General features: G+C 43.2%; 2 pseudogenes across 2 annotated transcripts; one reads left to right on the top strand and one right to left on the bottom strand.

Annotated features, from left to right (window-relative positions):
• Positions 1-41,514: 41,514 nt before the first annotated feature.
• Positions 41,515-42,261, bottom strand: LOC308420115 (non-selective voltage-gated ion channel VDAC2-like; annotated as a pseudogene). The gene has a single exon. The product of its transcript is annotated as a non-selective voltage-gated ion channel VDAC2-like (transcript).
• Positions 42,262-43,743: 1,482 nt separating this feature from the next.
• On the top strand, positions 43,744-69,934 carry LOC308420114 (large ribosomal subunit protein uL6-like; annotated as a pseudogene). The gene is made up of 3 exons: positions 43,744-43,870; positions 67,640-68,201; positions 69,858-69,934. The product of its transcript is annotated as a large ribosomal subunit protein uL6-like (transcript).
• Positions 69,935-72,089: the final 2,155 nt, after the last annotated feature.

The raw sequence follows: 72,089 nt of genomic DNA, 5'->3' as shown, positions 1-72,089 counted from the left end.
TCCTCTCCAGTCCAGAGTGAATTACATGTTTATATGTGCCAAGGTTCCAAGATGCAACTGCGTTTAAACAGCTCCCTCATTTTACAAAATGTAGTGCTGTTCTTTGGTTAGGATGTGTTTGCCCTGAAGACTCACGTGTTGAACTTTTACTCTCCAGCTAGTGGCTCTGTTGAGAGGTGAGAGGCTCCTGAAGTCTCTGATCCAATCAACAAATTAAACTCTTGGTGGATTCATCACCTAGTATTATCATGAGGTGAGATTTATTTGGAGAAATATGGGCCATCAAGGACATACTCAGGAAAGATGTACCATATTTCTGACCCTTCCCTTTGTTCCTGCCTCCTGTGTACCATGAGGTGAGCTCCACTACCCTAACATACACCTGGCACCTCTTGAAGTCCAGTATTGCCTTGGGCCAATAGCAATAGAACCAGTGGTCTCAGGTATAATGTCTGAGACGAGGGAACGAAATAAATATTTCCTCACATACGTTGTTTTTTTCTTCGGTATCTGTCACTGCAATGGAAATCTAATGTATAGAGCAAACTTATGAGGTCCGAAATAATCCTTGAAATTTCTGTACTGCTTCGATAAACAAAGTTATTTCCTATAGGAGCCTGTGTAAGAAAGCTGTGAGTTTACTTTGAACTATAGTTAGGGCAGAGTGCAGAATGTTCTTCCCACAAGGGGCCTTCTAGAATAAATTGTATGCACTATAGAAGGGAATGCACTGGAAAGCAAGGGCATGAAGGAAAAGCCAGGAGTGTCCACGTTATCTCTACAGGAAAGGCATCGACCTGGGATGGATATTCTTAACTCTCTTCATATGACCAAACATGGTAAGATGTAACACTAGGTATATTATCTCTCTACACTTGTATTTGCTTAATGCTAACCATGAACATCACTTCATGTTTTGTTTGCTTTACTAATAGAGTGAGAAGTGTTTTGTTTGCACTATTCTTGAACTCAGATTCCTGGACTTCCCTGGTACCCTACACAGGTCTCTGGAATATGCTTTTGATTCGCTAAAATTTAGCCTCATTGACCACAGGTAGGTTGACATTTCCTATATACCTTTTCTCTTGCAGACTGGTATTTCCTTTTATTCAACTTTGAGAAACACCGGGACGGGTGTAGTTTTCCCTGCCAACAGTGATATCTCTCTTTTCTGATGCCTCTAGATACACCTTCTTTGTAGGGAGTGAAGGAAGTCCCGAGTGAAGGAAGTCTTGAGTGCATGTGTAATGTTGACACAGACACAGCCGTGACAAGAATGAAACCTCAGAGCCATTGAAAACTGGTGAAACCTTTCCCCATATGAGTCAGACTCAGAACTGGCAAAGCCTTCTTCTGGTCCAAGGAGGAGATGACCTATCTGTACAAAAACTAGCAACTGCAACTTCCCCCTTCTCGGTGTTTGCAGTGTGAGTCTTCTTGCTTACAGAGACTAGCCAGTCCCTGACCCCACCCTTGTGCTGCACATAATAAACACGCTGAGGTTCTGAAGATGGTAAAGGGTGTTCCTCCATCACAGCACGCCCCGCTTGACCCCAGCTTTTCTGTACCAGTGTCAGTCCTTTTTTCATCCCTGCCACCAGTCAGAATTCCAGGACCCCCAGTGCACTTCCTGAGATGTACTGAATCCAAAGGAAGCCCTTCTATACAACCATCTCCATGTCTGGCTGCTAATGGCATATGGGCCACACCACAAAGGGGATTTTGTTTTCAACCATTCAACCTCTGTAGTCTTACTTTATTAACCATTCTGCTTCTGTCCTGGGCAACGTTAGCTGCATCTCTGGGGTCTTCAGACGTCCTCAGAGCAAAGCAAAGTCTCAGAGATGTCCGGGAACCAGCAACTCCTCAGAGTGGCCTATTGTGGAAGCCTGCTTGAACTCCATCTTGCTGATACTGCTTTCTGCATTATCTGAATAAGCGAAGTCTAACAGGAAGGAGTCAGACATATTCTGAGGCTATCAATTAGGAACGAAGAGGCTCAAGTGTGCATGTTCGAATAGCGCTTTCCTTATCTCTGCCCAATATGCAAATATCTAGTGCCCCAAACGAAGCTTTCTCTGTAATTGGCACCTAGCACATATTTGCTGAATAGGTGAGTTAGTGCTGTCTTATCTCTGAATAGAAAGATAAAACTGTAATTTGATGGTTTGAAAGACTAGAGGTGAGTAGATTGCACTGAAAGTAGAATTCTAATTAAATGATAAAGGATAGGAACCAGGGAAGGCAGAATTAGGGCATAGGAAGGTGAAGGGACACTCAAATAAGACTCCAGGACACCAAAGAGGGCAGGGGGTAACGCTATAGGTCAGGGTCAGAGTGACAAAGATCACCCAGTGACTGAAGGCTGAAGAGATGTTCTGTAGAGAGCTTCCGATCTCTTGAAAGGGGAAATGTTAGCCAAGAATAAGAAAGAAGAAGAAACAATAAACACATAGTAGGTCTGAAATGATCACAGTGAGCATTTGCAGGGGTGTAGAGTCATCAGTGTGCTTTGGGGCTCCAAGACAGGATGCCAGGCACGTGCAGTGTCACTGGGGTGAGCCATGGCTCCTTTTCTCCCCTTCTGTCACACACTTACTGACTGTCTGTGATTCTCGTATACATGGATACAGTGTGATCCATTAAAGATGCACAAGGCATCTTCACAAAGGATAACCATGATTGCAGCAGCTGCTGACAAAGGCGCTCTTTGAATGCAGGTGTCCAGGTTTGGCAGGTTGGGAAGAGCAGATTAAAGGCCATTTTTCAGGTCAGTAAGGTTTCTAACTAGGGATTTCACAGGGTTGGAGTGTCATATGGTATGGCACATGACATCCACAATTAAAAAGTGAGCGGCAACTGAAAATGATAAAACATTATTAGGTAAAGTCTAAAATACACTGAATATCAAGATAAATTCTCTGGGGTGATTTACCAACAAATCATTGTTTTGCAAAAGATTGGATGACATTTGGCTTGACTTCTTCAAGTGGGGTCAAAAGCCAAGCTATTAATTGAACCTAGTTCTGCCACCAGTGAGCATTGTGAATCTTCTTTTAATTGACCTTCAAACTGCTTTAGAAGAAACAAAAAAGGGAAATAAAATTACACACATAGATAATACACCAAATATAAAAAGTAATCAGCCTACAGGGCAATGGGTATGATAATTAATTGTCTTTTTTTAAAATTGTTGCTGTTACTGAGTCTTGCTTGTCACTATCTTAAGACTTCCAATAGGCAGATGATCTAAAGTGTTATTTTAAAGCACATGTGTGATATACCCACATAGCAAGGATCCAAAGAACTTTCAAGATCTGATGCTGTGAGGACCCGAATCAACAGGAATTCTTACATGTTGCCAATGGAAGTGCACTTTGGAGAGATGTTTTGGAAGATTTAGATAAATAAGATGTTTGTAGCAGCATTAGTCACAGTTACTAGAATGTTCCACAGTAGGAAAGTAAACAAATGAAGTGTGGTATATCCAACAAGGGTCTATTACTCACCACTGAAAAGAAGTATTTTTTTTAAACCACAAAAACATAGGGGAAAGCTTCAAATACACACAACTCGGTGAAGAAACCAATATGGAAAAAATATACATACTATATATGTGCTTCCTACTGTATGGCCTTCTGAAAAAGTCAAAACTGGAAAGAGTTAAGAAAAAAAGAGGATTGATAACCAATGCCAGGGAGATGGACATGAATTGATAGGGCATGTTGGTTTTTCAGTGCAAATAACTATTCTGCGACACCTCAAAATAATAGATACATGCTATTTGTCATTTCTCAAAGCTCAAAGAACACACAATGCTAACAGAGAGACCCAGTGTAGACCAATGTTGAGTGATTAGAAAAATAGCCATGTCATTATATGTTTATCCATCTACATAGCCAGGTATTGATGTGGCCTTAGTGTTTCTGTTTTCCTTGATGCCGTTCCACGTGGACTAGAAGAAACAACACCCACATTTGGGGCTTTTACTGTTACCTTTGGTCAGCATGTTGATAAATCTTGCTCATAAGTAGCACAGAGGTGACTGTCACTCAAGAAAGACCCACAGGGTTCAGACAGCTTGCTCTGAGGTAGCATCTGTAAGGCTGGAGGCTGCAGTGCCAGACTGGTCACTACAGAAGTGTGTGGACGAAGCTGCTGGAAGTCTATTACCACATAGGCTGTTTTCTTTGAACACTTCATGTCTTCTGGGTTCTCGGACCCCAATATCCATGCTGTTACCCACCTCTGTGTTCTGTAGTGCGCCTAGGTAATAAGCATGCTCTGTCAGAAACATGGCACAGGGGTGTCTTTCTGCAATGTCATAATAAAGGAAAAGGTCCTCCCAAACCAGGGCCCCAAGACAAGCTCAAGGTTCCAGGAAATCTGCTGCCCATGGGATTTCTAGAAAGCATCTGACACCCACCCTGTGCCCTGAACCTGGAGGTTGCAAAACAGGCAATTTGACTTCTCTGTCGCCACCCTGCAGTTTAGAAAAACATTTTATCTAGGTCTGGCCAAGCTGTGTCTTCTCCCCTCTGTATTCTCCAAGACAAAAACCACTTGCAGGCTCGGCACAGCGCAATGTTCTGCACCCTCAGACACCGCCTCAGGGTCTTAGGGGCACTGCCTTGCAGACCAGTACAAACCTGCTTTCACTGTAGAGCTGTTCTGATTTCTCATCGCATTCATTTCTCTCTGCCTGTCCATTTCTTGCATTTTTCTCACTCAGAAGTTACTGGTCATCAATACATTACCAGGTGCGGTGCTTTAAGTGGTTGCCTGTTCTCAGAGGGTCTCGCTCTCCTGGGTAATCTAGGGGAGATGGACACATGTTTCCTATTTCAATGTTAATTGCAATTTGAATTCTATCAGCACGTGTATCATGCAGTAAATATACCAGTGTACATATATGTATGCTATATATGTGTACTGTGTGTATATATGTATATATATAGTATATATATAGTATATATATTATTATAGAGCCCATATATACTAGTTTATGTTGATTAAATAATAAATGCAAAGGGCTAAAGGGGCTGTGTTTATTACTTCTCTATTGTTGTGAAGAGACACCATGACCAAGGTAACTTGTAGAACTAAGGATGACAGTTTCAGAGAGTTCGAGTCTGTGTTTATCATGGTGGGGCACATGCCAGCAGGCAGGTCAGCATGATGCTGGACCCGTATCTGAGACCTTATATTCCAAGACACAACCATGGTGAGGAGAAAGCTAACCTAGAGTGGCATGGGCTTTTGAAACTTCAAAATTCACCTCTAGTGACACACCTCTTCCAACAAGACACACTTCCTAATAATTCCAAAATGGTTTACACACACTGGTGACCACACATGCAGATACGTGAGCTTGTGGGATCCAGCCTCCTTCAAACCACCACAGAGGCTGCTGCCGTCTCAAGAGATTTCAGAAGTGGAAACGTTGTCTGTATGGACAATAACTTAGAGCTGCTGCAGGGAGCAGACACTGCAGTGGTGTTGAGTTGGTGTGGGTCACAGGTTAGTGATGAGTGAGTCCGGCTGAAGATGCCAAAGGGCAGGACTGAGTCCAGATGGAGGAGCAGGAGACAGATGGAGGTCCAGACAGCTGACTAGGCAAATGGATAAATGACTGTTGATAGAGTGTGTCAGTAGTGGGAGGGGATCTGATCTGATCCCCAGAAACAGTTTGAAGTTCTCTTCTCTGCCTGTTGGCTTTTGGTGGACAGGCCTGGTGTCATGTGACAGGTTGGCAAGACTGTCACCATTCCTGTTCTGGGTGTCAATATCATTATGGGGTCCAGGTAAGAGAGTTTCATACTTTCCTGGTCCTGGTTATCTTGCTGTGGTTTTAATATGCTCAGTGTTTCTACAGTCTTACACCACCTTGGTAAATTTACGAAGTAACACCTTTCTAGTCTCAGTGCTGCCTGGTGTTCATGTTTCCACCTAGGTACGTGGTGGTCTTCCGTCTTCACAATGGTCAAGATCTGTTTGTAAACCACTGTGCAACCCGACGTGCACTGAATTAGAGCAGGGCATAGGCTGATCCCAATGACTTAATTTGTTAGATTAAATACACAGTGCATTAGTAAGGATTCACTAGAGAGATAGACTAGTTGGAGGTCTGTCTTGAAGAGAGATGTCCTCCTCCAGTTCCATGGTGTGTGTGTGTGTGTGTGTGTGTGTGTGTGTGTGTGTGTGTGGTGTATATGTGTGTGTGTGTTTATGTAGTGTGTGTGTGTGTGGTGTGTGTGTGCATGGTGTATGTGGTGTGTGTGTGGGTGTGTGTGGTGTGTGTGGTATGTATATGTGTGAGTGTGTGTGTATGTGTGGTATGGTGTGTGTGTGTGTGTGTGTGTGTGTGTGTGTGTGGTATGTGTGTGGTGTGTGTGTTGTGCATACATACAAAAAATTCATTATTGATGCATTAACTTTTCTGGGGCCAGTAAAAAAAAATGTCCATTCTGCCCAGATACGAACAAAGGGAAAGTACAATTTTATCAAAGTTTCACGTGGGGAACGAGAGAGTTTATTAGGCTTGCTTAGAGAGCACAGGTGAGGGGATACTTAGAGGAGTGTGGGTGATCTCAAGACATTATGGTGACAAACTTGTGGAAGAGGCATCATAGAAGGGCTAACCTTCAACTTCCTGGACACACTAGCACTTCCCACGATTACTTAGGGCTGGAGGGTAGTGCAGGAAAGTTTTAGGTCTGGGTCATGTGATCATCTTCTACTCCCTTCTGCTGGGAAGCATCATTAAGTCCGTCATTTTTCCATAGGGCTGGCTACCACTTGTGTTCTGTAGTAGCCATGGCTACTGGAACAAGATAATGTCTACTCCAAGATGGCATTGTGTTGTTCCCAGAGGAAAACATGCCACACAATGGTTGTAGAGAAATGGCTTTGGTTATTACGGAGCCTCCCAAGTTCCAGCATCTGCAGTCAGTACACTGAAGACCCACAAAAGAACCAACAACGCAGTTTCAGAATAAAGCTACGGGCTGGTGAAGCAGGAGAAGGCAGAGTTCCTATTTAAATTAGAGGTGGAAAAGGTTCACCATGCCAGAGTATTTCATTTTTACTCTTGTCCTCAAATGATTGAGGCCCACTGATGTTTGAGGAGATGAGCTGTGTTTGGTTCAGATTTTTTCATTGAGAAAACCTCTCATGGGCATGCTAAAACGTGTCACCAAATGTCCAGGCACTCATGGCCCAGATAAGTGGCCATCACACACAGCAACTGCACAGAAGATCTGGAAACCTGTGTTGGTAGCAGCTGCCACATCGTGAGAACAGGTTTGAAATGGCGCCACCAGCTACAAATCCAGTCAGAACAATCGGGCTACATTTGCGGTGTCACACTCGGGAGTCCCTCATGCTTGCCTGTTGTGAGGGGCGACTGGTGCAGCACAAGATGGAAATGAAGATCGAAGACAGAGCAGTGGCTTCTGACATTTCAGCTTCTCAGTCAGAGGGGAGGGCAGTAGTGCCAGCCTGCTCCTACCTGTTGGTTTGCACTCACACACACACACACACACACACACACACACACACACACACACACACATTTCCCTGCAAAATCTCACCCTAATGCCCCTCCACCCTAACGGGAAATTTTTGCAATGATACAAAGACAGTAAAACCTGGCTGCATGTGAGATAGTCAGACACTCAAGATCTACTATAGCTCTGCTTTTTTTTTTCTTTTACAACAGTATAAAAACGTTGGATTTTTCTTCTAGTCTCTAGAGGGAAACCAGGCCAATGGGCTAAGGCTACCCCTATGGAGCAAGGTGTATCACCATATGGATGGCTTATTCTGCAGACACTTATTTCCTGGAGGCTGGAAGGCTAATAAAATTCACTCCTCAGCAGGGTTGTTTTCTCCTAAGGATGGAGAGAAGATGAGTTCTTCTGACATTTGCAAGCAGTCATTAGCCATTGGCTTAGACTGCATTTCTGTACCATTTGATTCATTTGCAGAGTGAGCAAAAATGGGATGTGCTTGATATGATGGAGTATTTATTTCTGATTTCTTTTCCACGGCATATATAAAACTCTTCTTATCTGTTTCCTTATGCCCCCTTTCTCTTTTGCTCTTCCATAACCTCCATAACCTCTTCCGTGTGTTTTCCTTCAAACCCGAGCCCATGACAGACAACAGAAACCAGAGCCCATTAATCACTTCAACTTGCCAGGGCTTGGTGTCAACTGAAGACTTGTCTTAAGACAATCGTTTCTTCTCATAGCACAGTGGCTGTGGCTTAGATAAAGATGTCTTGGAGGTGTGGTCCCCAGTGATGGCACTATAGTGAAGCTGAAGAACGTTTAGGATGTGGAGTTTAAATAAAAACACTGGAATGTCCGGGATTTGTCTTTCTGTTATAGTTTGAATAACCCATAGGTTACTGTGTTTTAAACACTTGGTCGAAGGCTGATGGTTTCTGGAGGACTATCCAGAGCTGGAGCCTGACTGAACAATAGACATTTAGGAGGTGGTACTTGGAGAATGTAGATGAATCTGCTTCTTGGCCCTTGAAGCTGTGAGGAGTCTTAACCATATGCATGTTCTCTTTGCTATGAACCCCTCCCCCTTCGCTCTGAAACAGACTGTACCCTCTTAAACTGGAAGCCAAAATAAATCCCATCTCTCTTAAGTTGCTTTGTTTTTATTGTTGAGAATTTTATATGTGCATATGTTGTTGAAAGAAACAGTTCCTATCAAAGAAATAAAAGACATGGTTTATTCTGGAGCCAACTATAAGTGACTGCAGTCTGGGAACATTTATGCAAGTCTCCCCATCTTCATGGAGTGTTAATAGAAGCATAACAAAGAATGATATAAACCAAGGCACTTTAAAAGCATGTTTGTGGAAACATTTAGTTAGGAGGTTACAGCAGGGCACAGGGATCTCAACTATAGGTCTCCAGTGTTACATGGTGGCCTTCTTGGCCCTTCCATTGATTGAGAATAGAGTTTGCAAGTGTAATACATTGCAGAGGCTGTTGTCTTTTATCAGGATGTCAGGTCTGATACCAAGGTGGGCAAGGGCTCTTTATTGGGAGAAGAGAGCTCCAGAGAAAGTGTAACTAAGCTATCAGATCAGTAATAGCACAAACCCTCCACAGTCCTTGGAGTGTTTATTAGCAGATCAGCCTAAGTAGACAGCTTCTTTCCAGGGCAACTCATTCCCACAATAAAAGGATTTGATCGATTCCACCCCCAACTCTTCCTCTCGACAATTAGGTTCTTTCTTGTCAGATATTTGGCTCCAATTATAAAAGAACTACTATGGTCATGAAGAGGACCCAGCCCCTTCCCCTGCCTTTCTGTTAGGTCCCCAGATGTCCCTAGGGGAGCAACTAAACTCCTTTTTATGTTTTACTAAAGCACCCAATACACAATCCGAGTACTCAGTTACAGACTGAGACCTTAGATCACGAGCCTCAGCTAACCTTTTGCTCTAAGTTGAGTTTTTCCAATGTTTTGTCACATGCTGGGTCTAAATCCAAATAAATGGCCCGACTCTGTTCTGCCCCTCAAAAACTAAAGCCCCGAGCCCAAGAAACACTTCCTCGCTGTGGTTATCGTAAACCCTGGTTTGCCTCACTCAGAAGCTTTGTTGGTAATAGCTCAGGTTCTGACATGCAGCATCAGGAATAGTCTCCCAATTTCATGTTGCAACCTGACCTTTAGCCCTGGTACTTACCCTGCGCTGATTCCGTAGTCTTCATATGACTTTATACTTTATTGGTCAGTGCCAGTGTCCTTATTACGAGGTTTGCCTTGAACAGGACTTGCCAATCAGAAAGGCAGATAGGCAGGTGTCATTTCCAAATGTACAGTTTATTGCTCACACAACAAAAAGAGAAAAACAACTCAAGGTTAGAGCCAGGCCAGAGGCAGGGGAGGGTTGATCACTGGGTTTCTTGTTGCTAGAGTACATGGCTCATGTGTGTTGAGGTTTGATGGAGACCAGCATTCACTGAACTGGCAAGAATTTTTTTTCTAGCCCTTTGGGACCCTACAGAGGCTTATCACATTCTTTCAGATGACTTGGTCTCTGCTTTGAGTGGTATAAGCCATCAGCTCCCAGGGTTTTGCTGGTCATACGTAGGCATTCACTTTTGATATTGTGTTGAGCAGAAGTGCCTCCATCTTTTTTTTTCCCCTTTGGTTTGTGTTCTGCATGTTCAGCACAGTAGTCCCCAAACAACTTCAGTCTCTTGATGTCAGAATTGTTTTTGTCTCAAAGACTTGAATTACAGACTATCAGCTATTATTGCTGAACAAATAAATTATTATCTAATTACCGTTAACTGAAATAACTTAAACCCATTAGGACATGGTGGTGCCAGCCTTTAATCCCAGAGGCAGGAGGATCTCTGAGTTTGAGGCCAGCCTGGTCTACAGAGCTACCCAGAGAAACCCTGTCTCCCAACGGAAAAGGGCTGGAGAGATGGCTCAGTGGTTAAAAGTACTGACTGGTCTTCTAGACATCCTGAGGTCAGTTCCCAGCAAGCACATGGTGGCCCACAACCATCTGTGATGGGGATCTGATGCCCTCTTCTGGTGTGTCTGAAGATAGAGACGGTGTACTCATGTACATAAAATAAATCAATAAATATTTTTAAAGACTGGAAAAAAAAGGAGGAGGAGGATAAAGAGGAGGAAGAGGAAGGAGAAGGAGGAGGGAGAAGAAGAAGTTGAATCAGTACAACCCAGAGAGAATAGAAAGGAGAGCAGGAAGCTAATGGGAACTTAGGATGACACCAGAACAAACATCCAGTCTATTAGTGTCCAAAAAGGACTCAACGCTGCCAAAGCAGGAGAAAGTTTATTCAAAGAGATAATAAAGGAAAACCCCCTCCACTTACCAGCAAGAGGGAGAAGGAGGAGCTGCTTCAGTGTGACCCAGTGAAGAGGGATCAAAATAAGAAAAAGGGGGGCTGGAGAGATGGCTCAGTGGTTAAGAGCACTGACTGCTCTTCCGGAGGTCCTGAGTTCAAATCCCAGCAACCACATGGTGGCTCACAACCATCCGTAATGAGATCTGATGTCTGGTGTGTCTGAAGACAGCTACATACAGTGTAAATAAATAAATATATATATATATAACAAATAAATGTTTTTTAAGATAAGGGATAAATAAGACTACTCTGACCGGAGAGGAAGAACCGGAGGATCTCATGCTAGTGGTGCTCAGATAGCTGGAGCGTATGTGGCGAAGAGTGCTGAGCACAGCTCCAGCAGCATGGCTCCCCACTGCAGCAAGAGGAGCAGAAGCCTGACCCAAATGATGAGCCAGAGATGAACACTTCCTCCCTCAGGCCGAGGCTTCGTTCTCATTGGCGAGGAGCAGCCCTTGTCAAATGAAAATAATTTGGAGTGTGAGATCGATGAGTCCTGGATCAGCCTCTGAGCAAGAAACTGAGAATTCTGACATCAACAGCCTCATCGCTCCAGAAGAACAACGGGACTGTGCCGTGCTGGTGAGCACCCGGTGTAATCCTTAAAGGGAAAACCCTTTAAATTCAGATAGAAGTTTGCGATCTCTCAAATACCATAATACATGACCTCAAAGTATGCTACAGCGCCATAGTAACAAAACCAGCATGGTGTAAGCCTTAAACCAGAGGTGGAATAGAGATAAATTCACACAGTTACAGACACCTAGTTTTTGACAAAGCTGTGAAAATATACATTTGAGGAAACAAAAACCAATCCCATTCAACATTCAGTGCTTGGAAGATTAAATGTTAATATGCAAAAGAATGAAACTAGATCTTTATTTCTTACCATACACAAAAATCAATTCAAAACAGACCAAAATCCTTAATATAAAATCCACAACTTTAAACCTACTAGAGGAAAAAGTAGATGAGATACCTCTAGAAACAGGTGTTGCCAGGGTGTTTCTGGAAAGGACTCTAATAGCACAAGAAACAACTCCAAGATTCAACAAATGGTATCTCCTAAAAGCAAAATACTTTTGTACAACAAAGGTGAAAACTATCAGCAATGTGAAGAAGCATGTTGTAGAATTGGACAAGGTCTTTGTGAACTCTTCACCTTCCAAAATATTACTATGTAGAATGTCTAAAAAATTAGATAGAACAAATGCCAAAAATCACCATTCAACCAATAAATTGATTAATGAGCTGAATTGGCAGTTTTCAAAAGAAGAAATGCAAATGGTCAATAAATATGTAGGAACATGTTTAAGATCTCTAGTTATCAGAAAAATACAAATTAAAGTTGTATTGGGGTTCTATCTCATTTCAGGCAGAATAGCCATTATCCAAAAGGAAAAAAAAGACAAGTAATGCTGATAGGATGTAGAAAAAAGGAAGCACTTAAAACACAGCCGGAGGAAACCAGAGTGAGATTTCATCACAAAACTAAGAATAGAACTATTATATGATTCATCTATAGCACTCCAGGGTAGGCACTGGGAGGTTTCTAAGTCAGCACACTGCAGAGATATGTGCACACACATATTTACTGCTGAATCATCACAATAGTGGCGACCTCAAGCGTCCCTCAATGCAGGAATGAGTGAATAAAATGTGGTACATATGCACAATGGCCTTTATTTAGCTGTAAAGAAGAGTGAAATGATATTTGTAAAAAAAAATGAATGGACTGTTAATCATTCTGTTAAGTACCACAAATCACACTCAGTAAGAGAAATAATGCATACTTTCTTCCGTAGGTTGAGGCCAGCTTGGGTTACAAAGGAAGAACATGTTTCAATAAACAAAAAACCAGAAAGCACAAAAGCATGTAAAAAGGGAAAGAAATATTGAAAAGATAATAGTGGTTTAAAATAATTTATCATCAAAATATGTTTTTGTAATAACCTTGGCAATAATAAAGCAAAAATCTCTGATATAACCAAGTATTATAAGCAAGAAATCCAACTACATTTCTCACAAAAGATAATATAACTACAGGGAGAGAGAAAGGAATCACAACACAATTAGTGAATTAGTAACAGAGAAACAGTAGAGAAGATTTGTAGTCATTTACTTTAAATATAAATGGATCAAATTATTCAATGAAAAGGTACAAAGTGACTAAATGGATAAAAACCAAAGCTCTACTATAAATTGCTTACTCACTTTGTCTGGGGATAGTAGCACATTCCTTTAAATCTCATAATTCAGGAGGATCTCTGTGAGTTCCAGTCTAGCATCATCTAAGCCAGTTCCAGGTCAGCCAGGTCCTCAAAGACCCATGTCAGTGGAATCTAAAGACAGTAGGAACATACATATTTACCTCATAAAATAGATTTTAAAAACCAAACCTAATAAAAATAAACAAGGAGTTTCACTGTGTAATAATAAAAAGAAACATTAGCTTTAAATGTGTACCCCATACCAAGGTACCTCCATATATAAAATAAATATTAACAACCTTATTGGAAGAAACTTATTCTGGTACAGGAATAGTTGATGGCTTTCAGCAATGAACAGATCTTTCAGAATGAAAAATAAAAAAATACAAAACAGAATTAAACTTCACCCTAGGTCACACAGACTTAATAGATATCTGTAGACCATTTCATCCAGCATCTTCGAAATAGATATTCTTCAGAATAGCACATGGACTATTTCCCATCAGATAACAAGCCACAAAAGTGTATCAACATTTTTTAAGTTGAAATATATTGTTTCCAGTCATAATTCTAATGAAAATAGAAATCAATGATGAAGAAAAGCTTTGGAAAAGAAGATTGTGTGTGTGTGTGTGTGTGTGTGTGTGTGTGTGTATACCCAAAAGATAAACAGGATGGGAGGGATTATAAATCAGAGATAAAAATGAGGCCTAGAAACACAGATGATCTTCAGAGATTTTCTGCCAGCCACATGACAAGTTTGATAATTGTTTTAGTTAGGGTTTCAATTGCTGTGACGAGACACCATGACCAAGGCAACTCTTATGAAGAACAAAGTTTAACTGGATCTGGCTTACAGATTCAGAGGTTCAGGCCATTATCGTCAAGGCAGGAAGCATGGCAGTGTGTTGCAGGCATGGCCCTGAAGGGAATGAGGGTTCTATATCTATCTTGTTCTGAAGCCAAATAGAAGAAGACTGCTGTCTTCTAGGCAGCTAGGAGGAGGGTCTCAAAACCCACCCCCACAGTGACACACTTCCTCCAACAAGGCCACACCTACTCCAGTAAGGCCACACCTCCTTATGGTTCTACTCCCTGGGCCAAGCATATTCAAACCACCACAATAGCTAAAAGGAAATAAGCAAAATTTTGGGCCAGTACAGTTTACTAACATGGAAGCAGGAAGAAACAGAAAACCTGAGCAGACAGCGAGTAGGAATAAAAAAGAAAAGAAATATAAATCTTATACTCCTAAATCCTAATGCTTCTAAGCAAGTTAACATCTTTCACATCTTGGTTTGTTTAAAATGAAGGAAATTAAGTCAACACATTTCCCTATATGTTTTCAAGTATCAAATACTGTGTACAGGGTCATACTGAGAGCACTGACAACAGTGGTATTGTGGGTGACAATGTCCAACTTTATGGAGCATCTTCTTTTTTATCCCATTAATTTATTTATTCACTTTACATGCTGATTGCAGCCCCTCCCAAGTCCCTTCCCTTCACCTCTGAGAAGTGGGAGGTGCTTCTGGGCACCAACGCACATGAGCATTTTCTATTCACATTTTCTGGAATCTCTGCTTGAGTGCTTGGCTTTCCACATTTAAGTCTGTATTGGTGGGGAAGGGGGAGAGACAATCTCTTTAGCTGTACCTATAGGGTTCTCCTGAAGGTTGTTTCTATATTCTTAACCGTGTTTTCATTGCCATTCCCTCATTCATCAGTTTTACCTCTTCGGTTGAAATGGGCGGTTCCTTTTAAAGATGCTTTCATGGTTCATTTGGGTGCTACAAACACAGTAGTACGCAGCAAGTGAATATGGTTGAAGAGGATCATATCTGTCGGTACAAAACGGACAGTGGATTGTGATAGCCCTGGAGGGATGCATGCAAAATGCACCTGAAGGAACCAGTAAGAGAGACAATAGAAAACACCCACCACATGGGTAAAACCAGGAAACGGTGTGAGCACCTCTTCCTTATTCTCACAAGGAAATGAACACTTGGGTGTAGCTATCCTTCAAGTGATAGAAGGTTACCCAGAGCCTGAGGTTAATTAACTGTATTGATTGATGTGAGCCATGCTACGTAGTGAATACAGGTCACAGATTTATAAAATAATGAACCATTTATTTGTGTGTGTGTGTGTGTGTGTGTGCGCGTGCGTGCGCGTGTGTTTGAACAAGGTTTCATACAGGCTAGGTTGGCCTTGAACTCTATACATGAAACTGGCTGTGAATGTCTGATCTTTCTGCCCTTCTTCCCAATTGCTAAGACTATAAGTGTGAGTCACTATGCCTGGCTCCTGACCTTTATTACTTTTGACTCCGCATTTATATTCAACTTAACTACTGAGTAATAAATTGTATTCATTTCCTTAAAAAAAATCATCTAAGGATGGAAGAGAGGTGGGGAGGAACTGGAAGGGGTAGAGAGGGGGAAGCTGTATTCAGATTATATTGTATGAGAAGAGAATCTTTGTTTGATTAAAGAAAGGACATAATGTTAAATTAAGTCTTCTTCATTGTGTAATCTATGGAAACTATGTAACCATTTTGTCTTTTTGTTGAAATAAAAAGAGCTCATTTATAAACAAACTGAAAGAAATCAGCTAGGAGGTGGTGGCACACACCTTTAATCTCAGCACTCAGGAGGCAGAGGTAGGTGGATCTGAGTTTGAGGCCAGCCTGGTCTAAAGAGTAAGTTCCAGGACAGCCAGGGTTACACAGAAAAGTTCTGTCTCAACAAAACAAAACAATAACCAATAAAGAAAGAAATTAAGATGTACAATAGAAATCAAATTTTAAAAAAGAATTTAAATGTATAGTTAAACGTATCTGTCTTACACAATAGGAAATTGTCGTTTTGTTTTGTTTTTTAATTTCTCCTCAGGGAAAACAGAACTCCTGAAGCAGAGGAGCAAAATCTTTTATGTATTTCTCATCAAGTTGCTGACATTTGAAGCACAATTTCAGTGTCAGCCGTTTAAAAAGGCTTGCTGGCTTGTATGGGGCACATTTTAAACAACAGCACGAACAGTTGGAGGTAGGCTATGTCAACACTGGACTGAATTGCTTCAGAGGTTTATTTTCTCCAGCAGATTGCATTGTTGAAGTAAGGTAGAAGGTCGAAGATGAGCTGGGCCCAGCATCAATACTGAAACCAGTTCAATCAGAATCCTGGCAATGCTCCTGCAATCACGCCATCCTGGGCTCCATGTCTGCATGTGAGGGAGGCATGCACATAGAATGCCTCTGGCCAAAGAGAGAGGTCACCCAGAGCATGGTGCAAGAGCCTGTGTCCTTTACTCCCTCTGGGTTGATGGAGTCATTTGGGGGAGGGGGGTTGCCATGCTCGTGAGAAAACGGGTGGTGTCAGAACCTATTTAGTCCTGAGATCCCATCCCCAGGAGGATAGCTATCGGACCAGCATTCTGAAAATGTACAGGTAACTGCACGAATAATTATTCAGCCCAACAGGAGAAATAGGTATTTACACATTTACATTATGAGTTTAAGCTAGGTGAGGCTGGCTGCAGGGCATCATTAACAACCACTTTCTCAGAGCTCTCTCTCTGGTAGTGACACATTCTTTTCAGTGTGTGCCAGTGACATATGCTGTCCATACCTCTCTGGAAGACCTTAGATTCATTCCCAATTCCTCCCTCTCATACTTCCTCCTTCCCTACTTGCTTGCCTTCCCATCCCTTTTTATATATGCTCACACATGTGTGCAGTGCACGTGAAGGCTAGAGATAATATTCAACTTTATTTTTTCAGACAGCATCTCTCACTGGTCTGGAAGTTACCAGGAGGCAGGCTGTTTGGCCAGTGAGTTCCAATGGTCCGCCTATCTCTGACCCCTCAGTAGGGGGTCATGTGCACTCATGGCCATGATTTTTGAAAGTGGATTCTGGGGATGGAACTTGGGTCTTTTTACTTGCTAGGCAAGTGCTTTAATGTCCCGCGCCACCGTCTCGCCGGCAAGAACGGACGCGGTACATAAGGATCCTTCTGCAGCAAAGCTTCAATGGAGGAAGACCCCGAAGGGCGGAAAAGCACCCAGTTTTATATCCCTGAGGGAGGCTGGGGAAGCGTGTCTCTACCTGATTGGCTGCTCGCTGGTGGTCTGATGATTACGCCCCGAGATGGGTTGTGACTTTGGCTCGCCTTGCTCTTCACGAATGCGCTTTTAGGTTGTTTGTCAGTTTTAGCTGACTCACGGCCCCGGAAACCGGCGCCATCTTTGCAGGGCGTTGGCTGCGGCCCCTTACACCTTAACAACTGGGTTTCTTCAGCCCTAGTTCATAATCTTAAAAACAGAAAAACTATTAGATCCTAGCTTCTGTTAAGTACATTCTGATATTCTAGGAACACACACCAAATTCTATCAGCTTGATGTATGCAAGTATGTGCCCTAAGGATTTTGTCCATAGTAATCATTGCTTTTGAAATCATTTTTGAGAGTTAAAGTATTTATTGGTAGTTTGTTAATATTCTTTCTGGCTCTGTTTTCAAGGGCATAGGTAGCCCAGGGTAACATCTTACCTGCTGGGTATCTGAGAGTGACCTTGAACCCTTGATCCTCCTCATGTACTTCCCAGGTGGTGTTATTAATATGTGCACCATGGCAACTGGATCCAAGTTATTATTTTTTAAATCCAGAGTCTCCTAAGTTTGACCGAGGATAGTCTATTTTGGACTTACACTAACCAAGATGGCAGCTATTAGCCACATGGAATTAGTAAGCACCAAAACATGGTTAATTTGAGATGCTTCTGAATTAATTTTAAAGAGTAAACATTTTTGTTATTTTATTTAATGATTACTTGATAAACTTGGTAGTCGTTTAGATATATTGAGTTAAAGGCCATGGGATTATGCACACAAACTCACCCCCAACTCATTCTCTTCACTTCCATTTTAGACAAGCATGCGGCTCATGTTCTGTTTCCATTCTGATGGATAGTTGAGAAGTTATGACAAAAAGATGATTTTTCAAATAAAAATACAGACAATTGCCAGCAGCTATAGAAGTCTCAGGATCTTGCAAAGGAGCTCAAAGGGTGAAGGAAGCATGCCATGAAAAAGGTGTTTTTGTCCGTTTGCTTTGGGCTAGAGGAGTTAGAACATTCCATAAGGTCTGCTCAGTCCCTAGGACTGAAGAAAGAAGGTTCTTCTTTCCTTCCTTTTCTGCCTGCTAAACCTGATGGACCACATTCTTTCTCTGCTAAAGGCAATTGCTATTCTCCCAGATTCTCAGCCTCAGATTTTGAATCCTCCTCCTACTTTTGTTTGTTAAAAGCAGGGTCTATCTACTTAGCTCTGGCTATCTTAGAACTCACTATGTAGACCAGACTGAGCTGAAACTCACAGGGATCCACCTGCCTCTGCTTCTGGAGCCCAGTCGCTCTCACCCCTCCACCGCTGTCTCGTGGGTTACTGAATCAGCTCAGGTGTTCCCACTGCCTTTGTTCCTCCACCTCCAGAGTAATTGTGAAAAAAAGACCCAAAGGGTGACGCCTTTAAGACACATGACAAGGCACTTCTGAGAATAATGGCAGGACGTTTTGGATTTATTTTTAAAGACCAGGGCAAGAATCACTGGTATTAGGGTGAAAGGAAATGAACTAAGATAATCTCTTCTCCATTTTCATCCCCCTTTTCCCATACTCTCTCTTTTCTATTTTTCTCTTTGCTTCTCTGTTACCTATTTTTTTCTTTTAATTTCTTCTCTTTAAACCTTTTTTTTCTGTTCTGTTGCTACTTCATTTTTCTTCTTCCCTTTCTTTTTCACAGAGATCAATCACTTTTCCAGCCTGAATTTAACATATTCAAGGGTGAGTGGGAAGTTGACCAGTTGTCCCTTTCTCTAGCTCAGGACATCTGAGCTTCTTAATTGATAGATGTTGGTTTGGGTTTAAAAATAACCCCTCCCTACTCTGCTCCCATCTTTGCTCCCTCCTTCCTTCTGTCTGCCTACCTTTATTTTCTCCTTCCCTCTCTTTCCCATTCTCTCTTTGAGATAGGATCTTACTCTATTCCAGGCTGGCCTCAAACTCACAATGATCCTCCTGTCTTAGCTTTCAGTAAACCATAATGATATGATAATGATATGAGTGTGTGAAAAGAATTATTGTTCAGGGCTGTTGTAGACATGAACCCACAAGCAGCTCTAACTGCATGAGCAATACTCACACAAGATCTAAGCCAGCCAAATTCCCAGCATGCATGGGAAGGAGCTCGAAAAACCCCATCCCCATCAGAGGAGCTATTGGTAATTGAGAGTTTTTATAGTATGTCGTGTTGCCCCTCACTCAGGAATATTGAGAGGTATGAGAGGGACAGGAGCAATTAGACTGACAAAGTAAAATCAAGCTGGCAGCAGGTAAGAAAATAACATCTGGATGCTGGTCTTCAGGAAGGAGACAATTATTAAAATGGCTGTTCTATGTAGGTCGTGTGCCTAGGGGAAAGAGATTTTTTTCTCTTCAGGGATCCAACCCTCCATATGTGGTCCAAGTTCACAGCTCCAGTGGATGGTTCAGCACCCCCCCACACACACAATGGCAGCACCAAGTAGACTCACAGTGGGCTAAAAAAAATTAAGTACAAGAAGTTGGGAGGAAAGAATAGTGGGCAGCATATGGGAGGAGATGCAGAAGAGGAAGCAAAGGTATATGATCAACACAATCACATATACATATGAATCATTTTTGTTTGTTTCTGTTTTATTTGTTTTTGAGACAGGTTATCTCTGTGTACATTCCTGGCTTGTCCTGGAACACTCTCTATAGACCAGGCTAGCCTCAAACTCACAGAGATCTGCCTGCCTCTACCAACTAAGTGGTGGGATTAAAGGTATGTACTACCACCTGCCTGAAATTCTTGCACACTGATTTTTTTTTTAAATCAAGTCAGACTGGAGAGAGATGGCTCAGAAGTTAAGAGCACTAGTTGCTCTTCCAGAGATCCTGGTTCAATTCTCTTCCAGAGGATCTGCCACCTTCACACAGACATACACACAGGCAAAATATCAATGTATATAAAAATGAATAAATTTTTAAAAAGTCATTGTGTTAAGAATAAAAAAACAACTAAAAAAGGTGGGAAAATACTGGTAACCATCAGAGCTAGATAACCGTGTGAAGACTTATTGCTTCATTATTAATATTTTGTGTTTAAAATGTTCACAATGAGTGGTTTTTTTTTTTTTTTTTTTGAATGAGAGAGAGAGAAGGGGCTTGGATGAATGGGGAGGGTCTGGGAACAGTTGGGGGAAGGAGACAATAACTACAGTATATTATACAGAAAGTCCATTTTTCAACAAAAAAATGTCCACAATGAAAAGACACACACACACACACACACACACACACACACACACACACACACAGGCTAGTCTTTTGCTCACACTGTTCAGATGGAAGGATGGGAATCTTTCTCCTCTCTGTTCTTTGAGAGTGTTTCCTGAACATCTGTTGTTAAAAAAAAAAACCAAAAAAAACAAAAACAAAAAAAAAAAAAACCAAAAACAAAAAAACCTAACAAATAGCTCTTATAGCGCGCCCTTGTGTAGCCCGCCCTTGTAGAGTTTGTCTCTAAGTCTTTGTCAAAACTCCCACTCTCTCCATCTCTGTTATTGTTAATTGAGATGAACTTCTCACATCCCATAGTTATCTTTAAGTATATGTGTAGAGCATTCAATGCCCTGGACACACTACCCCTAGCATGTACTGAAACATTTTACCTCCCCAAAGGAAAGAACCACCATTTTCTTAAGAGGTCAAACACTTCAGTGACTCACCCCAGATCGGAGGCTCCAGGTTCCCAGTGCCCTTTCCTGATATATCTTTTTTTTTTTTCTATAGACTCATTTCTATATTAGTATTTTTCACAGTCAGGTACCAAAAGCTAGGTGGCGCAGATGGAGACTGGATGTACAAGATCAAGGAAGTAAGTTGGTTCCTTGTGCAGGCTGGGAGGGACAATCTGCCCATACTTCTCCCCTCGATCCTGACACTTGGCTGGTGACTGAGCCTCGTGCATGCTAGGTAGTGCTCCCACTGAGCCGTAGCTGTAGCTCTGTTAGTAATCAGTGGTGCTCCCTACCAGTGTATCACTCTGATTTTAGCCCTCCTCCTCACATGTAGGCCTCCTGGGTCCGTGCTCCCCTGATCCACAGAGGTGTTATATTGGACTACAGGGCAGCCACAGTCCATTGTGTTCTGACTGTCCCCTGATTGTATATGCAGGAAAATTACTTCCAGATAACGTTACTGTCTTAGGTACCAGGGACTCGGATTTCAGAAAATGAATTTGTGGGAAGGGCATAGTTCATATGCGTGTCTGTCCTAGTCAGGGTTTCTATTCCTGCACAAATATCATGACCAAGAAGCAAGTTGGGGAGGAAAGGGTTTATTCAGCTTACACTTCCACATCACTGTACATCACCAAAGGAAGTCAGGACTGGAACTCAAGCAGGTCAGGAAGCAGGAGCTGATGCAGAGGCCATGGAGGGATGTTACTTACTAGCTTTCTTCCCCTGGCTTGCTCAGCCTGCTTTCTTATAGAACCCAAGACTACCAGCCCAGGGATGGCACCACCCACAATGGTCCCTCCCACCCTGATCACTAATTGAGAATATGCCTTACAGCTGGATCTCATGGAGGCATTTCTTCAAGAGAGGCCCCTTTCTCTGTGATGACTCCGGCTTGTGTCAAGTTGACACAAACCAGCCAGTACAGTGTACCACATAGCTCATCTGTCATGTTTATTACTTATTTCTTTCCAGTGTGTACCAGTTGCCACGAAGGCAGGGATGGTCTGTCCTCTTCACCTACTTGCACAATGGCCAATCAACTAACAATTGGAACGTAACCTCCTAGAAGAAATCGAAATGTCTGTTGCAGATCCCTCTGAATCATCATGTAGAACAGACTCTGGGAGCCAGCAGGAACTTAGTATAGATTTGTCAGATGGACTGTTGACTTTTGGGGTCTGTGATGAACAGAGTCTGCTGTAACTAGTTGCACAGACAAAGCAAGATGCTTTTATTTATAAAAGTCACGATGGAAGATCTGAAGGAAGTGTCAGAGCACATTTGCTTGCAGCCGCTAGTTGTGATCTTAAGGGCGTACCGTACCAGAAAAACTAGAATTGCTACCTTAACTTTTCTTTCAAGCTTCTACAGATAAGATCTTCTACGTTTCCACACATGATCTATTCTTTTGCTCTGTGGCATATTTACATCAGTTACATATTAATCAGCCAAACTTTTTTTTTTATGTTACAGAATTTATTTTGTATATAAAACAAACATAGGTAGAATAGCTTAGTTCATGTGAAAGATGCTGTATTCGAGAATAGAAAGCCTTGTCAGTACACAAGGACATTCTCAGAAAAAAAACTGATGGAGAGATAGGGAAGGAGAGGAAAAATGGATTGCCAGGTGAAAAGTTTCATCTGATGATGTAGGAAATGGATCAGAGTTCAAAACATATTGAAATGCTCAAGAGGCATGTCAATGGGTTTATCAGACAGCAGGTGGCGCTCTTCCATCTTGGAGCAGCCCTCTACTACGGAAGTAAGTGAAAGAAGTAGTCAGTGGCCTTAGCATTGTAATTGGGACAAATGACACAGACTTCAGGATTCTTTTGTAGCGTACTCATTTTTGTAGCTGTACTTTCACAGTTAGCTAGGCAGGACCATTCTCTCTCGTGATGAAGGTTTAGGAAAGAAATGGGAGAAATAAAAGGTAGACATGGGTTGCAGCTTATTCTAAGAGTGAGTGTCTGCTTAACTAGTTGGCGCTTCCTTCCCATCCCTCAGAGGGCTGGTGCTCACGGTATATTCAGTGCGGTTCTACACGCTCAGAGGAAGAAAGGCAACAAAAGCAGGAATTCAGAAAACTATGCACTAGGGGCTGGAAAGAAGGCTCCAGCCTTCTTTTGGGCTAGAGAGTATGTGGCTTTTTCAGAGGACTTTAGTTTGGTTCCCAGCACCCAAGTGGGGCAATGGACAACTGCTGCAGGCCCAGGTCTGGGAATCCAGTGTGCTCTTCTGGCTTTCATGGGTACAGCACTCAGTGTGCACAAACTGCTCTCTCTCCCTCCCTCCCTCCCTTCCTTCCTCCCTCCCTCCCTCCCTCCCTCCCTCCCTTCCTTCCTCTCTCCCTCCCTCCCTCCCTCCTCTCTCCCTCCCTCCCTCCTCTCTCCCTCCCTCCTCTCTCCCTCCCTCCTCTCTCCTTCCCTTTCTCCTCTCTCCTTCCCTCCCTCCTCTCTCCTTCCCTTCCTCCTCTCTCCTTCCCTCCCTCCTCTCTTCCTCCCTCCTTCCTCTCTCCCTCCCTCCCTCCTCTCTTTCTCCCTCCCTCCTCTCTCCCTCCCTCCCTCCTCTCTTTCTCCCTCCCTCCTCTCTCCCTCCCTTTCTCCTCTCTTTCTCCCTCCCTCCTCTCTCCCTCCCTCCCTCCTCTCTCCCTCTCTCCCTCCCTCCTCTCTTTCTTCCTCCCTCTCTCCCTCCCTCTCTCCCTCCCTCTCTTTCTCCCTCACTTCCTCCTCCCTCTCTCCTTTTCACACACACACACACACTCACACACACACACACACACACACACACACACACTTCAAAGTAAAAGTTAAAATCCTTGAAAAGAGAGAAAAAAGTAATACACTATATTGAAAACTAGTGCCACAATGAAAAATATAACCCAGACTGAAATAACAGGTCTCAAGAGTGCTAGGTAGGGGATGTTTGATTTTATTTCTTGATTCATTGAGAAGATGACATTTTAGCAAAATAAACAAAGGGTACCAGTGAATTACGAAGGTAACTCTCTGGAGCAAGACAACCCAAATGGAGGAATATGGCTTGTTCCTTGACTCCGTGTGGAAACATGTCTGCCTCAATGGATTGAGGGGTTCAGCTGGAGTGCTGGTGTGGCTGAAGAGAGTGAGAGGTGAGTCAGAAGGGTGAGGTAGGAAGATAGGAAGGCATCCAGGCCATTGTGGCAAACTGAGCCTCACTGTCATATCTGAATAAAGGAATAAGTTCATCTACTTTGGGTTTTTAAAAGATGGCAAAGTCCTATGGTGAGATTACTATTAGATGTCTCAGGACAGAGGCAGGAGGTGGGAGACTATTTAGAGATGTTAACAGCAAGTCAGTCAAAAGCTGCCTGGGGCTTAAGCCAGTAGTCAGTGTTAATAACAAAAGAAGCATCCTGAAAGTGATGGTTTCTAGACAATTATTTTGATAATAGAGCTGACATATTCTTTGCTCTGATATATTGGATGTTAAATGTGAGAGTAAGATACGAACAAAAACTAAATAAACTTCAGAAATTCCCCCTAAGCTAACTGGAATGAGTGAGGCACTGGGTAGGACTGAGTTCTGAAGCTTACATTGTTAGCTGCAAGTTGACCATGCTGACTTTTAAAGCATCCCCCACTGAACCGAGACAAATAGATTTTGAGAAATGAGGGTCAGAAAGAGAAGGTTCGGTCCTTGTACTGAACATACTGGTTCTGAGATCTGTGCGAGCCATCAAGTTGGCAAGAAAGAGCTTCTGAAGAAGTCTGAGCACGAAATGGAGCCGGTCTCCGTCAGGACAGGGAATTAGCATGCAGGAAATGTTCTAGAATGGTGTGGCCTGGGCCAGGGAAAAGGAGCCTGAGATTGAATTGTAGAAGTGTGAGTCAGGCAAAGGACAGTGATTCATAGAGTAGGATGACCAGTGCTTGGGGTTAGGTTAGATCTGTGGGTGAGAGAAAAAAGCTGCCTAGGATCAGGGGCGGGAGAGATGGCTCAGCGAATAAGGACACTCATTCTTACTGATCACCTGGGTTTGATTCCCAGCACCCAAATGGTGGTTTACAAACATCCCTAACTCTAACTCCACAGGGTCTGATGCCTCTTCTGACCTGATTGGGCACCAAGTGCTCACAAGGTACACATACATGCATGCAGGCAAAACACACACTGTATAAATCTAATAGGAATGTAAAAACCACCCAGAACAGGAGGAGAAGGCATCTTTTCAGGATACTGACCTCCTCCCTTGGATTATTGTCTGAAGAATGGATTGTATTCTACCGGGGTGTAGAAGTTAGGTCTGGTTCTACCTCCCAGCCCCATGCTCCCCAAAATAAGACTCAGACTTAAAATATATTCACATATACCTTGACCATGTAGCTAGACTCTTCTCTGACAAGATATAACAGAATATCCCATTTATTTTAAGCTACATTCTGCCATGTGGCTGATAACCTGTGCTCAGATATCATGAATTCATCTCCTCACATCTTCCCGGGAAGATCTCCCATGCCTAGCTCTTTCCCAGAATCCTCTCTGCCTCCCAGATGTTTCATCTTCTACTTCACCTTGTATTTCGTGCCTAAGCTTTTTAATTGACAGGTAATCCATCCATACAATATATGAGATATTCTCTCTACGCTGAGGGGCCTCCATATTGGCCGTATTGGGTTGTGAATTTTTGAAAAAAAAACAATCTCACTTGAGTCATGGATATTTTTACTATCATAACCAAGGAATTCGCACTGCTTTTTAAGATGAAGTAATATGTTTCTTTTGGACACAAATATTCCACAGAAGGCATTTTTCATCAAGAAAGAAGGAAGTACCTCAGATCAACTGTGTTCAGGAGAAATGCGACAAGCCCCAGTCACTGCTAGCATGGAAATACTTGTCTGGATTTGATTCCCAGCATCCACATGGTGGTTCACAACCATCCCTACCTCTAGTTCCACGGGATCTGATGCCCTCTTCTGACCTCCCTGAGCCCCTTCAGTGCATTTGTAAAAGGCCATCTGCCTTTCTAACGTACAATGTTCCTGCAATCATTGGCAACAGTAGTGTCTGGAGAGAAAACTCAACAAGGGTAACTTTGGGGATAGAAGATTCAACAAGGGTGGTTTTTGACTGACATTCACAGACTTCAGGAAAGGAAGAGACCTGGTGATTTTTAGCCACACTTCCAACTCAGAAGACACTTTAAATGTGAAGTTTTGACTAAAGATTGTCCTGTTCACTGTTATTTAATACACATTCACAGCGATGCTGTGACAGGCGCTAGTTCAGGATGTAACCAGGCATAATTAAAGGATCAGGATAACAGTCCTATTTTACTGACCCTGAAACACATGGTCAGTCCTGATTCCCTGATGAGGCAGCATCAATGGAGCTTTCTAATGATCCTCTCAGTATTGGGTTGGCTGACAGAGGTTTTGGGATACCGTGGATTGTAGGAGATACTCTGATTTTGTAGGCTAAACTGTGAGTCCAACTCACACTTTTTTCTTTAAATCTAGGAGACAGTGTTACAACATTGCAACTAAATTTCCTCGCTGAGCTTAATCCTCCAGCTGGTAGCTTACCAATCACAAGAACTGGATTTTTAGCAGGGTGGACTTTATTGATGAGTAGTATGAGCTAATTTCTATTGATATGTCTTTCCTACTTACATTATAGTACCATGTCCATTACATTAAGATTCAGCTGTTGCCATCTAAAAACTAAAAGCCAATGAATCTACAATGGAGACAAAGTGAGTGGCAGGAATAGGTCACAAAAAAAAAAAAAAAAAAAAAAAAAAAATGAAATTTACACACGGTCCCCGATGTGAGGTGTTAACTTGCAGTTTTAGTCTTCGGTGTGAACATGCTACAAATTGCCTAGAAATTGTGCTTCACGCTTTGTGTTTTGATTTTCTTCTCTGGCTATCAATTTGCATTAGCTACTCTGCGGGTGGAGTAATGGTAGCCAGCAGGCTCTTAGTAAGCCACACGATCGATCATAAGTTCAAACAACCGATACTCTACTATGGATTGGGTTGCCATTATGTGATGGCTACTTCTGGTTGTCAATTGACTACATCTGGAATGGACTACAGTCCAGAATTGGAGGGCACACCTAGGATGGAGATCTTGAGCCCAGATCTTGACATGGGGTGACACACACTTTTGATCTGGATCTTTAGGCATAGTGGCCATGACAAGATCAGGTCCAGGCAAGGTGATAAACACCTTTAATCCCAGGAGACACAGGCAATCAGATCTCTGAGTTCAAGAACAGCTTAGGTCTAGGCATGGTGGTACACGCCTTTAATCTGCACAGGCTGACATAGGACAATGGAAAGAGGAAGGGTTCTTCTTCATCTGCTTGTTTTTGCCAGCACATCTGCTGGAACCTAATTCTCAGGACTCCAGCTTATACAGAAGACCATCTGAATCACCTGGCTCGTAGGAATGAGCAACTACTAGACTCTGGGACTTCCCACTCACAGCAGAGCTGACCATTGTTCGGTGAGTTGGACTGAAGAATGTAAGTCATTCCAGTCCCTTAATATAGAGAAACGTTTCTTAACTTTTGTGACTCAGGAACCCTAATACATACACATTGTTTTGTGGATCTTTAAAATCTAGGTAGAGATATTTAATTAAATATCTTATTTATTAAAATAAGTTGCATGAGATATGTAATACTGTACTGTAAAATGGGTATTGCGTTGGTGCCTTTACCCAACTTGTAGGCTGATGAGTGTTTTTGAGCATATTCAAGGCAGGCCAGGCTAAGCTAAAATGTTCATTTGGTGGCATTACAAAAGTTTTACCTTTTGTCGGGTTTATTGGAAGGAGTTCACTGCACATCCAGGAGCCTCTGTAATCCAGTGGACATGGGGTAGGGGAGAAAGGTCCAGAGAGACAGTGCTGTGTTAGAATGGTGACACACCAGGCCAGTACAGTTCCACAGGAGACGTTTATTGTGGGGTGGGGGGAGGACAAAGGGGGATGAAGAAGGAAAAAGGGAAGGTCAGAGTGCTCTACCTTTTATGTGAACTGTGGCACAATCTCATGCACAGCGTGTAGGTAAAGGTGGGCAGGTAGACCAGGTGGATGCTGGGAATGTATGGAGATTGCCTTAGTAACAGACACATGGGTCCTTTGGTGGTAGCCTAGGGGTGACATCACAGTTATCGCTGGATTCGGAGGTGACCTGCAACCTTAAAGACAGTTCCTGATGACAACAGTTACTACAGGCACTCCTTCCCCTCCCCCACCCTACGTCCCCACCACCAACTTCTGTAACAAGGCTTTTTTGAGAATAAATACAACCAAATAAAACCAAGCACCATATATACAATGGGAAGACCTCTTTCTCCCTCCCCCTCCCTTCCCTTCCTTTTTTCTCCTCTCTCCTTTCCTTCCCTCTCTTTCTCTCCCCTCTCCCCTCCACCCCTCCCACTCTTTCTCCTTTGCACATGACTTCTCCTCTATTCCTTATTTAACCTCCTTTCCCTTTCTTTCTCTCCCCCTCTCCTTCCCTTCATCCCTCCCCTCTCCCTCCCCTGTTCCTCCCCTGTCCCTCCCTTCATCTCTCCCTTCTCCCTCCCCTGTCCCTTCCCTCTCCCTCCCTTCATCCCTCCCCTTTCCCTCCCCTGTCCCTTCCCTCTCCCTCCCTTCATCCCTCCCGTCTCCCTCCCCTCCCTTCATCCCTTCCCTCTCCTCCCCTCTCCCTTTCTTCATCCCTCCCCTTTTCCTCCTCTCTCACACATACACCACATACACAGCCTCTCTCTATGGAGCCCAGGAAGCCTTGAATTCTGTCTTCCTGTTCCAGCCTCCTGAGTGCTATGAGGGAGGCCTTTCTTGAACTGAGAAACCGCTGAGGTACATGCACACAGCACACTGTCCTTGCCAGACTTCTTAGACTAGCATGCTTTTCTAGTTTCATGGGCGTACCTGTAGCTGACTATTTGCCTCTGGACAATGAGAAGAAGCAATTGCTCAGGTGACCAGACAAAAGCCGGCTGATTCCCACCCTGTTCTTGATCTGTGCCTCTGAAATGGTCAGACTCCGGCATTTGAGGAGAGACACTAGTTCTGCCTAAGTCTGTGCTATTGAATAGTACACTGAGGATCCTGTAAAATCCTGTGAGATGTTACTGTTGCATTAACATCAACCCTAGCTTTGTGTATGTTCTCTTGATAAGAAATAAATGAACAATTTTTCATCAAGTGTATAAAGACCTTTAGTAGAGTCTTTTCTTCCTTTTCAATTTCAAAACTTTTTAAAAAATTTAAGATGACTGAGTCACAGAAAATCACAAATATGGTATAGTTGGTTTCATACACCTTTGCCTCATTATCAAAATCAGAAATATATATATATATACATATATAGGCAAACAGGCAAATACACAGGCATATAAAATAAAAGTGTCTTTTAAAGCCCAGAATTTGACATGGGCACTGATGTTAGTCGGGCCACGTGCTGCTTAACCTAGTGCGGACTTGGGCAGTCACCAGAGACTTGGAGCTGGTCTGTCTTTCCTGTATTTCCCACAGCAGCCCTTGTATCTGGACCTGTGCCAGATCTCCCCCATCTTTACATTTAGAAAGTACTACCTAAGTATAGCAGAGTACCCCATTTCCCATTCAAGCCTCCCTTCCCATGGTTGGGCCATTTTCCACAGCAGGATCTGCGTGCATTCTCTCCGTGGCGTGTGTGTTGGTGGGACGAGTAAAGCTGTTGCGGACAATTGCGTGCAGGTTCTTGGGTGAGCACACAGTTTTATTTCTCTGTATGACTGTGGAGGAGAGATCGAGCGGAGCTGTGTAGTACGTGTTCATTTAGATTCCTTTTTTTTTCCGTTTAGATTTCGAAGAAACCACAGTGATTTTTGAGAGTAGCTGCACCGTTTAACGAGAAACGACCGTTCTTAAATGCCGTGACTCTACTGAAGATTTCCTTTTAAGTTGAGAGGGGCTGTAATGCCACACAATTGGAACAGCTTACTGCCTCTTTGCCCCCAGGCATTTGGCTGCCAAATCAGCCCTTTTCCTGTTTCCCTCGGTCCAACTGGGCTTATTCCTAGCACATGTTTTTGTTTGTTTGTTTCTTTTTTTTAAGAGATCAATTTGTTTCTTTTTTTTTAAAGAGATCGATTACCATGAAAACCAACAGTCTTAGTTTTATGTTCTTGAGCCAGAAGTTCTCTAACAAACAAACAAACAAACAAAAACCCAGGCTGATAAACAAAAAATGTAAAACACCCAACAACACCCTGGTACTGTTTGTACACAGGTAATTGGGGTGGGGGTTGGGGGTGAGGTGGAGGGTGGGGAGTGGGAGAGATGGTGAGGGGGAAGGAGGAGGGGATGAGGGGAAAGGGGTTATAGGGGAAGGGGAGTGGAGGAGAGGAAGAGGAGGTGGTAGGAGAAAGGAAAGGGGAGGGGGAGGGGGTAGAGCAGGGCTCCTAGTCTCACTGATCTCCATCTTCCTACATGGGGCTGAACTTAATTGTTTTGTTATTCTATTTGGCCAGATTTTTTAAAACACCATCCTGAGGAGTGTCTCCGTCTGGTTTGCTTTAACACAGCTCTCAGCCCTAACTCCCAACAATATGCTACCTCATGGGGTAACGGGGCTTCTGCTCCTGTTTACTTCATCAGACAGACCTCTGCACAAACAGCTCCTCCGACTCACCCCACATTTCCTCTTATCACTGACTTGCTTTATTTATATTTATTGTTTTATCGCTCGATCTATCATTGATCTACCCTATCTGCCTGCCTGCTGCCTGTCTGTCTGTCCATCTGTCTGTCCCTCTTTCTGTCTGTCCATCTGTCTGTCCCTCTTTCTGTCTATCCATCTGTCTGTCCCTCTTTCTGTCTGTCTGTCTGTCTGTCTGTCTGCCTGTCTGCCTACCTGCCTGCCTATCTATCTATCTATCTATCTATCTATCTATCTATCTATATCTATCTGTCTGTCTGTCTGTCTGTCTGTCTGTCTGTCTGTTTATCTGTCTATCTACCTATCTATCTGTCTGTATATGTGGATGCCCAATTCTGAGGGTCTCTATTTGTATTGTTAGTGGTCTTACCATGCTACAGTGTTAGCTGCCTCAGTCCAGGGCTTCCGTGGTTGATGGCTATACCACAGGGCCTGAGACAGCGTGAGTCATAGACACTCAGTAGACGGGGTGAATGAACAAATCAACAGCTTTTACAGTGCACTCTTAAGTGATTTTGAGCCCATGCTTTGCGCTCTACAATTTATTGTTAACTCAAAAAACCATAAAATTGTCATTTAAAACCACGTATCAAGTCAGCTTCCTTGTCATAAAACCTTCAAATAGTCCCTTTTCATGAAGCCTAGACTCATTTTGAAGAGTAAATAAAGGAGGCTTTATTTTTCAGATGAGTTGTTGGCATCGTGGATTTTTTTTTCCTTCTCCAACCTACAGCCAACATCAGAAATTGACTCATTTGTGCTGACCACGGCAACAATTCCATGTCGAGTAAGAAGTTAAAATAACTGGACGCCATTACTACAGCCTCAGCCTGAGCTCCCACTCCAAGTCTCATCAGACCGGACCAGTCACTAGGAACTCTGCTTCAGTAAGAATGTAACCTGAGGCCCTGAAGTGAAGCCAGTGGGGAAGACCGCGGGCTGCCCTGCACCCACATGGTGGCTCACAACCATTTGAAACTCCTGAGGATCCGATGCCTTCTTCCAGCCTCCTCAAGTACTGCACACAGATGGTACACATATAATACATGCAAGCAAACATTCATACACATAAATAAAAAATATTTGAAACGAATTAATTTTTTATTTTTACTTATACACTTTATATCCTACTCACTGCCCCCGTCCTGGTTGAATATATATTTTATTTTTAAAGTAAGTCAAATTAAAATAGTGTGATGCAGGGCAGCATATTTTATTGTTCTGCTTTCTCCATACCAAGTCGACTGCCCACATCGGAGATGGTTTGCTCTGCTTATTGATGAGGTGATTTGCATCATCTCTGGTGCCCTTGCTGCCGATTTCTTCACTGATATTAGAACCCAGGGTTCTGGGCTTTTAGCCTTGACTAAGGACCAAAAGCTCCTCAGGAACCCTCGAGGTTTTTGGAGCCAGATTGGTACTGCTGAGGCATCCAGCTTGAAGGGCTGAGCTACTACTGGGTCACTACTGTGATCCTCTGGGGAACCATAATTAATAGATATCTTGGCACCAAGAGAGGGTTGTCGCTGGGATGAACGTGACTGAGTAGCTGTCATTCCTTTGATTGTTTTGTGGGAAGTCAGGAGCTATGGGCTGGAAAACACACAGAGTGCTCAGAGCTTATGGAACTGTTGTGGGAATTTGGGTGATAATGCTGTGTGCACCGCAGACAGTGGGGGCCTAGCCTGTGGGGTTTCAGGGTGAAACTTGAAAGCCAGTTGAAGACTCCATCACAATTATTCTATGTGATATTTTGCATCTGGAATCCATGGTTTCTGGACAGCGGGGACAGTTGTATTGTTAGGAGTCTCACCCACACATGCTCAGTCATCTTTCAGAACAAATGTCATACACAAGTATGGAGCAATGCGAACGTGACTATTCCCAAGATTTACTTTCTGTTGCAAATCTCAAAGGCAAGGGAGGAAGTGTTTCACAGGCCAGCCAATGCCTACCATGGCAACTCTGAAGCAGAGCTTAGAGAGGTGACTTGGCAGAGAAGAGCTCTTGCTGCCTCTGCAGAGCACCTAGGCTCAGGTCCCAGCACTTATGTGGCACCTCATAACAGGCTTTACCTCCAGTTTTAGGGTGGCCTGGAGCCCTCTGTGGGCATTGCAAGCACGTGGTGCACAGACACATGCAGGAAAATAGCCATACCTATAAAATAAGGTAAAATAAAATAAATCTAAGTTTTAAAAGAGAAGTAGAGTTAATCATGAAATGAGCATCTTGTTGGGTAACAACTGGGCAAGTCAAGAGAACTTGTCAGAAATTATTTGAATTGAAGTCTTCTTTTTTTTTCTTTTGTAAGAGAATTTCATTTTCTCTGGAATGTTACAAAATGCTTGGCTCCCCTCTTATCTGTGGGAGTCACTGATAGCCACACTTATACTGAGTGTTTTTATAGCCCAAATGCACAGAAAATAAGATCGCTCTTTATTCTTGAGAATTATTACTCAGTGTCAGATGAGTTGGAACATTTGAGTTGGGGTTGGCTGTGCTGTCTGGGCTGGAAGCTGTGCACGCAAGGAAAGTTGTTCAAAAAGAAACCGAACTGTAGCTAGAGATGATGATAGAGTTGGGGATAACTTCGAGGCAGAGGTAAGGGCGTGGCTGGGTAAGGCAGCACTGTGGTGCAGAAGAGAACAGACATTAATCAACGCCGAAAGCTAAAGAAATGGTTCCATGGAAGGAGAGCTAGAGGAGGTGAGGACAGGAAAGGAGCCTCAGCAGAGGGAGGAGAGACAAAGAATCAGAGCAATTAGTAGAATTTGAAAGGGGTTCAACAAGCACCATTGTGTAGACACTTGATCGCTCGAAAGGATGGGAACACGGAATGTGGTTGCTGGTTCTTCACTGGAGGAAGGTTGAGGTGTGACTGTGCTTCTAAGATCTGTTCCTAAGGACATCATGGGAATAGTGAGAAGAAGGTTTCGTGGCTGGAATTAAGGACAGTTGAGGTGACGGGGTGTGATGGTGCCTCCCTTGATTCTCAACACTGTAGAGCTAAGGCAGGCAGCCCTCTGAGTTGGAGGCCAGCTGAGGCTACATAGTGACATCCTGTCTCAAAAGAAAACAAAGGAAGCCAGAAATAAAACAAAAACTAAAACCCCTAAACAAATGACAGGAGAAGATGAAAACAACTGAAAAATCTTAATATGTTTCAGGGCAAAAGGGTCTTCAGAAAGGGAAGAGATAATGACGCAAGACAAGTTATAAGATCAAGACTTCATCTTGGGCGAGGGATGGGTAGGGGAAGATAATCAGGAATCCGAATGATAAATAACGCGAGAAGAGATGCACAGGCCATTTCTGATGACAAATTGAGGGTTCTGTTTCAGAAAGATCTTCCCTTTTGTAAGAGTGAATAAGTAGCGAAGGCTTTCTGAAGAAGCGGGGAGGTCAGCTCAGGAGCAATTATGACTTAAATCCTATTTGGTTTTCCTTGGTGGTGGGTAGAAGGAATCCCGAGTCTTCATTGCACAATTGTCTGAGACCAGAAAGCTGATGGTGCCACCTGCTGCTGTAGAGGACAGAGCTAGAGGTAAAATGGGCTAGTGGTGAAGGAGTTCTCCTCTTCTTCTCTCCCCTCCCCACACGTTTTCTTGCTTTCCCTGATTCATTGAGATACAATTAATATCCCAAGAAGTCCCCTACTCAGTGTACAGTTAAGTGATGTTTATTCAGTAAGTCTGAGAGTTGGACAACTACATGGTTTATGGCTCTAGGTCCTTCCCATCATTCCAGGAAGCTGCCTTGTGCCTGTTTTCCACCAACCCTGCCTTCTTCTTCATCCTCAACCACAGGACAGCTTTGTCTGGCACACCTTGGCTTTTCTATAGCTTTCTACAAATGGTTCTCAAACACGGTGCTCTTGTGCCGGTTTTTTACCCTGCCCTGTTGTTGTCAAGGTCACCGTGTTGTCCTGTGTATCAGCCGCTCCATCCTATTCATTGCTGAATTGTTTTCTGTCTTGTGGACCTTCATTTGTTCCCAGTTCTACACCAGTGATGTGTAAATCATTTCACAGGAACTGCGATTCTCTTTGTATTAACTGTTTGTCTTTCACTTAGCTGCAGGGGCTACATCCCACTAGTCAGAAACGTTGCAGTGACGAGAGCAAGATTCGGCTGGTCACATCGAGTCTAGTAGGGATGCAGAGAGAGATGGTGGCCAGCACATTGTCTCCTCTTCTTCTCTTCCTCCACTTTCTTTTCGTTTTAGCTTTTTGAGACAAGTTTTTTCTGTGTATCCCTGGCTGTCCTAGAACTCACTCTATTGAACAGGCTGGCCTCAGACTCACAGAGACCAACCTGCCCCTGACTTTGGAGTGTTAGGATTAAAGGTGTACACCACCATATTTCCATTGTCTTCTTTTTATCTAGTTTGAGACGCCAGTTTATGGAATTGTGTTACTTACATTCATGGTGTGGTTTCTCACCTCAGCTCACCTAATCTAAATAACCCTTTAAAAACGTACACAAAGATTTGTTTCCATGGTGACTCTGACTCCCATCAAGTTGACAAAATTAACCATTACACTTTTCAAGATAAACTAATGGCTTGATAATTTTGAAATGTGATCATGACTTTGTCTTCAGAAGACCTATAATTTCTACCTTACTATACAAAACCTGAGATGTTCTCATCCATGGTCTGGGCCACAGAACAGAAACCTTTGTGCAAAGCCCAAGCTGTTCCTGAACAAGTCCACTACTGAAGCACTCTCTGCTTTTGCATGAGTCTCAACCACAGTGAGTTGCTCCGACAAACCTAGCCCTTCCCCTTGGAAAGGAGGATTAGCTGGTGTCAGCTGGGAAAAAACATTTAAGATATAAACATTAGTGATATGATAGAGACTCTTACCTGTCCTACTGTGTGCAGATTTTTATACTATCTCCACCACTCCACCACTTATTCCTAGCACATGTTTTTGTTTGTTTGTTTCTTTTTTTTTAAGAGATCAATTACCATGAAAACCAACAGTCTTAGTTTTATGTTCTTGAGCCAGAAGTTCTTTAACGAACAAAAAAAAAAAAAAAACAACAACAAAAAAAAAAAAAAACCCAGGCTGATAAACAAAAAATGCAAAACACCCAACAACACCCTAGTTTTTAATGTGGGTGCTGGGAGTTCAAACTCTGGACCTCACATTTACATGGCAAATGTTTTATCCACTGAGCACATTCTACTCAACAATCCATAAGAGAACCTTCCTACGAGTTCCTTTCTTTTCTCCTCTTCCCCTTCCTCTTCCTCATCCCTGTCTTCCGGAAATGACAAACCCTGTGCTTCAGCCCATCTGGTGCTGGGGTTATAGGCATGTGCAGCCATGCCTCACTTGCTTTAGTGACTCCTATCTTATAATTAAAGAGCCCGCATCATTTGTAACCCTGTAATTGATTTCTGCCTGATGGGCTCTAGCTCCGTTAGGGACAAAGGCCTTGGCGCTTCACAACGGAGAATAGATAATCTGTCAGTCAACCCAACTGCGCTGGCTCAGCAGTTCCGTATTCTCACACTAGGGTTTATTGGTTTACAGGAGAAAATCCATTGTGTGGTATTGATTGTAATTAGAAATACCAGGAAGGAAAAAAACAAACAAAGAAACATTGCTCCACATAAACCTTTTCATGTGTCATCGAATTTAGAAAGATTGACTTTTCTGAAGACAAGTTGTGTCTAGGGAGGGGAAATCGTGCACAATCGCTGCTCTCTGATTCTCTGGTTTGGTGCTCTTCTCCACACAGCCTGTGGCCATGACTTAAGCCTCACTTTTCCAGGTGAAGTCATTTCTTCTTCTCTGTGGTTAGGCTAGTGTGCTGTTATATCACATGGGAGCCTCAAGGGATGAAGCTTCATCACTGTTAACCAACATGTTGAGTGTGTGTGTCTGCGTGACCTTGCACACTTAGACACAGCACAGCCTGCTCGTTGTGTGGGAATTATCATCTGGTTGTGATGGTAACTTGTGATCTTTACAGCATGTGCCCAGCAGACGGTGTCTGGTACTGGCTCAAGCACTGTCAGGACCCTCTCGAGAAGGAAAACCAAAACAATGTGTCTCTGTGTCCTCCAGATGTTCTCACGTCTGCACGGGTACTTAAGGGAGGGGATTCAACTTAGGCAATTAGCTTAGCATTATACATTGTACATCAGAGGCCTGAAACCAAAAACACAGGGAAATGACGTAAACAGAGTAACGTTACCCACACACACATATGTGTGCCTAAGAAAAAGAAATCTATAAAGAACTAGCTTCTGCGATTATGCAGATGTTAAGTCTCAATTCTGTGCGCCTGACAGGATGGGTCCCCAGAGAGGTTCCAATGTGAAAATGTCTGCTGACAGTTCATTCTCACCCTGGGCAGGGTCACTCTGTTCCCTTAGAACTTTCTGTACATTGGAAGAAGCCCGTCCATTAGCTTTACTCAGCTTCTACCAACCTGGATGCTAATTTCATCAGAAAAATAATCTCTCTTGGGAACATTCAGAATAATGTTGGCTGAAGGATCTGGGCTTATAAACACATAAACAGGCAGTTTCTATATAAATTGGTGGCGGAAAACATTGTAAGGCATTGATTAATGTGTCATTGTTTCACTCACTTTAAATATGTTAATGATTGACTTTCCTCCTAACTTTTTCTGAATGAGTGTGCATGTATGCATGGTATATGTCATTGTGTTGTACGTGTATGGGGTGGCTGCCTACATACTACCTATATATGCATGAGTTGGAAATCATGTTCCCTTTGAGACATCATTCCCCTCTGAGTCAGGAACCAGTTTGGGGACCAGCAAGGTTTAGCAATGCTACTGTCTCTGACAACCCCAGATGTGCAGAGCTGTGCCAAGATTTCTTATGCAGGCATTCTTACCAACCGAGCCATCTCCTTAGCCCTCACTTTATTCTCTCTCTGCGTGTTGTGAGTCTGTCCTGTACACATGTGTGTTGCAAACACATGTCTGGGCTGGTGGATGTGCCTATGCTTCTGAACAAGTAGAGGTCAAACTATGGCAGGATGGCAAATATCTATTATTTCCAGCCATACTGCCTCGGAGTGCAGTCTGTCACTGAACTGGAAGCTTACAGCCTCAGTGAGGCTGTGTGTCCAGTGAGCTCTGGGAGATTCACCTTCTCCATCCTCCAGGGCTGTACATCGGTCATGCCTGGCTAGGGATACAGGCACATGTAGCCATGCCTTTTTGTGAGTGCTGTGGATTAGAATCCTCTTGCATACACAGTGAGCACTTTAATCTTCCCTGCACTGGCTTTATCTCTCTTTTTTTTTAATCTGAATTAGATCACAACAACATTTCCTCTAAAGCATCCAATGGCTTTCTTTCATACTTTGAACAGATGTTTAAACATGTACCATGATCTGTGTGCTCTGGGGCAAGTTTATGAACAGTACAGGCCAATATATGTGACTAACACACTGCCCACTACACTACGAAAGCACCAATGCCCTGCAGTCATGCGCATATATGTTTCAGAGCTAAGAGAACGTTGACTCCGGTAACTAGAATTAGGGAGACAATACCAAGTGCAGGATTCGTTTGTAAGGAGCCACCAGATTCCCAGGGAAGAGGACTGTGTGGGACTGGAGAGATGGCTCAGTTGTTACGGGCACTTACTGTTTTTGTAGAGCAATTGGGTTTGGTTCCCTTTATCATACAACAGCTCTCGAAAATCTTTAACTCCAGTTCCAAGGATTCCAACACTTTCCTTGTTCCTGTGAGGGCACCAGAAATATACATACATATATACATACATAGATAACAGGCAAGACAATGTTACTCATAAAATAAAAGTAAACAGATGTCTTATGTTTTGGCTTTTGGTTTTTGGGTGGTTGTTTGTTTGGTTGGTTTGTCTGTTTGTATGTTTTTTTAGACAGAATCTCTTTATTTAGTCCTGGCTGTCCTGGAACTCACTATGTAGACCAGGTTGGCCTAAGACTCAGAGATCCACCTTCCCTGTCTTCCAAGTGCTAAGATTAAAAGTGTGTGTACCTACCTACCTGGCCTAAAAGTAAACAAATCTAAAACCAAACAGAAACATAGGAAACCCCCAAACAAACAAAAACAATAACAAAAGTTGGCGCAACCATTGTGGCACCTTCAAATCCTAACTGGATTTGCCTGGATAAACAGAACACAGAGAAAGAACTGCAGGGGTCGGGGCTAGCCCTCTGCTCATCCAATGCTATGCTGGAGGGACCTGATGCTCTTCAGATAGTGCCTCCCCACTGTCAGTAACTGATCTGGGCTCCTTTGCCATCTTTCATCTGTCCGTGTTGATGCTATGAAACCACCACTGACCACTCCATGGGTAGAAAGAAAGATTTATTGGGGATCAAATTGCCAAGCCCATATCTTGGTGGGAACTGGGGGCAGAGAGGAGCAGGAAAGTAAGTGGGTTTGTAAGACAGTCAGCAGGGTGGGGGGTGGTCTTTCAGCTGATACAAGCTGTTCAGATTGACCAGAAAACCTTGCCTGAAGCAGTTTACCTTTCTCAGTTAACCTTTCTGGGAGATAAAGGGATTTTTTTCTGGTAAACAGAAACCTCCCGTTAGGTTTCTGTTTACCTGGTCAGAATCCTAAATAAGATACTATTATTGTGACTGTCTCTTTGCAAGCACCCCTCCCTTTCTTCCTTAGCTTTGTCTTTGGAATTCAACACTAAGGATGTGATTATTGCTTCTATATAGTCCTTGTTCAAATACACACTGCTGCAGAAGGGAAGGATGTATTTCTACTTTCCACAAGGAAACAGCAGACAAGGTCCGGGGGAAGAGCCATTGACCTTAATTTCAGAACTAGTCCTTAAGGAATTGCCATTCCTCCTTGTTCTGTGGAGGCAGCGAGGTAGCGTTCTGTGCCGTTCCTTAGAACACTTAATACAGTTTACACTCTGCTGTCTAGCCCAAACAATGTACATTCTAGCTCTACATCCAGGCTATGGAGAGGCATAAAACCACATCTAGGTCTTCTTCCTCTTGTATCTGGTACAGTTTCTAGAGCATATTGGTTGTTTTCTATATATTGAACAACAATGGATGAAAAATATTGTTTTTCGTGTGTCAAGGTGATTGTTGTATTAGCTTTCACAAAATGCAAACATTCCGAGTTGAAGGGAAGCTCAAAGATAAACAGAAAGGTAAACAGCTTAAAATATGTTCAGGAAGTCCCTGAAACACAGGGTTCTATAGGCCCCTTCCTGCCAAAAACAAAAAAACAAAAAAACAAAAAAACAAAACAAAACAAAAAAAAAAAAAGCAGCAAAAGCTGAGTTTCTCTTCAACAAGCCAAGCTGCTTAGATAACACCAGCGGCCTGGAAGAGTCTGAGAGCAAAAGAAGCACCTGGAAAGGACTCTGTTGAGCCACCTGAAGGCTGTGCTTCCTGTTCTCAGATTCTGGTGAGCTGTTCCCCATGCTGGGCTAGGCTTTAGTGATGCTTTGAGTCATTTCTGCTCCTTCACTCATTCCTCTAAATAACTCCAACAAAACTCATGCTTTTGTTTCCTGTCTATGGAATTTGTTCCCCTGGCTGGACTGCCTTGTCTGGCTTCAGTGGGAGAGGATTCGCCTAGCTTTGCAGAAACTTGATGGGTTACAGTGGAGGAATACACTGGGGGGCAGGGGAGGGCTCCACCCACAGACAGAGGGGGTCGGGGTAAGGAATTTGTGAAGCGGAGACTGGGAGGGGTCAGTGACCAGGATGTAAAGTGAATCAATAAGTAAATAAATAAGTATGTGAATCAAAATACTTCAAAACTCACAATCACCAAACTGGACTTTGGTTGTGATAGTTTGAATGTGTTTGGTCCGTGGGAGGTGTGGTCTGGTTGAAGTAGGTGTGGTCTGGTTGAAGTAGGTGTGGTCTTGTTTGAAGTAGGTGTGGTCTTGTTGGAGTAGGTGTGGTCTTGTTGGAGTAGGTGTGGTCTTGTTGAAGTAAGTGTGGCCTTGTTGGAGAAAGTGCATCACTATGGGGCCAGGCTTTGTAGTTTTGCTCAGTGCAGAAGATTCAGTTTCCAGATCAAGATTTAGAACTCTTAGCTCCTTCTCCAACCCCATGCTTCCTGCCATGATGATAATGGACTAAATCTCTAAACCTGTAAGCCAGCCCCAGTGAAATGTTTTCCTTTATAAGAGTTGCCTTGGTCCTCACCGTTCTTCCATAGCAATGGAAACCCTGAGACAATGGTCATCTACACTCTGTCTTTTTCGGACATTCTTTATGGGGGAGTAGATGTATGTTGCCCCAGGGAATCACACCACAGTCATTTTATTGTAATGTATATGTTGAATACACTTGCATTAATTATAAAATCTACTTCTTTACTTAATGGGGAAAACCAGAAAGAGTTGGTTCCAATCTTTGTTGTCTACTAACCAAGAGTATGAAGTTGATGAGTTTTTCCTCATCTCTCTATTCCAACCATCAATAAATTTAGGTTTGTGTCATAACTATCAGGTGCTATAATCAATATTTGAATTCAGGGTTCAGAGTTCAGGCTCCCGTCTGCTTATTTACTTTGACTCTAAGTACCAATGGTTCTTGCCACTGCAGCCTCAGGATGAGGAACATCTAAAAGAAACACAAGTTCCTCTTGCTGTTTTGACCTAAGGTTGGTCCAGTTTACCCGGATGAAAAAGATGGAGGTTAAGCTTCCTGGTCACCCAGAAAACATCTGGTGGACCGATGCTAAAGCAGATGCCAATGCTTAGAACATCTGACTTCAAAACAATTACCATTTGTTTGCTATCTATTAAATAGTAAAAATTGTAAGTTAAAAAAAAAAAAAGAAAGAAAAAAGAACATGTGACCTGGGTTCAAAGTGCAAGCCTTCTATATCACAGCGTTTATTTTGGGCACTGTATAGCCCACTCCAATTAAACCAGAGTTGTTGGCCTTTGCAGGAATAGTCAGTGGGATCCAGCTGGTATTCAGCTGCAACGCCCAAACGAGTGCAGTGGGTACCTGATGTCCAAGCAAGGCTTAGTGAAGTGTCACACTCTTCACGTGCCTTCTAATAAATTGATCCTTCAAATTCTGTCTCATTATTTACTTTTGTGGGTAGCTGGAGGTCCTGTAGCTGACTGCAAAGTTACTCCTTGTCAGCTTTGACTTGGCCCTGTCCGAGGTCATTTGGTATCCAGCAAGCCAGCCCTTGTAACTAAAGAAGGCTGACCCATGGATGGCAGGTCCAGCAGAATCAAAATCAACATCACCACCAAGGTTTATACATTCCCTCTTATAAGCAGACTTAATTTTACCATTTTTCTTTTCTGTGTTCAGTGAAAATTTTGGTGTCAAAGGTCAGTTTCGTACCTTGACAAATCTGGTCTTCAATTTCGATCTCTGTCCCCAGAGTGTTATCGGTGTTCCATTTCCATACTCACACCATTTGTGCTTGGTCTCCGAGGTCCCACTAACTCTACCAGTGTCTGTGTTAGATGAGCCAGATGTTGAAAATGTCACACTGATGCATGACTTTGTTTTCACATCCAGCTTTACCAACCCAAAGCCAAATCCTTTGTTGAACATATATCTGGCAGCTTGGCCAAGGTCAGCATAGGGTGGAGGGAAACACATTGTCTGTGGACAAACCTGTACACAACACTCAGCCGTGGCAAAGTTGGGGGGGGTGGGGAGGGGAGGAGAAGGTGATCTGTGGGTGTTCTGAGTGCCACCACTTGGTACACAGCTGAGGACACTTCTGCCCAATGCAAGTTGCGCTGCAGTCACCTCGGCTGGAGGGAGATGTGAAGGAGACACCGTTGCAACCCGCCCTGTGGCAAGCCTGGTCTCCCCCAGCCAAGTCCCCACCTAGGCCCCCAAGGTTGATTTTGAAAAGACAATAATGCTGTCTCAGGACCTAAATAAACCCTGTATTTAATTACAAATGTTCTTCCACTTTATTCTAGACACCCCCAAATTCCTCCCATGATATTTAAATAGCTGATCGTTTCTGCCCTCTGGAAGTCTACATTTCAGTCACGAGGAGAATTCCAGGTGAGTCCATGAAGCCAGGTGACTGAGATGGCCTAGGCTGTATCAGGACAGATGAGAGGCCATATGGAAGTTATTGCTCACTCAAGATCCCACGGGTTTAGTTTGGCCTCCAAAGCACCATATACCAGCTTATCTGTGCTGAATTACTTCCTGGTTTGGACTCCGCCAACACAAACTGTCTGGGTCTCCCGCTGAGAGTTCAGGCCATCTTCTAACATTTCAGCTACCTTTGTTGACAGGTCATGTTTAGATAAACCCTTTAAAAGGAGTCATCTAAATGTTTAAACTCTGTGCTAACATGGACATCAATCTTACATGTATCTTTAATATTAGTTTACTGTCAGATAAATAGCAAGAGGTCACTACTGTTGAAAAACCGCACTTGAAACTAAGTGAAATCTCCTTATTTTCATGTTCTTAAGGGATCTATTTCTACCTTCCCTTTAGTTACTGGAAAAGCTTCTCTGTTATCTTGACACCAGAGACATTTGGTAATGTGTGAAAGAATTTGTCCTTCCCCATTCATGGGAGTTGGAATGAGTGAAACCCCCCCCCCCAACCACACACAAACACATGCTTTCTCAGAGAGACCTTTTATTAAACAGAGAAGAAAAGGTAAAGTGGTTTCTGACTCAGGCAAAAAAACATTAACAAATGACCTTACATTTTTAAGAAGAGGGAAAAAAAAAGAGAGAGATTAGGATGCGGTGGTATATTTTGATTGGACATGTTAATTAGGTGAGCCAAAGGGGGCTTTTGATCACTGGAGTTCAATACTTTGATAGCTGGACCTGGGTGGTCAGTCTCAGGAGGAGGAAGTGGCCAAATAAAGGAACAGAACTTAGTGGCTAACTCTAGCAACATATAGTGTTTTTTTAAGCAAGGCAGAGGGAATGGAGGGAAAGGTAAGGCCTGCCAGAACCATGCTTGTTAAGACCTGGGCTAGCCAGAGTCCTTCAGTAGGTACTGTAGGAATTCACTCAGCAGAAGCCAGGGATGCGGTTAAACATGCTATAATTCACAGTAGAAACGGTCCTTCCATGGATGCTGATAGTGGAGAGTATGAGGGGCTGGTTCATTGAGTTCTCTCCTAATGTATATGAGGCCCTGATGGTGAGGACAGAAGAGGAAACTGGTCAGATATGGCAGGAACCCTATGGCAATTCTTCTGAGGATGTCCTTGCTGGAGGTGAGGAATGCCAAAGAGAAGTCTGTTTCCCCGATTCCTTGGTATCTCCTACATTTGCCTACAAACTGTAGATGAGGATGTGACAAAGTTAGAGAAGTCTTTTGTGTGCCTTCCAGTTGGATTAGCTAGACTGAATGGCTCTGTACCATGCCTCACCCCCAGATTCTGCCAAAGTTCTTTAAAGAGTTCCCAGACCAGCATCTCAATATTATCCAGTGTCAGTGGGTAGAAGCAGGTGGAGAACACAGATATTTACATTACAATTCACAACAGCAGCAAAATTACTGTTACAAAGTAGCAACAAAAATAATTTTATGGTTGGGTTCACCCAGCATGAGGAACCGTATTAAAGGGTCACAGCCTCAGAAAGGTCGAGGACCTGTTTCCGCCGACATTCTCCTACTAACTGGATCTCCCGTTTCTCTGACTTTCTCTTAGCTGCCTCCTATGGTAAACTCTCTAAAACTCACCCTCTGTGGTGTTGATGGTTCCTCCCAAGCTACACTCACCAACAGCACGGACACCCCTCAAAACTTCCTGTAACTGGAGGTTCCAACCACTGGCATGGCCAAGGAAAAAGAGATGGGAGGGGGTCTCCATTCCCCTTCGAGACTTCTTGTTTATAGTTATCAAATCCATTGGCTTATTGACATTGAAGTGAAACCATTACTTATAAACAGGGAAAGACAAACAGAAGCACCTAACAGAATGATTGATTGATTGATCTTCAACCAACCACTTGGTCCTAGGTTTTCCTCTGGGTCCTTCATATGCAGCGTGGTTGGTTGAGCTTTAAACTCTCACCAAGGTGTTGCTTTCTCCCATAGTGTAAGATGTAACTGGAGTTACTAAGAAGATAATAAATGTGCTTCAGGTCTCACAGAGCAGAGTCGGGATCCAGATCCTGGCTTGATTGCAAAGTTCGTGATCTTCCCTCCGCTGTACCACAATGATTCCTTCTCCTTAGGGAGGAAAACACAGACTCTCAACAGTGTCTGCAGGGGCTTTGCTCACTTCCCTTTGATCAGTTCTAATCCAGCAGTGGGCAGACACACCCACTCCCTGACCAGTCTCCAGTCCCAAGCTGGTGGACCTGTCCAGCTCTGTTCTCTCTCTCCAGCCCTGTCCCCTCTCTCCAGCTCTGTCCCCTCTCTCCAGTCCTGTCCCTTATCTCCAGCTCTGTCCCCTCTCTCCAGCTCTGTCCCCTCTCTCAGCCCTGTCCCCTCTCTCCAGCTCTGTCCCCTCTCTCCAGCCCTGTCCCCTCTCTCAGCCCTGTCCCCTCTCTCCAGCCCTGTCCCCTCTCTCCAGCTCTGTCCCCTCTCTCAGCCCTGTCCCCTCTCTCAGCCCTGTCCCCTCTCTCAGCCCTGTCCCCTCTCTCCAGCTCTGTTCTCTCTCTCAGCCCTGTCCCCTCTCTCCAGCTCTGTCCCCTCTCTCCAGCTCTGTCCCCTCTCTCCAGCTCTGTTCTCTCTCTCCAGCTCTGTCCCCTCTCTCCAGCTCTGTCCCCTCTCTCCAGCCCTGTCCCCTCTCTCCAGCCCTGTCCCCTCTCTCCAGCTCAAGCTCCACCTCAGTACCCCAGCTTGTGGGAAAGGGAGTCACCCACCCAGGAGCCAAGATCCTTCTATTTATGTGGAACTTCCCAATCCTCAGCAAAATAGAGGGTCTGGTGTTTTCTTGTGCTTTTTAGAAAACAGTTTGATTGGGTACATTTTTTTTTAAAGGCATGTGGATTTTAAGGAGCAGAAAGAACATTAGAATCTCTACCTTGTCACTTGTTGGCACATTTCACACTTGTTCTTTGTGGCCAAACTGCCTTTCTGAGCCTCCCTTCTGCATTGTCAGCTAGATTGCCTGAGAAGAATTCTGTGGCCCCTATCCCAGAAAACGTCCAACTGTCATTTTGACGTACATGGTTATGGAAATGACCTTTCCCCAATTAGCTCATTCATTTAACATGGTCAGCATGATGTTTAGTATACCTGACCCCATCTCTCTTCAGGTCTTCTGTGTAACTAAGTCCAAATGTGTATAAAATACTTGGCTCACTTTGAAATACCCTAACTATCATAAAGTTTTCTGGGTTTCTCAGCATAGGCAGTCCTCACTAACCCTTTTCTCCTCAAACTAAACCATGGCCTTTGCCCTGGGGAAGCTGTCCAGTTAGCATAGCTGTGGCCCTGGGGAACGAAAACTCTTCTAAGATGGGCTACTGGCAGATCAGTGATTGAAACTATAATCCCCATCTCACACCAAAGTGGATTCCAGGAGGCTGTTGCAATCAAGCATTCCTGACAAAAATATAGGTGAACAGTCACTGGCCCTTTGCGTGAAGGAAGACTTTATATATTAAGAATATAAAGAAAGAAAGAAAGAAAGAAAGAAAGAAAGAAAGAAAGAAAGAAAGAAAGAAAGGAGGAAGGAAGGAAGGGAAGGAAGGAAGAAAGAAAGAAAGACAAATTATTCTCTAAGGAATATAGCAATTAGTTTGAGAAGCAAGCTTGGGAATTTTTTTTCACCACAATTTGTAGATAAAATTAGAATTCAACAACAGAGAAGAGGCTAAAAGGAAATAAAAGGGAACTTCAGAGGCACTGGGTCTCAACCTGTGGGTCTTGACCCCCTTGGGGGTTGGACAACCTTTTCCTGGGTCACATAGTGAATATGTATTTGAATTATGACAACAAAAATAATTTTATGGTCGGTGGCCACCACAACACGAGGAGCTTTATTAAAAGACTAAGCATTAGGAAGGTTGAAAACCACTGTTCTAGAAAGTTCTAGGGCCTTTGGAATGCTGGTGATGCTGTTTCCTGATTGATGTACACATAGTTAATAAAAAGTCATGGGTGGAGTCTGAAATAATGCTTACTGAAAGATGCCATGCTGAATGCATGAAGTCTTGGGTTTAAAACCCAGCACCCAGAGAACAAAACAAGTCGAAGGCCAATAGGTAAGAATTTATCGTCAATAGGACAGACAAATGTGAATTTGTCCTAGCTAACAATACGAAGACAATTAACCAGGTAAAGCAAGCACAGTAACAACATGATTTTCTTCTCCCTCTCTCTCTCTCTCTCTCTCTCTCTCTGTCTCTCTCTCTCTCTCTCTCTCTCTCTCTCTCACACACACACACACACACACACACGCACAACAAAATAAAATATAATAAGATAAAGCAAAACCCATCATGTCAAAGTTGGACACGGCAACCCAACAAAAGGAAAAGAGCACTGAAAGCATCCAGAAGAATCAGAGACCCACTCATTCCCACTCCCAGGAGTCCCATCAAAATACTAAGCTAAAAGCTGCAGTAAACACGCAGAAGACCTGGTGCAGACCCACGCAGGCCCTGGGCTTGCTGCTTCAGTCTCTGTGAGGTTGTATGTGCCTTGCTTAGTTGACTCAGAGAGCCTTGTTCTCCCGTGTCTCCATCCCCTCTGGTTCTTATACTCTTTCTACCTCTTCTGCAGTGTTCTCAGAGCTATGAGGAGAGGGATTTGATGTGATGCCTGGGTATGGGTATCTGCATCTGTTCCCAGCTGCTGTCCAAGGAAGCTTCTCTGATCGTTAGGAGTAATTTTATTGCTGCACACACACACACACACACACACACACACACACACACACACACACACACACATTTTAGACCGGTAGCGTTTGGTTTTAACCTAGGTCTCTGATTTATCTAGTCTGGTTCTTGGTCACACAGGCAGTGATAAGTATTTATGGGTTCTGGCTTGTGGAGTGGGACCTTAGGTCAAATCAACATTGGCTGGCTCCTCTCCTGAGTTCTTTGTCACAACCACCCTAGCACAATGGTTCTTAACCTTCCTAATCCTGTGACCCTTTAAAACAGTTGTGGTGACCCCCAACCATAAAATTATTTTTATTTCTACTTCATAACTGTAAATGTGCTACTGTTATGAAATCACAATGTAAATATCTGTGTTTTCCTATGGTCTTAGGTGACCCCAAAGGGTGTGTGGCCGATAGGTTGTGACCCACTGTCCTGTCATATGTTACAGGCAGGACAGACTGTAGGTTAATGATTTTGTGACTGGGTTGGGGTTAGTGTAGGGATGATGGCTTCATGTAAACACTAGCTAATTTTTCCATGTTCAATGAATTGTGTAGGTGTTTTCTTTGGCAGTGGGTCCCCCTCTGTCTACAGAGAGCAATCCTTTATCTTAGCAACAGCTTGGTTTGGGGATTTCCATCAGACCCACATGATCAACAATGAAATTGAATTTAGCCCAGTCCCAGTACTGGAATGTTCATTTGGTAGCAAGAGATGACCAGTTGGGACTCCGTATCCCCATCTATCAGGGGGACCTAACTAGGATGACCTTCATATATCTTAGATTTCCATTTGTACTAGATTTGCATATTATCCCTCAAATGCCCCTCAATTCCATATCTCTGTCTCAGAATTCTCTCTCTCCCCCTTACCTCCCCATCAACCCTCCCATTCCTGTCCCCACCCACTCCCACTCTACCTGTAAAGTTCTGTTTCCCATCCCAGGGAGATCCACGTTCCACCCTAGATCCTTCCTCTATACCTAAACTCCCTGGGTCTATGGATCATTGATTGCCATTTATTAATGGCTAGCATCCACATATAAGCAAATATGTAGCATATTTGTCTTTCTTGGCCAGGATTACCTCACTCAGGATGATTTTTTTTTCCTTTTAGTTCCATCCATTTACCTGCAGATTCTAGTATGCCATTTTTTTTTTAAACGACAGCTGAGTAATGCTCCATTGTGTGAATGTACTATATTTTCTTCATCTATTCTTCTACTAAGGTACACCTAGGTTGTTTCCAGTTTCTGGCTATTAAGAATAAAGAAACAATGAACATGGTTGAGCAAATGTCCCTGGGTTGAATGAAGTGTCCTCTGGGTAGGTGGCCAACGGTAGTAAATTTGAGCCTTGAGGCAGATCAATTCCCAACCTTCTGAAGAAAGCTCACACTGATTTCCATAGTGGCTGTACAAGTTCACACCCTCCCCAGCATGAGCTGACACTTGTGTTACTGATCTTAACCATTCTGACAGGTGTGAGATCAAATCTCAAAGTAGTTTTGATTTGCATTTTTCTGATAGCTAAGGTTATTGAATATTCAAGTGGTTTCCCATTCATTTGGGATTTGATTGAGGATTTTTTGTTTAGATTTTAAACTGGCTTATTTGATTTTGTGATGTTTAGTTTCTTGGGTTCCCTATATATTTTGGATATTATCTCTCTATTGGATTTGGAATTGGTAAAAAAAAAAAAAAAGTTTCCATTCCTTGCCCAAACAATGCTGTCCTTTGTCTTACAGAAGCTTTTCAGTTTAATGAGGTCCCATTGTTGATTTCAGTGCCTATGCTCTTGTGTTCTGTTGAGAAAGTTGTCTCCTGCGCCAATGTGTTCAAGGTTAGCCCTACTTTCTCCTTCATCAGGTCCAGTATTTCAGGTTTTATGTTTAGGTCTTGGAGCTGGAATTCTTTTCCTTCTTCTATTTCTATGTTTCTTAGGTTTGATCTTTTCACAGTGTTCTATTTTTTTCTTGGATGTTTTATGTCAGGTGTTTTCAGATTTAATATTTTCTTTGCCCTATGTATCCATCCATGTCTTTTATCATACTTTCAAAGTCGGAGATTCTCTCTTCCATCTCTTGTAATCTGTTGGGAGTTTACTTCTGTGGCTCCTGTTTGAATTCCTAAATTTTCATTTCCAGAATTCCCTTAATTTGTGTTTTCTTTATTGATTCTATTCCCATTTTCAAGTCAAAAGCTTTATTTATTTCTTTCCACTAATTGTAATTTTTATGAGGGATTTTAAAATTCATTTCCTCTTTAAAGATCTCTATCATCCAAACATACAGGTAGTGTTAAGGTCTTTTGCTTTTGATTGAGCTTTGTTGGAATATTCAGGACCTGCTATGGTAGGATAGCTGGGCTCTCTTGGTGCCTATGGTCCTGGCTGAGATTGTGTTTTTGCAGTGACATCTAGACATCTGGGTATGGGATGATTATGGGTCTAGGTGCTGATTTCTGGAGGGAGTTGGGGTGGGGGCTGGGGGGTTGGGGTGGGGGCAGCCAAGAAAGGCTTCCATAGGTGTTCTGTGGCAGAGCTGGAGATGAGACTGGAGGATTAGATCTGGGGGGACAGAGAGAGAGGAGCTCTGCGGGCTGGCTAACTGGTTTGTGATTCTGGATTTCTCTCTCAGAGGAGTCTGTTTCAAACTTTAATTCAATGAACTTAATCATTGTAAAGGACCACACTGTCTTCACACACCATAGTATTAACAGCTTTTTACTCAGCTTTGATAATCTGGTAGGTTAAAACAGCTTTCTGCTTAAATATGCATTTTCGTAATTTTGTGTAAAGATTGAGTATTCACAAAAAAAATTAACCTTACATTAAAAAACAAAACAAGACAAAAACATGAAAAAGATGCCCATGCTGGGTGGGTAGGTAGGAGGTAGCATTATTGCATTGAACCTAAAGGTAGCTTTAAGTGCACAGCAATGGAGTGAACGCCATAATGAGACAGAGGGGAAGGGGCCTATTTCTGTAGTGTGGCCTCAGGCTCTTTGAAGCCAGGATAGAACTTCTTGTTTCTTCTCAGAGACCTCTGGACTCACCTGATTTCCTAAGAAGCTGCTTTCCAATTAGCTCATGCATAGGTCACAGGGGTCTCTTCACAGCTTGGCCTGAGCTCAAGGAAGAGAAATAACCATTCTCCTCCTTTCTGTCCCTCAGTAGCTGTGAGATGAGATTTCCGGCCTTTTACAGATGTTGCCTCAATGAGCTGCCTTCCTTTGAGTGTCTCAGAGCAGTTTCCCTGGAAGAGAAATAAAGCTGGTAAGCGCCCCACCCCATCCCCTTTGCCTGAACACTGTACACCTTGGTCTCTCAGTGACTCAAAACCCTTCTGATCTACTCGGCCCAGGATGAAGCTCCCGTACTCATGACTAGACTGTTGGCCATGGCTGTTGCTCTGGTTCTCAGTGGAGGTTTCTCAGGGCCTCTCGTCTGATTCCTGCTATTCCGGGGGCTGTGGGACCTTCCTGGGTTCCATTTCTTTAACCCGACTGTAGGTCCTATTATTTCTTCTCTCACTCATCAGGAGAATTGACCTGAATCAAGCACAGATCCTCTGCAGGGATGCATGCCAGCTTCATGTCCCCAAACCGTGGGAAGGGGTTGTTGTTGCCTCATTTTATAATAGAAGAACGAAAGGTCAGAGGTTTGTTTAAGAATCTGACTCTACTGTCTCCTCAGAAAGGATGAAAATGTAGCCACATGGGACTCCCAAGGCTTTTCCTCCATTTACTGGGTAAAGAAGCTTCTCCACATTTCCTAAACCTTAGTGAGAAGCCTCGTTTACTTTTGTTTCTGAAAGAGTATCAGATTGTAAAACTGGAGTCTGTGACACTGATGAAAGCCATTTTCACAAGAACCGGATGATATAAAAAGAGCTGTTTTTTCCACTCTAAACTCATCGCCATTATTGTCAACTAACAAAGTGACATGTCCCCACAGATTGTACAGCAGCCGATGCCCCAACCAAACCTAAAGCATTTAGATTTTACACTTAGATACTTCATGGTGGTTTTTTTGGTTCGTATTCTTATAACTTCTTATATTTGTTTGATGTTATTTTCTCCAAGTAATTTTGAAGGTTTTTAAGCAGGAATACAAGACAGTAGGGGAAATGGTGTTTTGTAACAGTTTCATTTCATACTGTCTCTAAGTATGAAGCACACTAAGATTTTTTGATCATTTATACGTCCTTTTGTATATGTCTACTCAAATGCTTGTAGAATTTCCTAGAGGCTCACTGATTTCACAGAAATTCTCTATACAATAAAGAAATGAACCTCGTATTGGAATTTGAATGTGAAATTTACCCTCTTGTTTTCATTTAGAAATTAAGCATAACATAAAGAGATGTGACTTGAGGCTGGAGAGATGGCTCAGTGGTTAAGAGTACTGACTGCTCCTCTAGAGGTTCTGAGTTCAATTTCCAGCTACCACATGATGGCTCACAACCATCTGTAATAAGATCTGATGCCCTCTTCTGGTGTGTCTGAAGACAGCAACAGTGTACTTAAATATAATAAATAAATCTTAAAAAAACAAAAAAGAGAGTGGACTTGCGGCAGTTAATCTTGGTTGTCAGTTTGATTGGATCTGTAATCAGCTAAGAGATGGGCCAAGAATATTCAAACCACCACAGCATATCTTTAAAGGATTTTTTAAAAAATCATGTTATTTTAAATGGGAAGATTCACCCTAAATGTGGGCAAAACCTTGCTATAGTATCCCAGATAAAAGGAAGTCGGGTTGTGGGGGAGGCAAGCTTTACTTTTTGATTGCTTCCTTCACTCTTGCTGGCTAACTCATCTACTGTGAGGCTGGCACACAATACTCTTCTTTCTTTATGGATGGCAATATGCTCCTGTATGGACACAGCACATGGTTTTGGGATCTGATTTCACTTAGTTCTGACCTTCAGATGAGCATGACTCCCAGCATTTCTGAGCTTCTATGTCCTAAACTCTAAAACAGGTAACACGAATCTGTATACCAGCCCTACAATGGCTCCTTTGTAAAATGCCGAGCTTAAACAGCTGTGTTGAAGGCTGATGTTACTCGCTCTTATGTCAACCGGAGTCTTTGCTCGTCAGCAAACCTAACTTAGAACAACCTTGGAGCTACAGTCTTGACCTTTGTTCCATTGGATGCCTTTTCTCCATTAGTCAGAGCCACCTAATCAGCTGAGTGGAAGGCAGATGTTATTAACCCACACTCACCTGTCATTGAAAAAGGCAGCTTAGCTGTCCATTCCCTTGGAGACCAAACAACATTTTCTATTGATTCCGTGTGCGTTTCACATCATGCATCCCAACCCCACTCATCTGTGTTTCCCTTTATATCTGTTCTCTGCCCTGGAACCCCCTCAAAATAAAATAAAATAAAACAAAAAACAAATGAAAACAAAATAAAAATCAAGACAACAGAAGCATCTGGTATGAGCTGAAGTGTGTCACAGTGTGTCCCACAGTACATCTTTCTTGTCCACATGGCTTCATTTGCAAATGTGCATTGCGATGAGTCATTGGTCTGGTTCGGGGCTCTACTATGCCATCAATACTGGATCCTCACTGGGACTCCTCTCAGCTATCCTGCTGTTGCCCTGTGCCATGGAGACCCTGCAGCTTTGAATCGGCAGGACTGGTCCTTACGCAAGCTCCAGCAGTTCACAGATGGGGTCAAAGTTGGGGTAGCCAACTCAACATTTGGATCTGGGTCTGTGTCAGCCTGCCAGCTTTCCTGCACCCACACCGCCAGGGTGACCTCTCCAGCACTGCCCCAGCTAGTTCACCCAATGATGCAGCTGGCAAGAGGCAAGGTAAGCTCTCCTGCTCTCCTGAGTGGTGCAGCTGGAAGGAGCAAGGCCAGCTCTGCACAGCCCTTGGACATCAATATGGTTACAGACCAGGGATGTCCACTTGGACTTTGGTGGTAATATACACCATGGATATCAACACAGACCCCTACTTTCATATAGCCACAGACACAAATATGGCCCATTGCTGTTGGGTCATGGAGCTGGAGTATGGATGGGACTCTGGGGGTCTCCTGCCTGCCTGTGCCTCAAATTGGTGGTTGAACCCCAGATGGCTCTTTGAGTCCTGAATTAATTTTGATTTCCTTACTTCATTCATCTTTTTGCTTGTCCTCTCTTTTTTCTTTTTTATCACTGATTCGTCTTAGGTGGATGTGGGTTTGCATTCCATACCGCTACAGGGCATGGCCACTCGGGATGTGAAAAGCAGTGGGGGAGTTTGACTGTGTTTGTCCCACTGTAGCTGGGTCAGTGCTGGGCTTCAGCGAAGGTTGAGATACTGCTCCAGGGTGGGAAAGCACAGTCTGAGATGTGAGAACGCTATGCTGGAGCTGGTTTGGGGGGTCTCTGGGCCTGAGACTAGGACAAAGCCATGGGGTTCTCTGACTCTTGGACATCCATGTGCAGCTAGTTGTCGAGGAAGAGTGGAGAACTGAGTCTGAACCCGCAGACTGGAGACTGGCGTCTATCCCAGGGCAGGGTGGGGGCAGGAAGGGAGCTCTGGCTTAGCTCAGCTTTTGTCCTTACCTTGGCAGAAGTTGTCTGGGAGTGCAGATGGGCCTTCAATAGGAGGATCATGCTGTGGGTCTGTAGACAAAGGCTTTTCCCGGGTTCCTGGTGGCCAGATGTTGATGAAAGTGATGGTCCACGTTTAACCATACATACCATTTATTGGCTAATTGTGGCAGAAAATGAATGCATATGTACCCAATCTCTCAGGGTGGACCTAAGATTAATACCTTTTGCAAGGATGAATGTCTTGAAAGGGAAGCTTATTGACTGAGCCCTCAGAACTTATAGGTACCTCATTAGCATGGAGAATTCTGTTCTGGGCCTACATAACCACAGGTCACATTTCTTTATGGTGAGTGTCCCAGGCCAGTAGTCGGGCAAAGAGTGAGGAGTTGCCTAAGTCTCAAGTGTGTGCCCACCGAGTCTCCCGGGTCTCAACTTGCTCTACCTACCAAGCTTCCTGGCACGTTTTTACCATCCCCCTGTCTTTGAATTCTGCTTAGCATTAACCATTTAAGTTTCTTTGGATTTGGTAGCTAATGTGAGATTATATTTTAGAGGTACCGTGTTCCTTTAATTTCATGGTTCTTTTACTTTTGTGCTAGTTTGGGCATCTATTGGTTTGGATGTTTATCTGATTTTATTTGGGAATGTTCCTGAGAAATTTGCTCCACTCATGGGGCCATAAACTAACTGCTGTAACAGCACCATAACTTGAGGATACAATGGAAATATACTTAATAAAGCAAGATATGGAGGGATGGAGAAATGGCTCAGTGATTAAAAGCACTCACACATACAATAAATACATCTTTTAAAAAAAAGTCATTGGTGATATAATAGATAGAAATTATATCTCACTTTAGTTAGCATGTCTTTAATAAGTGCAGGTGAGACAATTTCAATGACTTATTAACTGTTAATATGCTGTTATGAATTACATAATCATGTCTCTTGGTTATTTGCTTGCTTTAGAAGCAGGCATGATTGAAGACTGTGTGGAATAAACGAATGTAGTGGTGGGACAATTATTAAATTTGTGTCACTTAGCCCCTACTACAGAATCCCCTTTTCCCTTCTCTCTAGAGCTGGCCCGAGGAGGCAAAGGAGTTCTGTAAGAATCGTTATAAAACACTGACACATCCATTTGTGTTTTATTGCTTTGCAACGACAAAGAATTATTGCTTACCCGCGGTTTATAATACTACACATTACAGACTCACAGCCACAAATTCTTGGAGAAGTGCTGGTGGGTTCTCCAGTATCTGTGGTCTTGGATGTTATAGTTTTGAATTACAACTCTAGTTTATAGTTGACTAAGCAACATTGGGTTCAACTTATGGTAAACTGAAGCATTGTTGGGAAAATATTGTTGCCGCCTGTCAGAAGAGGCATGTGAGATCTTCACCTCTTATAAGCTTTAAGATTTCTTTATTTCTCATTACACTTCCTTCCTGTTGCAGATCTCTCCTTTTACACAATGGCGAGCAGCTTATAACCTCTCCCTGGCAGCTTCCATTAGAGTGGGACTGACCCATATAAACTCTGGTTCTAAAATAACAGAAAAGATGACATTGAAATCAGCTTTGATATGATATTTACTGCCTGGCTGTACATGCCTGTACCACTGAAGTTGGGTATTTAGAATGGGGAAAACACTCCTGGGAGGAAGCAGGGAAGAATTATGAGACCAGAAGGGACTCTCGCTATGATGTTCCTGCTCTGGCTGCACAAGTTTTTCCTGGATAGAAGGACTCATTTGCTAGCCGATACCTAATTCCCGCCCCCCAGCATCTGTCTGTTTCATACATACCCATCTGCTCTAGACTGGTAAGAGGTGGTGAATGCTGGCTGGTGGCTAGTGGCTGTCGAAAGGCTAACCTGGGAGCAGTCTGAGAGAAACACTGTGTTGGTTACACCATGTAGGAAGTAGCCATAGAGACTGTCTCATGTCATATCCGTTCTATTGAAGCACGTCCTTGTTTTAAATGGAACCAAGAGGCTAACAAGGTGTCTTATTTTCTCCCCGGGAGACCAGAGCACAGTTTGTCTGCACCAACTCTGCATGTAGTGAAAGGGACATTGGACTGTTCTCTGTGCTCGAAGGCTATCTTTTCAATGTAAGACTAACACTCAGAAAAGTGAACTTTGAAGCTACTGGATCCTGTCATTCTTTCTATGCTGTTTCCTCAATTTGGATTGAGCACCCACTGCACTACAGACACCGTGCCATGCTCAAGGGAACTGAAAGGGGGTGGGGAGGAAGTTTTCATCCCCAAGGAGCTCTTCATTTAGTGGCAATGAGATGACTCAGTCAATCAAAGAGTTCCAGAGGATCAGATAGAGTGACATGTTCACGGAGGGTCAGGTGGTGATTTGGGGCACAGACGCTAAGTTAGACAGGAGACTGGAGATGCCGGGAAGAAGGGGAGGAGAGGAGAGAAAGAGAGGAGGAAGGAGAGTGAAAGGGACTTTCAAGGCTACATCAAACGTTGTGGACATGGTTAAGGGTATGACCTGTGTTGGGAGAAGAAGATACTCAGGACGGTAGAGTGAGGGTATATATCAGCATCCACACAGCAGAGGTCAGGGAGACAGGGGAGAGTAAGACCGAAAGCATTTTCAAAATCGCTATACTGTCAGCCAATCACGGAATTCTGTCAGTTTAGGTAGTGGCTGTCTTTTCTCCCCTTGCTTTAATGTGATTAATAAAGTTCCTGAATGATTTGGAGACACACACACACACACACACACACACACATAAGAGAGAAAGAGAGAGAGAGAGAGAGAGAGAGAGAGAGAGAGAGAGAGAGAGAGAAGAGAGAGAGAGAGAGAGAGAGAGAGAGAGAGAGAGAGAGAGAGAGAGAGAGAGAGAGAACTTGATCATATTCCTTCCAGATTGACTCCCTCTACCCTGTCTATTCAACTTTGTGCACTTTAAAAACAAAACAAAACTAACAACAACAACAACAAAGAAACAAAAAAACCTTGTCAAGGCCACTTTGTACCAGCCATGTATTTCTGGACATCTGACCTCCTACTAGATTTTGGTCAATTTGCCAGGGGTTACATATAATCTTAGAGAAACCAACTTTCCCTATCTCACAGTTATTGCTTGCCAATAGTTTATTAGCTAAGTAAGGACTTCATGCCTGACACCTCTCTAGAGGCAGCGGGCCTGGGAGAGTGCAGTCAGTAAAGCAGAAGTACTAAAGTCTCTTGGGACAACCAACTTTATTCAGAGCATCAGACAATTTATACTCTGAGGGTTAGAGTGCTCAGCCCTTAAATGGGACATTTTTATCACATCATTGTGGGCATAATGGTTTTGTGCACTGTGTAAAGATTACCCTTGTGTAATTCAAATGCAGATTTCTCTGTCCAAATATCTTGTTTCAATCCAGACATGGCATTGCAATGCTTATATCAAGAATCTCCTGTCTTAAGTTTGTATAAACAGTTCTTTTCACTTATTCTCTGCCTTGTCAATAAATGTTGATCACCCAATGGCTGGGCAGAAGAGGAAATAGGGCAGGACGGCCACCAGCCAGGGGGAGAAGAGAGGGAAGGGAGATTCAGAGGCATGAGGAGGAGAGGGTCCAAAAAGATAGCACAAGAAAAAAATATCGAAGTTCGAAGAGGCAGATCAGTAATAAAATGTAAGTATCTCAGGATGAAGCTCAGAGTACCCAGATTAGTTTAGGGTTTATTATAAATCACTTCACCATCCAGTACTGAGGTACAGCTTAAAATAAATCTTGGTTTCTCCATGTGATTATTGGGAATTAGTAAAGGTAAAGAAATATAGCCACTGGATTAATTCACTATAACACTTCCATTTAAAATAATTGATTTTACACACCCTCTTCTCCTAAAGGTCAAGGGCCATCGTAAACAAGGGGGCAGAAAGAATGTAAGAGCCAGAGGCCCTGGGTAATGGCAAAGGAACAGTGTCTTTTGGACATAGCAGGGCAGCTGCACATGCAAACTCAGGGCGCTCAGGTTTATCCTGGAGACTCTGTCATGTCATCAGAAAGTTTTAATGGGAGATCAATGACATATTTAGAACTGTGATTTGGAATTATCTCTACAACTCTAGAGGAGTTATACCCAAAGAGTAGGATGAAACCATGGGCAGACAGACTGACCATATCAGATGATCTTGCTGGAATATTGCAAGATTGAAAAATGTTAAAGCTCAGTCAGAAGGACAACCTAGGAATGAGGAAGTGCAATTGTCTATAGCCAGTGCAGGAAGGCAGCAACCTCGGGAGCAAGTGACTGTCCAGATAGGGATGGGTGTAAGGGGTGGAACAGTCTAGGTGTGGTCTTATTCTGTTTCGGGCAACTGAGAGAGTGAGGGTGTTTAGTCCCACAAGCACAGAGCACAGTGGGAAACTTAACTGATAGGAGCTGTAAAGAGGATCTTGGAAGGATTTTAAACCATTTCACACTAAGAGGTGAAAGTTTGGTGAAAGTGGCGATGTGCCTGAATTATCAATGAAATTTCATTCTATTAGCCAATTAAAACAGCATAATGCATACATGTAGGTGTTTTGATTTTATAAGTCCTTAGCATACCTAGAAAGTGAACCATTTTAGAAACTGGCAGTGTTAGAAAGATCCTTTTTAAAGGTCTTATGTGTCTTTTTGCATTGCACATTAGATGAAGCAACCATTCTGGAACATTCATTGGAAGGAAATAATCATTTAATGTTAATCATTATTTTACAGTCCACGGAGAATAACATTTTAACTATGATTAGATTCAACTATAAGTACCAGAAGGGGACCCAAACCACAGTAGTTTAGACAAGATGGAACTTTAACTCTCTTTAATGTCAAAGTTCAGCTCTGTCATATTAGTGACTGGGATACCTCCATAAAGTTCCTCCTCCGATTTAAACATTATCTCTACGATTTATCATTACCTAGCCAAACCATGATTACTTTATAGTAAATGTTTAGCAACTTTTAAAATTGCCACTTCAAAGAACAATGTCCAAGTACCAAAGCAATTAAGATGGTGCGGTTAAAGGTGAGGAGAGAGTGATGTTCGGAGCATCAGCAGAATTTGGGCGAGATAACATTTCGAAAGTTGCCAGCCAGTAAGGAAGGAGTCCCTAGGAAGAGCAGCCGAGTGCTTGGTGTGACTCGGAGGTACCATTGAGAGGGCAGGAGTAAGAAATGCCAGGGACATCAACACGGAGCCACACCCTGGAGCCTCTAACAGGTTGCTGTCCAGAAAGGCTCCCTGGGCTTGGACGTGGTGTCTTAGTTCCTTCTCCTGGCTGGCTTTCTGCTTTGGTCTGCTTGTGGTACCGAACAGATCACTAGAAACATCCATCCTCTTCCCCTTTTGCTAGAGAAATGGATAAGGAGAGCTGAAACAGCTGCAGGGATACCGCCTCTTTCCTGGGACCCCCTCAGACTAGAGCTTTATGGGGTGAAGAATAGAGGCCCCGCTTAGGTCAGGGGGTTCCTGCTTTATTTGAACTCCTCTGACATCACCAGATCTGAGACAGCCTTTCTGAGAAACTGGAACTGTAAATCCACAGGGAATTGAAGTCTACACTGGGTACTGTGTTAAAGTGTAAGATGGAGGTTTGACGTAGCTTCCCACTCACTCCTCACAGCCTTATGCACACAGTGGCATATCCAGAAAGGGACAATGAGTTAGGTACAATACTAATGACTTACTAAAGAATTTTTAAATAGCCGCTATAGATTCTTGCTGTATAGCCCAGTCTGGGCTTGAACTCACCATTAGTCCAGGGTGACCTTAAACTCAGTTTTACCTGCTCTGTGCTATGTGCATGATCCATGACACAGTCTGAGAACTCTTACTCTGTTTATGTGCATCCGTGTGTGTGTGTGTGTGTGTGTGTGTGTGTGTGTGTGTGTGTGTGTGTGTTGTGTGTACATTGGTATTTATCTGTGTTGAGGCTAGAGGTCAATATTAGGAATCTCTCTCTCTCATTATTTTTTAAAATAATTGTTCTCTCACTATGTCTGAAGTCTGCTATTCACGTAGACACACTAACCAGCAAGCTCCTGGGCCTGACAGTCTCTACTTCTCAGCACTGGGGTTTTAGGTGCAAGCTACCATTGCTGGATTTTACATGGGGCCTGGGGATCTGAACTCAGGCCCTCATGCTTTCACAGTCAGCACTGAGCCATCTTCTCAGCTCAAGAATTCTTATTCTTGAAAGACAAGCTTGGAGACATCTCAGATTGTATCCCTCTGAAGGAATTCCTTGGTTTTCTGTCCCAGCCCTTCAGAGCTTCTGACTAACGTCTATGCTTCTGGAAAACCATTGCCACAGGGGAGACAAAACGTGCTCTATGCTAAGACCATGCCCAATACTAGATTTCAGTTTCCTCAGGTAAATACTCTTCAATACCTCTGAGTCATCATTGCCTCTCACCTCCACATCCTGCCCCCCACCCCCGTACTTGTCCTGAGAACTCTACTGATGAGTGAGTTCCCCACCCCTGTCTCCTCTCTCATGCTTTCTCTTGGGCAGGATGCCCTGTATATTGTTGGTTGGTTTTATGGCTCTTGGTCCACAGACACCGCAAAACTCACCACTGTGAATTTATCTTCATTGTTTTGGGGCAACAGCAGAGCAATCCAATACCACTGCTTTATAGGAAACAGTGAAGTGGCTGGTGAAGGAACATCTGCTTGGTAGCTGTGGAGTACTGGATTGTTTTCCTATGGCCACATAGCAAATTGTGTCAAATAATGGCTTTATACTACAACCATCCCTCTGAACCCATGACAGATGTGCTTTGATGCCCACAGATAACCAAGTCTGTGACTGTTCAAGCCCTTCCTGAAAAGTGGGGAAGTATTTATGCATAGCTCACACACATCCCAATATGTACTGCAAATGATCTCTTGACTATTTCTACTGCTGAATGCTAGACTGGCTAGATTTCTCAAGGAATCTAAGAACAAAATCAAGGTATCAAGTGGGCTGGGCTCTTTTATGTGGAGGTTGGGGGAAAGAATCCATTTCCAGGCCTGCTGAGTGAAGCTGTTGGCTGGACTTCTTCCCAGTTTTGCTGTTGTGTTCCCATTGGTAGCATTTCCTCTAGGCCTCACCCAACAGTTACCTAGCAAGAGCTAGGTAAGCTTCTCTGTCTTCTCTTTCTATCTGTGTCTCTTTCTCCTTTCTCGTCTCTCTGTGCTATCTATCTGTTTTTATCTCTCTGTCTCTGTCTTTCTCTCTCCTACACGTTCCTGACCAGCCTATTTCCTTTTTCCTATCTCTTTTCTCTCTCTCTCTCTCTCTGACCTTCTCTGTCTCCCTCCCTCCTCTGCCTCCACCCCCTCCTCCAGGTCTCAAATAAACGTTCTTTTATATTAGGCCTGTCGCATGGCTTGATTGTTCAGGGGAACACCATGGCAGGGCCCACCAAAATACATCTTCACACTGCGATTTTATAAAACACAACACCAATGACTTTGGTTGTGTGCTGACTAGCTTTAAGTCAACTTGATACAAACTTGAGTTATCTGAAAGGAGGGCATTTCAATTGAGAAAATGTCTCTGTAAGATCTGGTTGTAGGACATATTTTAAACTAGCAATTGACTAGGAGAGGGTCCAGCTTATTGTACATAGTACCATCTCCAGGCTGGTGGTTCTGGGTTCTATAAGACAGCAAGCTGAGCAAGTCATGAAGAGCAAGCCAGTAAGCAGCATCCTTCCATGCCCTCTGCACCAGCTCCTGCTTCTAAGTTCCTGACCTACTTAAGTTCTTGTTGTGACTTCCTTCAGCTGTGAACTATGATATGGAAGTATGACCCAAATAAATCCTTTCCTCCTCATACTTTTGATCACAGTGTTTCACAATAGTAATGTGACATAATAGCATAATAGCAGACAAACAAACAAACAAACAAAAAAGTAAAAACAGGGACTGGAGAGATGGCTCAGTGGTTAAGAGCACTGACTGCTCTCCCTGAGGTCCTGAGTTTAATTCCCAGCAATCACATGGTGGCTCACAACCATCTGTAATAGGATCTGATGGCTCCTTCTGGTGTGTCTGAAGACATCAACACTGTACTCAAATATATAAAATAAATGAATGTTTTTAAAAAGGGGGTGGGTGGAAAACAACAACTAGGTAAGTGGGGTTGCTCAGGGACTTCTTGAAGTTTATTCCAACTTCCTCTGGAACTAGCAACCGTTGCCGAAGCTGGTGGCCTCCTGTGGGGTACAGACTGAGAGTAAGTCGAGGAGCACTGTCTCAAGAGGAATCATTGCAACAGTCCCCATGATCTCCTTTTATACTGGCTGGTTTCCACTCTTCCTGCAGGCAGCACCTTCTTCCACTTTCCAGTTTCACGTATTCAGCTACCCTTCCTTAAGATCTCTTCTGTCCCTCTTATTTCTATTTCTGTGACCTACAAACACACATATGTAAACACGCATGCACACAGACAGACACACAGAGATACATAAGATTATAAATCAAAGCTCTGCATACGAGAGAAGACGTTTGTGTATGTGTGTTGTTTGTCTTTGTCTTGTTTTGTTGTGAGATACGTTTCACTATGTAGAGATGAAAGTGTAAGCCAAATAGACACTTTTCTCCTCAACTTGCTTTTGGTTATGATGTTTCATCATAGCAATTAAGACGGTGGACTAGTCGATCTACTATATTAGACTAACTAATAAATATTAGTTGTTTTTGTTATTGTTGTTGCCCTGACCAAATACCCTTTGAAAGCAACTTGTGAAAGGAAGAGTTTATTTTGGCCACATTTTGGGTTACAGTCTATCACTGGTGGCAGGATTGTGGAGTGTCTAGTTACATTCTATCCACATCAGGAACAGGAACAGTTATTTAGTCCAGGGTCCCAGCCCAAGGCATGGCGCTTCCCAAATTCTGGGTAGAGCTTCTCGGCTTAGGGAAACCTTACTGGAAATATCCACGTAGTGATACCCAGATGTGCTTTCCATTGTTATTTTAAGCCTAATCAAGTTGGCAATGATGACAAAACAGTATAGCATTTTTTAAATATCTTTTTCTTGTCTTGTTGCTCTAGTGAAGACTTTGAACATGAAATGTAATAACAGCGGGGAAAGTGAGCATCCTCAGGCAGGCTTTTGGTATTATTTTTACACTGACTTTGAACTTGCTGTGTAGCTAAGACTGGCTTTGAACTTGGGGACCTGATTTAGCCTCCTACATTCTAAGATTATATCTGTGTGGCACCATATCCAGAGATCAAACTCATATTAATTAGAGTGTCAATATCTTTGTAAGCACAATGATAACCTTAGTTACATCCACTGATTCTCTTGTTTCCATAGAGAAGAACACAGTCACTGGATGCCGTCCAGGAACAAAGTGTATAGGGTCACCTATGGTTTCCTTTCTTCTCTCTCTCTCTCTCTCCCCCCCCCCTCTCACTCTCTCTCTCACTCTCTCTCTCTCTCTCTGTCTCTGTCTCTCTCTGACTTTCTCTCTCTTTCCTTATTTTTCTCCCTTGTTTGTTTCTTTTTTATTTTATTTTGTTTTGTTTCTTAAGACAGGGTTTCTCTGTGTAGTCTGTCCTGGAACTCACTCTGTAGATCAGGCTGGCCTTGAACTCAGAGACCTGCCTGCCTCTGCCTCCCAAGTACTGGAATTAAAGGCGTGCACTGCAGCCACCACACAGCTCTCACTACCGTTTTTTCCATAATATCTGTCCATGAAGAGCTTTAGACTCTGGTCACAGCACTTATTATGTAGTACATTTCAGAAGGGAGAAACCTAGAGAGCTATACAGCTTTAATTATATAAGGACCAGGGATACCTAGAGAATTTAAAGAAATAGTCCATTTAAAATTCATTTAAAGAAATAGTTGTAAATGTTGAAACTATTAATTTATTTAAAATTTTCTTCAGTCTGTACTAATCTGAAAATATTATAGCTTGAATTAATGATGCTATTCCATTTCATAAAACATGTATATTTCCAATATTGAGTTAAGTGAGAATTAATGCATTCACAGCTGTTCCTGTCATCCTTTTAAGTCTTTTACTGTGGAAGCTGAGTTAATGTGGATGCTAGCAAGTCGATACTGCAATAGGGCATCATTTGAGCTGAGCGCCTTAGCTAGGTCTGGACAGAGCAGTCTGAAAATGGAAACAGAGTCTCGATGTCTAAGTCCTGAAGTGCCAAACAGACCTAATTTGTCATTTGAACTTCAAGAAAAGTGGCTCAGATGAAAAACAGTTTCCAAGCAAAGCAGTTTCAAATGATGTGAGAATGAAGTTTTCTCAGTTTAATGGTTGTAGAAGACAAAGTAACCTGGGGTAACCTGGTGCTCAATGGGCCGATTTCTGTTGTTCTATCTCTCAGTCCCTCCCTTAAAATGAAATGACCTAGAAATTGCTATTCATCTTTTGGTTTTCAGTTCTGGTTCTTTTTTTTTTTTTTTTCTTAATCCCTTCTCGGTTTATATAACCTCTAAAAACTGTTCTTTTTCTGCTCAGACCCTTAGAATACCTAGTCTTTGGTATGGAATGAAGTTTTTCCTGATTACAGAATTGGAAATCAGGCCAATTTAAAGGTCTTTTAACCAGACTGCAGTCTTGTTCTTTGACAATATTAACTACATTTTCACGAACTTGAGCAAAGTTTGTGCCCCAAACAGGCTTTTCCCGATAAGAAAAAATATACAAGTTTGTAGACTTCAGGATTCATGCCCTGACCTTGTAACACTATCAGAGCTCAGATAAACGAAGCAGCTGCCTTACATAGTTCCTATTCTAATGCCTTCAATTTAAAGAGACTTATGTGGGAAATATATGATGCGTTGAACGTGCACCGGCTCTCGTGGTGAACACCTGGTCTCTGATGACTTCTTGGTGAGACTTTGGAGGTTATAAGCTTTGTGGTCCATTCTCGACTGTTTCGTGTCCATCGGGAGGTGGAGAACAGGTACACAGGGTCTTGCAGCCATGGACTCAGCCCTGTAGAATAAAATTTCTCTTGGACATTTTGGTTACAGAATTCTTAATGTAACTAACAGAGGATTAGAGTAGGGGAAATGGAGTCGTTGAAATGGCTCATGCCCTGGTTTATCCCTGTTTGGGAATAGTTTCTGGCTATCATTTAGGATGGTTTGAAGGTGCAGTTTCATAGAAACTGTAAGTAGAACATCATGGGGATTCTTCTGGAGTTCAGGAAGTAAGAAAGAAGGTTGAAGTTAGAGAGAAAATAAAAATGAGATTAGAGAAGGAAACCACTGAGACAGGGCATGTCCTCTGCTGGACCACTGAGGCACAGCATCCACTGAGACACAGCATCCATGAAGACATGGCATGCCCTTTGCTGGCCTTTGCTGTACCAAGTACACAAACTTCCTTCTTTCTCTGCCTGTCAACATTTTTTTTTTTTTTACTTTCAAATTCAGAATGCCAACGGGGACTGGGAGGATGGGGCCTGAAAGTGATTTTCAAAGGAAAAGATAGGGATAGTCTTCTCACACACAAACACACAAAGCTTTCAAAGGGAGGACTGAAGTGGGGATGAACACTTCTCTGGATGCCAGCATTTTTCACCCATCCCCCCAAAAAACTCCTGGAACAAAGCAAAACAACAAAATGAAGATGCTTTTCTCTGGGAGTCTCTATTCCATTTTTCTAAGTCCATACTGTAATAAAACTATCCCCCCACCACCAACTTCTATCCCTTGGTTAGTCCAGCCTTCATACCAGGTGGCCATTAACAGCCTCTATTCAAATACATACTGTTGAGTGAGGGTATGTGAGCACAGGTCTTTAATCCCAGCAGTCAAGATGGCAGGTGGATTGCTGGGAGTTCAAGGCTAACCTGGCCTACATAGTGAGTTCTAGGACAGCCAGTGCTACATAGAGAGACTCCCACCTATAATAATAATGATAATAGTAATAATGATGATGATGATGATGATGATGATGATAGTTTCAAAAGAGGTGGATTGAGGATAATAGTAATATCTTGGAGCTTCGGAGTTGAGAACTGCTCCTCCACATTGGGAGATGAGGCCTCTTTATCCCATATCAGTGACTGTGAGGGGATAATAGAAGGAGTCCAGGGGAGTTGTAGGTAAAAATGGAGAAGGAAATGAGCTCCTAAAGCTTCAAGCCATTGTCACTGCTCCAGAGCAAGTCATCTGAGCTCACCAGTAACTATAAACCAAAAGGGGAGGAGGAGAAAGGCGCTGCATGGGGTCCAAGATGCCTTCATTCTGAGGGATCCTGGCCTGTTCCACTCACAGGGAAGTAGGCTCTCTGCTGGGATTAACAAACAGTGGCTTTCTCTACAACAGCGGGAGAGCACAATATTTTGCCCTGCAGGAGTCTCTTCCTACCTGCATTTACAGACCACCCAAGGGAGGAACAGTCATTATTTCCTGCAGCTTCCAAACCCTGAAGAAACAGTCGCAGCATCATCTGTCTATTGAGAGGATGTGCTAGCACTAATAATGTTGGCAAGGTTACAAGATGTAATTTCTTACAGGACTGTCAGGATATAGCCCAGGACTGTAACCTCACGGTGGAGAACAGGGGTTTGGATTCAGACAAGCAGACCGTGGTGTGGGTTTGAAGTTCTAACTCCTAGACAAGTCACTTAACCATTTGTAAACCTCAACTTGCCCATGGTTGGGTCAGAGATACGAATGTATGTGAAACTCAAGGGATGCTAGGGAGATTAATTGCAACCCAGGACCATATATGCTAGCTTAAGCCATTATCCCTCTCATCTCTGAACGCTCAAATTCTTTCAGACATGAGAGCTCGCATTAAAAATAAAACCCCTTTTCTTTGTGTGTTCAATAATGAACATAAGATTTCTTGGTTCAGTGTTCAAGGCTCTTTTGGCATCCTAAAATTATGTGTATATGAAAGGGAATATTTACTTTCCTGGATTAGAGGGGGTTTTGTTTGGTTTTTGTTTTAGCAAGTTCTCTTGGCTACAGGCAAGCTGAGTCAATAAAAAGAATGTTAAATCAAATTATGGAGAAATCGAAATTTGTTCAGTGACTTTCTCATTACTAGCCTGCAGGGCCGGGTGGCGGCACAGAACGTCTTCACCCTAACCTAGGATCTTGATGCTTGGTTTTCCTATTCATCAGTTTAGTAACTAATCAGTTATAATTGATCAGCAATAGGAGACACTCTCTGGTTTGACTATGTTCCCAGGCCCATGTGTTTAAAACTTCCTTCTAACTTGGCTGGTGACGTTTTGGGAAGACAGAAAATATCAATGTTAGGATAGTCACTTGATAAGAATTCTGAATGTTATTAGAGCAAGCGATAACTTTGGTAAAGATATGTTGTTGTGCAAATTGTCTGGCCAAGCAAGCAGTCTGTGGAGAAGGTGAGTTAGGGGAGAGAAGAGAGGACCATGTAACCTTAGAGTACCCGAAACACAACATTTGTAAAACAAGGTTCTGAAAAAAACTGAAAATCACGAGGAAAAAAATGTTAAGAAAACTTTATAAATAAGATGTCAGTTATAGCAGAAGATCCAGGAGTGCAGTTTGAGACTATATGCTATAAAATGTCACCCTTACCTTGTGTTGTGTGGTCTTCCACAGGGCTGGCTTTCTAGCAGGGTAGATCAGTTAGTCTAACTGTGAGAAAGTTAGCAAGGAAGAGAGACAATCCAGAGTTCAGGAACGAAAAGGGAATACTGGCTCCTTGCCCCATCTACTGTGGATTGTAAAGGGCCCCAGGGGAACTCTGCAGAGGGACGTCAATCACATCAATGTAGAGCTGAGTCTTCTTGGGAAGAAAAAGAAGAGGCTCCGTGTTGACAAATGGTGGGGTAACAGAGAGGAGCTGGCCACTGTCAGAAGCATCTGCAGTCGTGTTCAGAACATGATCAAGGGTGTTACACTGGGTCTGTGGATGCTCACTTCCCCATCAACGTCGTTATTCAGGAGAATGGGTCTTTGGTTGAAATCCGAAATTTCTTGGGTGAAAATACATCTGCAAGGTTTGGATGAGGACAGGTGTTGCTTGTTTGGTCTCTCAAGCCCAGAAAGATGAATTAATCCTTGAAGGAAATGATATTGAACTTGTTTCAAATTCAGCAGCTCTGATTCAGCAAGCCACAACAGTTAAAAACAAGGATATCAGAAAGCTTTTGGATGGCATCTATGTGTCTGAGAAGGGCATGCAGCAGGCTGACGAATGGGACCTCAGTTTTCTAGCTCCAGAAACAAGACCCTCAACACAATTAAAATTTGGGGACAATAAAAAATTTAGATATTAAAAAAAAAAAAGAAAAAAGGGAATACTGATGATCACCAAAACGGACAAGAAAGAAATGAAGAGAGGTGTGCAATCTATGGAGACAGATTAAGACAGACTAAGGAAGCAGTGTTGTGTGTGACTGAGCTGAGGTTATGGGACACCCGTAATCTAATGGACTTATGTTTTGAAATGCTAGACCAAAACAATTAACTACTCCCTAAAAAAAGTTTTAACTGAGTATCTGAGTGTGTGTGCATGCACACCTGTGCATCCAGAGGTCAAAAAAGGGTCCTAGATGTCCCGTAGCTGGAGTTATTGGCAGTTATGAGCTGCCTGACAGTTATTGGCAGTTGTGATCTGCCTGACCTGGGTGCTGGGAACTAAACTCGGGTCCTCCAGGAGGGCAGACAGCAGTACTGACCACTGAACCACCTCTCCAGTCCCAGTATCTATCTTTGAGTATTTACTTCTTTGGAAAATGATTTGAAAGCAAACTGTTATAACTGGTTGTGGTGGTACACATTTTTAAAACAGTACTTGGGAGGCTGAGACAGGAGACTCTCTAGTTCAATGATAGCCTGGCATATCGGGGAGAAAAAAAATAAGAGGAAACAAGACAAAAAAACCTTTAGAGGTAAAAGCAACAAAAACTTATTTTCGATGAAAGTAGATTTGAACTCGAAGAACACACTAAAGAGTTGGTTTAAAAACGCGGGGTCATGTCATTAATCTGGATGCTAAACTTTTATTTCCGATTTTTTTCCTCTTAGCTATCTCTAACAAGGCCAGTGTAGGCTTGCTTTGCTCTTCTGGTGCAAGCCTACAGTGACCTCCTCCCAATCTCATGCACAAACCTTAACAGACTAATTAGGTTGGTCACTAAGAAAATACCAGGCGCTGTCCACACCCAGGCCCAAACCGCTGACTCCACAAGAACAGTGTGTGGGCCTGTCTAGCTGCCCAAGACGGCCTACCTCAGGGTTTTTCCTTCACACTGAAAATTAGTTTTGTCTTGCTGTGTTTCATATTTTGTCATATTATATAAAAGAGTGACATATTTGGAGCATGTTGACCACACTGAGCCCTGAGACCTATAGGATGGGGGAGGGTCTTGGGGGATGTAACCCAGTAGCTGGGCTAATGGGGTGTATGCAAATTGGCAGGCTAGTCTTCTCTGTTTGGGGCAGCTAAAAGTTTGAGACCAGATTCAAAAGAAGGTTAAGTTTGTCTCCACTGTGCATCTCTCCAAAAAAACAAAACCAAAACAAACCAAACAAACAAACAAAACAACCCACATATCTTAGTAGTTGGTAGGAAATCCTGGGACTACCCCAGACCACACACAGTTGATGTAATTAACATTTAAAGCTTCCTCCACCACACCCCCAACCCCTGCTGCAAGACTCTGTAGCCCAGACTGGCTTCCAACTCTCAGTGAGCCTTCTGCCTCAGCCTCAGTGCTGGAGCACAGGTATGTAGCCATCCTGACATCAAGGCTGTGGTTTTTGATTGATATCTAAGACTACTTTCACCACACCTTGATTTCTCTAGCCTTGGCGGTTTGTGTTCCCATTAACTGAATCCATCTTCCATCTTCCTTTCAGCTGGCCGTGGTGGGGCATGCATAGAGTACCAGAGGAGGCAGGAGGATTGTAAATTTGAGACCTCAGCTGTAGGGTAAATTCCAGAGCCAGCTCTGAGCCACACAGTAGGACTCAAAATCTCTCCCTCTGAAACAAGCAGAGGATGGTGGCGTTTGCTGCAGCTGAAGATCCAACTTACAGCCTTTGCCGCACCTGTAGGCACAACACTGGCCTGGGACAGGTTTGCATGAGACTTTGGAAGTTGCTCTCAGTGTAGATGAGCAAATCCAATAAGCGAGAATCCTGGTATTACAAATGCTCTCACTGTGTATTCTGTGATTTCAAATTTGACTGTCTAATTTAAAACATCAGTTTACATGTCGACGTGCTCCAATCTAAACGCCTTGTTTAAACAAAAATAACTACCTGCCACGTGAAGTTGATGTTGTGACAGTTGTGGCCCAAGCCACATCCACTCCTCATGTCTGTTTCTCCTCCTGTGATGGCTTTGACTCTGCGTCCCAGATTTCTCACCTTTGTGGTAGCTTTTCCGTCTAAAGTGCTAAGCTCCAATACCTCCACTCCACCTATATAAATCCACTGATGAATATTTAAATACCAACATAAGTTCTGTTCTCCTAAGGAAGTTTTCTCCTCTTCTGTCAACATCCCCCTGCTCTGTCCCCTTTCCTCTCTACTCCAGGATGTGTTGTCCAAGTCAACCCTAGATGTCTCCGTTCTGGCTGCATTTTGTTTCATTTTGAGACGGGGCCTTACAGGCCTGAAACTAGCTATGTAGACCAAAACTAACCTTGAGGTCACAGACAGCCACCTGCCTCTGCTTCATGAGTGCTGGGATGGTAGAGGCCCCCAGAAGCCATGGGGGAAAAAAGGAACAGCCACACTGACTGAGCAATATCCTTGCATGTGTGTGTGTGTGTGTGTGTGTGTGTGTGTGTGTGTGTGTGTGTGTGTGTGTATAATCTTTCCCACATCTCTGCAACACCCCACTCCCACCCCCTCTTTTATAATAAGCCTTCTCAGAGACCTTGAAGGAAGGACAGGGGATCACAATGTAGTTTAGACTGTGCCCAAATGCTCACATGGGACCTTACTATACCCCTGATGACTATTCCTCCACATCCAGGACCATCTTTAAAATACCACCACAAGGTTTTAAAATAACACATAAAATGGTAAGTTACCAGATGCGCGAGGCAAGCAGAAGTCACTTTACAAGGCCTGCTTTCCCGTAGTCTTGACTCGGTTTCTTTATGAACGGCACTGCACCCTGGCCTCAGCATGTACATTTAAGCTGGTTTCCCTTAGACGCCTCAGTATCCCTTGCCCCACTCTACAGTTTAGGATCCCGTAACTCTGGGGTTCAGGGTGTGCACCGCTGTCTTAGTTACTCTCACCCAATACCTGACAGAGCAACTTCAGGGTGGGAAGATTTGTTTTGTCTCATGGTTCAGAGGGAGCATCATGGGCAGGAAGGAAGGCGCAGTGGTGGGACTAGCTTCTGTCCATGGTGACCAGACATGAGGCCAACTCTTCATGGCAGCAGACAGGAAGGAGGAAGCAGGGGCTGGAAATGGATCAAGGCTAGAACCTCAGTGTTTTAGTTCCAAAGACTTCCTGTCAATCGTTTCTCTTGGTCCTTAAAGTCCAACTGTCAATGACAATGACTCCAGCTGAAATCAATGTGTTGAAACATATGAGCATTTGAGGTATATTTTACATTTCAAACCACCACAGTGTCTATTACATTTTATATGAATATACTGTTCATTACATGTGCTGGTTCACATGGGCCAGGAGGGCAGGCTCTGTGTTGAATTTATCTTTGAATATTACACAATGCAGTCTGTCTCTTGGTGAATGTCCTGAGGTTTCAGACAGCATGAACTGCACTTGGTGGCATCATGTCGTTCTTCTTGACCCACTGTGTACCACTCTCTTGTTCTGTGCACCAGAAAGCTGACCAGTCAGACCTGGCCCACAGGAAGGAGGGTGAACAGAGGTGAATTTAGGATATTTATCATCCATCTTTCTCCCACAGAGTCACCAGGAGCCTGTCCTTCCTTTCATCACAGGCCACTGCTCTGTTAAGGTATCACTTCCCCATCATCCTAGCTCTGACAACCATGTTCACTCCTATGACCTTAAAGACAGAGATGGAGGAAGCTACCCATCCTGTGAGGACAAACCCTCAGAGCTTGGTGCAAAATGGAGGACCCCTTCACCAGCAGG

This window comes from Micromys minutus, assembly GCF_963924665.1.
Source record: "Micromys minutus genome assembly, chromosome: 4".
In the NCBI taxonomy this organism is placed as follows: Eukaryota; Metazoa; Chordata; class Mammalia; order Rodentia; family Muridae; genus Micromys; species Micromys minutus.
The sequence above is the reverse complement of the archived record's forward strand: the minus strand, read 5'-3'. Positions and strand labels throughout refer to the sequence as shown.